Source organism: Rattus norvegicus, chromosome 2 (genome assembly GCF_036323735.1).
Source record: "Rattus norvegicus strain BN/NHsdMcwi chromosome 2, GRCr8, whole genome shotgun sequence".
NCBI lineage: Eukaryota > Metazoa > Chordata > Mammalia > Rodentia > Muridae > Rattus > Rattus norvegicus.
The window spans coordinates 114,143,007-114,203,954 of record NC_086020.1 but is presented as its reverse complement, the minus strand read 5'-3'; the positions used below and the strand labels follow the sequence as shown (position 1 = coordinate 114,203,954).

The following is a 60,948-nucleotide window of genomic DNA, read 5'->3' as shown; positions in this document are numbered from 1 at the left end:
CCAGCCAGCAGCGCGGGGCACGCGCGGGAGGGGGCGGGGGAGCGGGAGACCGGCGCACGCGCGTGCGCGGCGGAGGCACCAGGCGCGCGCCCCGGCCAGGGCCGGAGAGGCGCGCGCAGCCTGAAGCGCGCAGACCGCGAGGAGCCACAATAGGGCAGACGGCGCGCGCGCTCGAGGGACTGGCTGGCGCGGGGCCGCGCGGCGCCGCTGGCTTAGTTCCCTCCCCTCCCCCGCCCGCCGCCCTCGCTGTCCCCCGGGCGGCCGGAGACGGCGGCGGCGTCTGCGGGAAGCCGTGTCTCCGCAGTGACGTGGGCGGGCCGCGGGCCGGGTGACGTCAGAGGCTGTGTGTAGCGATGTGTGTGGGGTTCGGAGCGGCGCCGGCACAGCGAAGGCGGCGGGCGAGCGACGGCGACGGCGACGGCGGGCACAGGTGCGGCCGCAGGTCGCGAGGGGACGTGAGGGGCGTGCGGCCTCTGGGGGCGCTGAGGCGGCGGCGGGGGGGTTATGGGGAGGCCACAGAGCCCGTGGGGCTGTCCGGGCGCCGAGGGCCTGAGTGGGGCGTCCGGGATGCGTGGGGTCCCGGGCGGGGTCGAGGGCACAGGGCGCGCGGCGGGGGTCCCACGGGTGTACAGGCCTCGCAGATTCTAGGACGGGTCGGCTGGGAGGGGATGGCGGTGCACTTGACCCGAGCCGCCGGGACCCGGGAGACCTGGACACCGGTCATCGCCGCCATCCCCCGGCCGTCTGCGCTCGGCGGGGATGCCTCGGGCTGGCCCCATCTCTGAGCGTCCAGCGACGCAGGCTTCCGGGCTTGGCGCCCAACCTGCCTGCGCCCCTCTGGGTGTTACGGCTCAGGGTGGGTCAGTGGTGGGGAGGCGCAGCCCTGGGGCGCAGAGGTAACCCCAGAGAACTTCCCGCGGACCGAGTGCGTGGGGGATTTCCACCGGCGGCCCCCGCAGTGGGGCGATGTGGGGAGGGCACTTAGGGTGATCCCGGTCACAGAGGTGGGGGTTGGGAGGACTCCTACTTCCTCTGCCCCCTCTCACCTCACCAGACGTCGGGAGTCCTCTGCTTCCCGGTCCTTCGGGTTGATGATGAGTGGGTGTCTCTGCGTGTGCGCAGGGCTGCGGGGGCGCCCCTGGTCTAGGTCATGCCTCCTGCCCTTTTCCTTGGCTCGCCTTGGCTGAGGTGTCCCTGTAGTGGCGAAAGTCACAGTACGGTGGCTAGGTGGCTTTCGTCCGTAATTCTCTGGGTTTGTGTTAACATAAATTGCTGGGAGTTTAGAAGCAAAGGTTTTTATTTATCGGCTTTTATTGGGTTTTCTCCAGGGAGGGAAGTGGATGAATACTCTTTTTCGCCACTCTGCCTCCATTTGCATTCTTTGTGAGGTCTGTCTGCCTTGTGCTTTTTGTCCCGGATTAGTCTTGCTAAAGGATGGAGATTTCCAGGCATGGAGTCTTACAGCTTTTGGCTTCCATTAAGCAAATTCGCTAACCTTTTAAAGGGAAAGTTTTTCTTCTTCTTCAATTTAAAAAGATAGTATATATTGACTAGATGAATTAATCTGCTTGAGACTTAATTACATATGGTAGGTATATTAACATGTATCTTTTGCGGGGTGGGGGGAGAGCAGAAACTACAGGGTTCTTTTTTCTGAAGAGAAAGGATTACTTTTTAAAATTTAAATGGCATGCATAGTTGAGAAAGCCTCTGCTACTGCGTTTTGGTTATCCGTATTCTAAATTTGTGTACTCTTCCTTGTTTGGAGAGATATTATTTAATGCTCCTGTTACCCACGGTCTGGACTGCTTCCTATTTAGATGAAGTTTCTTTTAGATAACTGGTGTTAGGTTGGAAGAAACCACCCAAGTGTTACCTTTGGCAAAGTGAACTGAGTTTAAGATTAAGAAACTGGTTTTAAACAGACCCTTTGGCCTCTGGAGCTAATTCAAATGTAACTCTCCCCACCCCTTTCTCTTCCAGATCAATTAAAAGAAGAATGAACTGTAATCCCTGAAGATAAACTGGGCAGCTTTTTTACTTAGTGTATGTATATTGCTAATTATAAAAGTTCAGGTGGAGCCAGGCTCCTGCTGTGTGGAGATTTAGACAAGTCTTCAGTTTGTCAGCACAGAGCCACAGACCACCATTTTCAGTGAGGATACCTGCCTCTTCTTTTTTGGTGTTCTTGGCAAAAACTAAAACCATTGCATCATTGTAACTCGTGTTTGGGTGTAGTTTCAGGATACAGTCATGGCATAAACTTTCCACATGCTTTGCTTAAAGAACAAAACCAACCAAACTCAACCACTATACCAAACTTTGGACTTCTTGAACTGAGGAATTAGCTTTATTTTAACATAAATAGCTGAAGTGCTCAAGAAAACAAGACTTTTCTCAGGGGTGTGCTGACAATTATACCCTTTGTTATTAGAAGCGAATTGAGAAGTTTTGTAGTATTTTCAGTTACATCCTGAGAAACGGCTGAACCGAAACAGAGTTGTACAATCTATTGAGCAAGAAAATTCATCTTTGGAAACTAAACATTTCTAAGTGAGTCACAAGTATTTGTATACGTTGCCTTTTTCTCTTCAAATTAGGAACTGAGAACAACATGCCAATTGAAGACTTAATTATTTAAAAACACCGGTGTGGCCATGGAAAACCTGCAGTCTAATTTCTCCTTAGTTCAGGGTTCAAATAAAAAGCTGAGCGGGATGGAGGATGATGGCAGTCCTCCCGTGAAAAAAATGATGACAGACATTCATGCCAATGGGAAAACGCTGACCCAGGTGAAGAAGGAGCATTTGGACGACTACGGAGATGCGTCAGTGGAACCAGATGGCGAGCACGCCAAGCGCAACTGTCCTTCTCTACCTGAAACTTTAAATTTAAACCCCAGTCTGAAACACACACTGGCACAATTCCATTTAAGTAGTCAGAGCTCTTTGGGTGGACCAGCAGCTTTTTCTGCTCGATATTCCCAAGAAAGCATGTCACCGACTGTGTTCCTGCCTCTTCCGTCTCCTCAGGTTCTTCCTGGTCCTCTTCTTATTCCTTCTGATAGCTCCACAGAGCTCACTCAGACTGTTTTGGAAGGGGAGTCTATTTCTTGTTTTCAAGTCGGAGGAGAAAAGAGACTGTGTTTGCCCCAAGTCTTAAATTCTGTTCTCCGAGAATTTTCACTCCAGCAAATAAACACAGTATGCGATGAGCTCTACATCTATTGTTCAAGGTGTACTTCAGACCAGCTTCATATCTTAAAGGTCTTAGGTATACTTCCATTCAATGCCCCCTCCTGTGGGCTGATCACGTTGACTGACGCACAGAGACTCTGTAATGCTTTACTGAGGCCACGAACTTTTCCTCAAAATGGTAGCATACTTCCTGCTAAAAGCTCTTGGGCCCAGCTGAAGGAGACTGGCAGTGCCTTTGAAGTGGAACATGAGTGCTTGGGCAAATGTCAGGGTCTCTTTGCACCTCAGTTTTATGTTCAGCCCGATGCTCCCTGTATCCAGTGTCTGGAGTGCTGTGGAATGTTTGCTCCTCAGACATTCGTCATGCATTCACACAGATCCCCTGACAAGAGAACTTGCCATTGGGGCTTTGAGTCAGCCAAGTGGCACTGTTACCTTCATGTGAACCAAAAATACCTAGGGACACCCGAAGAAAAGAAACTGAAGATAATTTTAGAGGAAATGAAGGAGAAGTTTAGCATGAGAAATGGAAAGAGAATCCAATCAAAGGCAAGTTCCTTTTTTTTTTTTTTGACTAGTAATTTCAAATAGTAATGGTATCCTAATTCTGTGTCTACAGCTTTGAATTATGAAGCTAATGCTTCAGCCTGTCCATGTAACAACAAAAACCCATCAGCCTCCTGTTTGTCTGTCTTAGCCACAGTGGTTTCCGTATAGGTTTTCCCCTGAGAGAAGTAGGGTCATTCCCATTTTACAGGTAAGAGAATGAGCCTCCAGTTGAAAATGCCTTCTAAAATTGCAGGCATTGTGAATTCTTGGCCCATATCCTTCACACATCCTGCTGCTTGACTAAATCTGTTGCTTACGACTCAAGAGAGTTCGCACTTTGGTGTTGGCGTTATCTCCACTTGCAAACTGGTCCGGTGTTAGGCTCAAAATTGCCTTTCGAAGCTGTACAAATAGTTTTTGTGCTGGGATTGAGGATTGATCCGTATTCAAAGCAAATTGAGACATTTATCTGAGTAATTTGGTATCAGTAACCAAGATTTTGTTTTTAATACAAAGAAAGGAATGCTTTTGAAAAACTGTGATACAGAGGCCGAGTCAAGGTCATTTCAGTTTAATGAAGTACTGCTTCGACCAGCTGCCTGCAGAGAGATGGTAAATCATTACTCCTTCCACAGGTTTCTGGAAGGCTAAGATACTGTCTTCATTCTAGGGAAGGTTTGAATGCCTGGTATTTAAACCTTGATGTGGTTATTTTATATACTTTTCTACTTGATTTAAAGTTAATAGGTAATGTACCTAGGACTGTTTAAAATGCATTGAACATTACTCTAGAGCTGTTTTTCATGCAAGTTTTATGTTATTAATTTTTATAACAAGACAGGCCACATTTTAAGAACTTAGTTTTCCATTATTAGTTTTTCTTCCCTTTGAACTACCACTTTCTGTTTAATGGAAGAAACTTTATTAAGTAATTCAGGGTTGTTCACAGCAGTTTTAGGTAGGCTTAAATTCTAATTTAGTATTGGGTGTTGTGCGCTTAAGCTTTTGAGGGAATGTCAGTGTCTTCTGAGGCAGTAGTTTTCCGCTGCAGTGCAACATAGAGAGAGCTAGACTTTTCCTTAGGTTAGCTTGCTCCTTTCCCAGAAGTTTATCACTGACATTCCTCGCCGGTGGCTACTAAGATAAGTTCTTCAGGTGCAGTGCGAACTGGTTTTAAGTCAGGATTGACCTGATGCCGTTATTCAAAGTGGAAACTTGCCTGTAGCTAGAGCTCTCTGTGCAGTGCTCCTGCTCAGACATGATCTGTATTCCTCTGTCTGTTTCAGCTAATTAGAGCCACTGTCCTTCCACGTGTGACAGTGGCTGTATTATTTGCTCTGGTCTTCATTTCTCTTGACAACATTCTTAGAATTACCTGTTCTGCACTTGGGTGAAACCCATCTGAGAAATATGGCCCAGTCTGGTTTGAAAAGGAGAATTCACAGAGAGGGAATTGAAACTGCTTTTTTTTCCTTGGGATGCAGTAATACAGATACATTTTTTATTTGATTCTGGGAAGGTATGAGACACACACCCCCTTCTTTTGTTTTTCTCAGTTTGCTGGAGGTTTTGTACTGTGTTGTTTCCAATTTTATGTGAAATGAAGGAAGTTAGGGGAATTCAAGAAATTTTTCTTTAGAAGAAAATTGGGGTTTATTTAACACATACTTAAGCAGCTTTAAAAGTGCTGTTACTGTACATTTTAAAGTTTCCTCTGAATATGGAGAGGTAGTTTTCAAGGATCTGTGAGAGAAGTGACCTAGACTTTGCTTCTGTCTGGTGTGTCTGGCAGCTGGTAGGCTGAGGTGAAGGTTGGTCTTCTGGCTTTAGGCTAGAGATCTTCCCTGAAGCATGCATTTGAAGAATAATATTAGTGCTTACTTTAACATAATGGCTCTTAAATTCTTTACTGACTGCACAAAACTGAAGTACTTACAAAGGAAAGCAGTCTTGGGTTGGAGAAGATATTTCTCAGGGCATTCAGAGAGTCAGAATTTTAGTTGTTGGTTGCCAGACAGACCAAACTGATGAGGAAATTCATTTTTAAAAAAATCAAATCAAACTATTGTTAAACCCAAAAACTCTATTGAATATTTTGACCTACTAAATGAGATTAGATTTAGTGTGATCAGTGTAATTTGATATGGTTTGTGTAGTTTACTCATTTTGAATTCAAATAAAAAGAAATCTGAAAATATAGGCATTTATTGGAACTGTAGCAACTTTTTACTTACTGTTTTTAAAAATAATACATCCATATTTTGTGTGCATTGCTGTTTTGTCTGCTTGAGGGTCTGTGAGGATATTGGCCTTTGGGACTAGAATTACAGACAGTTGTGAGTTGCCATGTGGGAATTGAACTTGGGTCCTCTTGAAGGACAGCCAGTACTCTTATCAGCTGAGCCATCTCACCAGACCCTGTGGCAACTTATTTTAAAGAACAGCAATTGTATCAGTAATGACCAACAAGCTATTTGCATAGCTGATATATTTAATTTGCATAGTTAGCTATGCTTTAGATCCTGGGAATAAGTGGGGTCAGGTTAAGTGTTCTTAGTGGAGAGCTCAGCTTTTTCTTGGTAGAAATTACAATGTTTTGGACCCCTTCTTCAGTCATCAGAAATAATTCGTGATGGGTCTGGGAATGTAGTCAGTTGGCAGAGAGCTCGCCCAGCCCATACACAGCCCTGGGTGGATCCATAGCACGTTGTAAACCATGGGCGGTGGTGTGAACCTGCAGTCCTGGATTTGAGAAATGGAAGTAGGATGGTCATCCTTGACTACATAGGGGGATTGAGGGCTACATGGGATCTTACCTCAAAAAGAAAAAGTACATACAATTTTAGATACGCTTGGGTTGCACAGTACAATGGGTATTTCCAGAGCCTTTAATTTTTTTTTTAATTTTCTTAGTGTGAATTTTATTTAGAAAAATGGTTGTTGTGTTTTAGAATGCTCAGTTTGCAAAAATACTGTTTTCTTAATTCTTTCTCACTTTATCATAGGTATTCAGCCAGGTAAGAATCAGAGCATCTGAATCTCAGCCTAAGACCCAGGCTAAGCAGATACACCACTCAGATAAGCCTGCGGGGTGCTTAAGCTCATGTTCAGGCACACTAGAAAAGGTCACGTATGCTTAGCTGATAACAGAACTGTAGGCGATTCTTCTGTAGCCCAGGACTGACTACTTCTAATTCACTAAGGTGAGAATGGTGTGTGCCGGGACAGAGAGATGGCTCAGCACTGGTTGCTTCTGCCAAGGAGTCAGCTCTGGTTCCCAGCACCATGGCAGCTCATAGTCATCTGTAACTCCAGTGCTAGGGGATCTAAAGCCCTCTTCTGGCCTCTGAGGGCAACAGGCATGTAAATATGCTCACACAAACACTCATACACATAAAGATCCTTAAAGAATGGGTGGCGTATGCCCTTAACATATAGTAGAATTAAGATTTCCCTTTTTTTATTTTTTGGTTCTTTTTTTTCGGAGCTGGGGACCGAACCCAGGGCCTTGCGCTTCCTAGGTAAGCGCTCTACCGCTGAGCTAAATCCCCAGCCAAGATTTCCCTTTTTTAAAAAATTTTATTTATTTTATGTATATGAGTACACTGTAGCTGTCTTCAGACACACCAGAAGAGGGCATCAGATCCCATTACAGATGGTTGTGAGCCACCCTGTGATTGCTGGGAATTGAACTCAGGACCTCTGGAAGAACAGTCAGTGCTCTTAACCGCTGAGCCGTCTCTCCAGCCCAGAATTAAGATTTCTAACATTCAGATTTGTCTGCTCTTAGTACAGAATTGTAGTTTTACTTTATACAGTTAAAGGAATATTGTTTTTTTTTAGGTGATCTATGATGCAGATGTCCTTAAGATAAACAGCTTAGATACTTTCTCCTTGGTGGTAGAGAACTTAACCTGTGTTATCCCTCAGTTGAGATTCAGTTCATGCTCCCCCTCCCCCAAAGAAATTAACCATTTCACCCCCTCTAGTTTTGCAGTTTTGTTTCTGTGGTGATCACTGGAACAATGGTACACATATTTCTCATCCCTGGCAAGGTGCTATATTTATAGGAAACAGGCTTCTTGTTATAATCCTAAGGAAGTAAGCAAATACTTTTTTAATATATGGTATTCATTCATTCTTTTTTGAGTTCTGAGATCAAATTCAAGACCTTGCCCATGTTTGTCATGTTTTATCTGAGGATTCTCTGTGTAGCCCTGGCTGTCCTGCAACTCATACTGTCGACCAGGCTGGCCTCAGAAATCCACCTGCCTCTGTCCCAGGGGCTAGGATTAAAGGTGTGCTGCGTAGGCCAGCAGGTTTTCTGTTTTCTGTTTTTAAAGAATGGCTTGATAATGGTCATCCATAATTATTATATATATAACAGTGTAACTCATCAAATGAGAGGATAGATGTGAAAGCATTTGGAAATTGGAAGTCTATTATGTAGAGATGTCAGATGGTATTGAATGGTTACTGAAATATTAATATGTACATGGGAATTCCTCCTCGAGGTTTGTAATAAGAAACAGAAGCATTTTAAAATTACTAGACTGCAACAACCCAAACAGGTATGTCGATTGGTTTCTTTGAGGTGGTGCCCACTCGCACTCTGGTTGACATCTCCTTGAGGTTTCAGATAATAGAGCCTAGTGCAGACTTGTTTGGATTGGGTCAAAGTTAATTTGGAACACTGTTTTCTTTGACAGTGGATCTTAATAGGGAGTTTATGATGATTGAGTCTTTAGAGTTTATTTTTTGTAATACTGGAAGTTCCCTGATTTTACTGTAAAGTTTTATAGTACTTTAGGGATAGTATGTCTTAATTAATATAGGACATTAATTTTCTTAATCTAAAATAGAATCATTAGCTTTTTATTTTTTTTAAAGACAGTAAAAAGTTAGATATTGATTCTTTTTAATTTGAGTTACTTTTTTTTTTTGGTTCTTTTTTTTTGGAGCTGGAGCTGGGGACCGAACCCAGGGCCTTGCGCTTCCTAGGCAAGCGCTCTACCACTGAGCTAATCCCCAGCCCCTTGAGTTACTTTTCAAACTACAGCTTTTCATCTGTGTACTTTTTGTCTCATGCGGGGCTCCATGAGAGAAGTAAACCCTACAGAAAATGCTTGGGAAGCTGCTTTGCCAGTTTCCCCAAGAACAGTACATTGCAGCCCTTCACACAAGTCAGTGTCTTAGCATTTTTAATACTTTTTATAACCAGGTTGAAAAGGGTCAGAAGGAGCATGAGATCATTTTAGTAGGTTATTTTTTTTGTTTTTTTTTTTTCTTTTTTTCTTTTTTTCAGAGCTGGGGACCGAACCCAGGGCTTTGCGCTTGCTAGGCAAGCGCTCTACCACTGAGCTAAATCCCCATTCCCATTTTAGTAGGTTATTAACATTTAAATATAGCCAAAACAAAATAGAATAAAGTAGAAAATTGGAGATACTATACACAGTAAGGCCAATATTCTTTTTGTATTCACAGTGAACATTATTTGAATGTTCAAATCACACCATTTTTTTTTTTTTTTGGTTCTTTTTTTCGGAGCTGGGGACCGAACCCAGGGCCTTGCACTTCCTAGGTAAGCGCTCTACCACTGAGCTAAATCCCCAGCCCCCACACCATATTTTTAAAATGCCTATTTTTCCAAATAAGACAGAAAAATCAAGCCTTATATTTATTTTTTTAATTGTAAAAGAACGAGGGACACATGGAGTACTAATAATAAGAGGTAGATGGGATGCAGTGATATTAATAACTGTTGCAAATACAAATGATCTGAATACCCCCAGTTAATGGCCAGATTACCAGATTGGCTAAAAATGGCAGTTATGTGCTGCCTTAAAGAAAACTATCCAGATAGAGCGTCAGTAAAGTTAAAAGTTGAAGCATGGAAAAAGATAGCACCTCTGAAATCTTACAAAAAAACTCTTATATGAATTTGGAGAGCTGCCTCAGTGGTTAAGAACATTGACTGCTCTCGCTAAGGACCCAGGTTTGGTCCCTGCAGATGTGTTTTACAGCTAGTTCCATAGGAGCCAGCCCCTTTTGCCCTTCTGGTACGCATCTGTATAGATTTGGCTTTAGCCTTAGCTTTATACATGATATGTTATACACGTTGAACAGTTGACAGGTATCAGTGAAAATACTCTGGTGGCATTGAGAGTGCTACTTTGTCTAAATCTACGAGGCTTCTACTGGCAGGGTTATCTGAAGGAGTCTGAATTGGGGGATTACCTCAATCAGATTGGCCTGTGGTGGGTCTTGGGGCACTTTCTTTATTGCTAATTGATGTGGGAGGTCCTCCCCCGGGCAGATGTTCCTGGTTTGTAGAAGCAAGCAAGCCAAGCAAACCAGGAATCAGCTTTCCTCAGTGGTGTCTGCTTCAGTTCCTGCTTGAGTTGCTTTTGACTTCTCTCCCATGGTGAACTGTGACTTGGAAGTAAAGTCACATAAGCCCTTTCTTGCCTTCCCAGGTTGTTTTTGGTCAGTGTTCTGTCACCATGACTGAAAGCAAATTAGAGCACTGCTTAATTGTCTAAGGATGTGGCTCAGTGGCTGGATGCTTGACTGGTGTGTACAGGGCTCTGGACTGATCCTAAGCACTTGGAGGAAAAAGCTGATGTTCGTAGTTTCTTACGTAAAGCTCATAGTATAAAATTTTGTTTTCCTAATTTCTTTAACTCCTAACAAGACTCTTACCAGTTCCTCACATTGCAAAGGGATAGCTGTACTACAGCTTCACACGGTTTACGATAACGACTACATATTTATTATTGCAGAGTTTGGTCTTTCAGTGTGAGCAGCAGGCACTGATGTCACTCCCGGGGATCCACGGGATCAGCTCTAGATACGTTAATGCAGGTGCTTAGATCACTGTGCCTCGGTTTTGCATTAGGTTAGTTAATTCTCAAGAACTGTGGCATGAACCTAAAGCTGAAAAGCGCTTAAGTAGCTATTTGCAACCACATAACACTATTTCATTTCAGTTGTTGACATAATCATTCACAATATGCTGAGCATGCTGAGGAAAGCAGATACCATCTGAGGGATTGGGTTTCCTTCAGTGAACGTTGTTGGCAGCCATGGGCTACGAGGTGCTTTGTGTACCTCTGCAGTCATTTACTGACCACTTGAGTGTCTTAGTGTTACATATGCTAAAGAGACCCAGAGCCAGGCATCTCATTTCATACTAAAAGAGATATTTCTTAAGCAGTAATAGCTTGATCTAGTGGTGTCCTTGGAGAGGTCGTGGATTTATGTTGAACCTATTATATAATAATGCGCGTTATATTTTAGTTCTCATGTAAGCATCCCATTAAGACTGTTAAGCTTGCCGGCCAGCATACTGTCTCTGAACACAAGAAGTTAAAGATGATGATTATTTGTAGCACTTTTAACTGTTGTTTGATGTGTGTGGGTGTTTTGTCTGAATATGTCTATGTGTCACTTGTATGCCTGGTGCCTGCAAAGAAATCAAGAAGAAGCTGTCTAGCTACCAAAACCGGAGTTTCATATGTTTCCGGGTTACCATGTGGGTTTGGGAGTCAGACCGGGTTCCTCTGCGAGAGACAACAGTTCTCTTAACTGTGCGCCTGTTTTTAGCATTTTTAACAGTTCTGCTTTTAAAAGTATTTTTGGAGGGGCAATGAGATGACAGTGGGTAAGGGCTTTTCCATCAATCCTGATGACCTGAGTTCAGGCCCCAGGGTATCCATGGTGGGAGAAGAGAACTGTTTCATGAACATACACACTTTCTCTCAAACACACACACATTCAACTCATATGAACACATCCTCACACTCTAAATATAAAAACATGTAAATGTCTTAATTTTTATTGGGAATTTGGAAGATTGATCAGCATTTTAAAACATTGTCTTAGTTTTTTAGATAATAAACATTTGTCACTACAAATTAAAGAGCATAATATTAATCTGATATTATAATTACAAAAATAAGCATACCACTTAGAAACCAAGTTTATTCTGGAGTGCAGTCCTAGCACTCATAAGAATTCAGTGCAGTGTGGAGTATTTGATACAAATAGCTTGGAGCAGGTGGACATGCTTTTGTATTTAAAGTAGTACCAAAAATTCTTTTTAGAAGATGAAGTCAACTTCCCTAAACTGTGTCATTGTGAAACTGATTAGCATGTGTCACCCAGACCAATTGTTGCTGCTTAGGATGTCTGATTATGTAAGGGCTGTGTACTCGAGGTACCAGAGCCAAGATGTAGACGTGTAGGAAAACTTTAAGACTTTTCCTACGGGTTATTTATTAAAAATTAACTTATTAAACATTTTGGGATCCTTTAAATTTTGTTTTCATGGGTGTTAATTTGATGTTTAGTAGAAAAGGAGTCTTTGGATTGAAATAATGTATCTGAAACTTTGTATGTGTGAAATGGTGCCATCTGTTAATTTTGACGTAGACGATGGTGGGGCAGTCCAGCAGTAGAGCATTTAAAATAATAAGACTCTGCCTTCAATTACTAAGTGATGTTCTTCTCCACTTGCCAAGCAGGAAAATGCATATTGCTTTAGTGTTTGAGTACACAAAGGAGTAAATTGTCCCACATCGAGTGTAAGAAAAAAGGCAGAGGATGCTCTGGTTTCGGGATCTAATTTGTATTTCTGATCAGGAGCGGGAGCGTTACTGTGGTATCATTTAATTATATTCTTTCCCTAAAACCTAATTTGTATGTTGACACAAATGCAGGCTTAGAAGAGAAAATCTGGCATGACTGTTACTGTTTCATTTTGTAATATGTGCTTAATTGTTTTTAACATGCAGTTAGGATAATTCGTTAGGAGTGTGTTTTATGGCTTACCGCAGCATTTAGGCAAAATGACTTTGCAGTACTTTATCGCTGTTGGCATTGTGCATCCCTTAGGATTTGTATAAAGTTGTACATCTTAGAAAATGCAACCAAACAGGTTCAGCTTCCCCTGTGCTTCATGGAGGAGAAAGATCCAAATCTGAGAGTGTCTGGAGTTTCTTGGTAGCCAGTAAGTAACCTTGTGCCACTCCCCTGCCTCTTATGTCCTTTCGTGTTCTCTTCACTGGTGCTGATGATTGAACCCGCGAGCTAGTTGAGCACACATGCTAGGCAAATGCTCCGCATGGACCGTTGCTACTCCAGGGTCTTCAGAGTCACCCAAAGCACTGCGTGGTAGGCATGGTGCTAGGTACTAATGTGTAAAATAAAGACGCTCTCGACCTCCAGTTACTGTTGAGAGGCCAGATAGCCACTTGCTAGGGTTGAATGGGGGAATCAGACATTGGCTAGGGACAATATCAGGTAATTGTTGAAGGAAGTGTTCCAGCTAGCTTCAGTTGTCTGCTTGGGGCATTGCCTAGGTCAGATTGGCATTTTTTGATGGCTTATTGATGTAGAAGAGCTCAGCCCGTGATAGGCATTATCAGCCATAGGGTGATATAAGAAAGCCCTATCACCCTATGGTGATATATAAGAAGGGCTGTATAAGAAAGTTAGCTGAGCAGAAGCCAGAGCAAGCCAGTAAACAACCTTAGTCCACGGGTGTCCGCCTCAGCTTACCTCGAGTTCCTGTGTTGACTTCCTGTGGTGATGGGCTGTTACCTGGAAGTGTGAGTCACAGAAGCCCTTTCCCCACCTTGCTCTGCCCATGGTATTTATCATAGCAACGGATGGCAAACTCGAACAGGACGTTTGCTCAGAGCCTGTGGTCTGTGACTCTTTTAGTTGACTGATGTAAGAATAAGAAACAAAGAATAGAAACTGAGGAGGATGAATACTTAAAAATAAATAAACGCAAAAGATATGTTTCAAATGTAGAGAAATTGCTGAACTAAAGGCATAATAACCAAGCGTGGTGGCTCAAGCCTTTAGTCCTAGCACTCAGGAGGCAAAGGCAGTGGATGTCTTGAGTTCAAGGCCGGCCTGGTCTACATAATGAGACACTGCCTCAAATGTTTAAAAAAGGGCATTCTGTGCTTGTATTATGAATAAAATGACCACACAAGTCAAAGTAGGCTTTTGAAATAAATTTAGTGATTAAAGTTGTCATATTCCAAATCAAAGTTTGAAAAATTCTTGCAAGCTGTTCTGAAGATTTCAGATTCTAGTCTGTATACTAGGAAAACCTATTTAATGTGTGGTTCAGTGTAGTGATTTTAACTTTAATGTTTGAAGTGATTTATGGGGCAATATATCTAGACTTGTTTAAGATATAAGATCAATTATGAGTTTTGTTTAATGAGTTTAACCACAAAGTTTGACTTAATTCAAGATAATCTTGTATTTCCCTGGATTATTAGAGTAATTACTGAATTACTGATGTTTCTCAACATGCCCTCTCATCAAACGGAGTTAAGCTACCCCGAGCATCACAATGTTAAAGAAGTCAGGTTTTTCAAAAAAAAAAAAACCACCTTTTGTATCTTTAAAATTTTTTACATTTTTCTGTGTATGAGTGTTTTGCTTGTGTGTGTGTGTGTGTGTGTGTGTGTGTGTGTGTGTGTGTGTGGTGTGTATGTGCCTGGTACCCCTGGAGATCAAAAGAGGATGTGTGATCCCGTAGATTTGGAGTTAGCGATGGCCATGAGCCTCCATGTGGGTGGTGGGAATTGAACCTGCGTCCTCTGCAAGAGGAACCAGTGCTCTTAACTGTTCAATTAGATCCCTAAAATTGTAAATATTTAAAGCGACTTTAAGTGTTCCAAATAAGTTTAGATCTAAATAGTTTACAGAATATAGCTTGATGATGTCATCTGGACTCAAGACTTAAGCATCAGTTACCATAGTAACTCAAAGTACTGGTTTAGTCATACACAATTGAAATGTAGTAAATGACTTGCTCTGGCCTATGCTGACACCCTCAGATTATCTTTTGCTACAGCAGGTTTTATGGCTATATTCTGTAATTCTTCTCTCAGGTTATCAGTGGTCTATGAACATTTGTCCTTTAGTATTTATTGCTAGAAGTCACTTCTTTTTAGTCTGCTGTAGGCCGAGGACCTGTGAACAACTGATTGCTTTACTTTGTAAGTAAGTGGTTGAGTTTGCCCTGATTCTGAATAATACATCAGAATTGTGCTACTTATTGGAATCTTAAAGAATATTTTATTAGCTTCGTGGATTTTTTTCCCAGAAAAATAGCCTACTCACATAGCAGTCTTCAATTAATAACCCATTCTTTCTTGTTTTGTGTTGTTTTATATTGTTTTTGAGCTGGAGTTTCTCTGTGTAGACCTGGGTATCCTGGAACTTACTCTGTAGACCAGGGTGGCTTTGAGCTCAGAGAGATCCCCCTGCTTCTGCCTCCTGAGTGCTGGGATCAAGTGTGCTCTCTTCTTCACCCTCTCCCTCTCTCCCTCCCTTTCCTCTTCCTCTGTCCCTGGCTCTCTCTGGCTCTTTCTCTCTTACTTTGATAATCAACTTTTAAGCCATTTAAAGCATTCCTGTGGTGGCTTGATAGTTGGTTGCTCTTCTTAGAGGACCTGGGTTTGATTCCCACCACAAACAAGGTGGCTTACAACCATGTGCAACTCCAGTTCCAGGGGATCTTATGCCTCCTTCTGGTTTCCTCGGGCACATGATCCACAGATAACATGCACACAAAAATATTTATACATGTAAAATAAAAATAAAGATTAATTTATGAAAATATTCTTTTCTTCTATAATTTTGTAGTCTTACTTGTATTTCAATTTCCTCATCTAGTAATTCTTAGAAAACATTAAGATCTCCCAACAATACAAATTATTTTTCATTTTTTTAGTTTTCTAAATATTAAAAATTACAGTTATTTATTGGGGGGAAGCATTTGCTATGGACATACTTGTTGTGGTCAGAGGACAACTTACCAGAGTCAGTTCTGCTGTGTGAGTTCCAGAGATTGAACTCTTGTTATCCCGCTTAGTGACAGGTGTCTAACATGTGACACCAAGTGTCTAATGTAACCACCTCACCCAACATTTCTTTTCCAGTTTTCTTTACTTTTTAAAAAACTTTTCCGTGGCATTAAAGTCACACTTGTGAAGTTGTGTAAAGTTTACTCTAGAGTTGTTCCTTCTGTTTTTGTCTTTTTGTTTGTTGGTTGGTTTGTTTCAGGCATTGAGTTGCTTGTCTGATCTCTCAGAAGTTTTTTTAGTTTACAATGGTTTTCTTCATTAGCAACATGTCTCCCCACGAGACTCCCATGAGCCCCTGGGCCACTGCGAGTTGACTTTACTTTTACCAAGAACTGCACGTCATTCTTCCCTTTGTGTTCTTTCCTGACCTGAAATGTTGGGACATATAAACTACCCTCCCTAACTCTTAGTGTTGGTGACCATCCCTTGTATGATCACCATCACACTTTCTTTTTTTTAAGATTTGTTTATTTCATGTATGTGAGTACACTGTCGCTGTCTTCAGACACACCAGAAGAGGGCATCGGATCCCATTACAGATGGTTGTGAGTCACCATGTGGTTGACCTCTGGAAGAGCAGTCAGTGCTCTTAACCGCTGAGCCATCTCACCCAACCATCACACTTTTTATGTGCAATGCTGGAGATTGAACTCAGGGCCTTGCTTATTATGCCAGGCGAGTACTCTGCCCTGGGCTATAGTCAAAATTCTGTGTTTTCATTATGAGCTTGTTAGTCTCCCATCTTCCTCCTGATTGCAGATGGGATTGGAGGCAAGCGTTCAGAGATTAGCCAGGTGCCCTGTTAGGTGACCGTCCTTAACCCACTTTTGGACCTGTGCACATCGCATCTCTGCTGTCTGCCTTCATCTGGCCCCTTTCAGCTCCTCCTTCGCTTTTCTGTCAGGGACCCTTGTTCCCTATTTCTCCTCACAATCAGGGGAGTGACTGTCACGGAAATATGTGAGGACAAAGTATCAACCAGGCCAAGACAAGAAAACTGCTAGAACCATAGACTATTCTTTTAGTGTTGTTCTAAAGATCACTGCTTAATGGAGGGGGCGTTTATTAGAATTAATTAGAGTGTGTAAAATTCTTAGCCAGTAATACTTAGGAAATTACCAGTTACCATTCCCCTGTTCCTTTATAGGTACTTAAAAAAAGCTTTTAATATTTATGAGGAATATGGTTTACTAATTCTTAATAGCAAGCACAGTAGTTTCACGTTTAATTGGCCAGAATACTTACTGCTATAGAATGGTATCTAGTTAAAATTTTAGCAAGTGCTGTGGCTATGGGGTAGAGGAAAGTCGATTGTGGCACCAAGAGTAAGAGGTTCTCAATGCTGTGTATTTTCAGGATTGTGTTATTTTATTTGGAATTGATTTCCAAAGTATGAAATTGTTTCTGCTAAGCTGTGCCATTTGAATGTGCGTATTGAAAGTTGTGACAAGATAGTAGCAGTCGATAAGTCAAGAAATGAGACATAGCACTGTGGGAGAGCTCCTAATAGAAGATGAGCCTTAAAAATGTGACACTTGTTCTGCAGCCCTATCAAGTGGACAGAAGATTAGCCAACAGGGCTTGGCTGTGAAGCCCAGTGGTTAGAGTGTTTAACTAACGAGGGCAAGACCCTGGATTTAATCCCTGGGTTCTATCCCTTGAACCATATTGAGCAAAGAGGATCATCTTCTCCTCTCAGTAATGTTCCTTTCTGTGTACTCCTACAGACAGATACGCCTTCGGGAATGGAATTGCCACCATGGTATCCTGTTATAAAACAGGAAGGTGACCACGGTCCTCAGACCCATTCATTTTTACACCCCAGGTGAGTGAGCCTGAGCTTGCCTAGTGGTTGTGTGCTTGTTTGTTTGTTTTTCCCACCCCTTCCCTGACTGGTTGATTCTTAGTTGGTTTGTTTATCTGTTTATTAACAGCTGTCTTCCTACAGTTCTAGGAATTAAGACTTAAGTCGCTTACCTTTAGGTTTTCCTTGTTAGCTAATGCTAATTCAGAGTTGTTTTAGGCAAGAACATTGGGATTGAATGCATCTTTTGTGTGGGTGTATATAAAATTTCAATCTTGAAGTAGAAATTGAATCAATTTATTTTATCTCAAGAGATGAATGTGTTACTTTGCTTTTTGTTTTATTTTTATTTTTTGAAACCAGTTCTCATTAGGTAACCCTGGCTGGCCTCCTTATGTAGCCCAGGTTGGCCTCAAACTCACAGAGGTCTGTCTACCTGCCTCTGCCTCCTGAATGTTGAGATTAAAAGTGTGTACCCCACATAGTAATTTTAAAAACAAATGGTTGAAACTTGGAAATTTTATAACCACATCTTTCAAAATCAAGAGTTTGTATTTCAATAAAAATCCTAGTTCAGTCTGAACCTTAAAATTCACAGATGTGCACAAATCACTATCATACAGTTTCTTATTAAGTCTTCTAGGCGATATTAAATCCGTAAGGGTTTGTTTAATTTTTAATTAGAATACCAAGTGTTCGGACCTAGAGATAAAGAGTAGTAACACAGGCATCCTGCAGAGAGAAAGTGGGACATCTGATTCTTCTGTCTGTGCTTGGGGCCCTTTCCTTCTATTGAGTCGCCTTGTCCAGCCTTGTGTGAGGCTGGGCATGTTCAGTTGGTATCCCTGGGCGGTCTGCGCTCCTCTCCCCCTTAAAGAAAAATGGAGGAGTGGATCTGGGGGGAAGTCAGGGAGAGACTGGAGGGAATGGAGGGAGGGGAAGAATTAGAAAAAAGAAATTGAGATGTAAAAGGAGATGAAAGTGTAGGGCAGGGTTAGATAAGGGACCGTTTCTCCTCTTGGAAGGTTACTTAGATTCTAAATTACAGATCAAACTCTGTAAAGTGTCTCAAATTTGTTATGTAAGACTCGTAGATGACTCAAGCTCACAGTTACGTGAACTTGGAGAAAAATCAGTGTTGTCCTTTTAGTTTAGGTTTGTAGTGTCTGTTATTGCTGCTTCATTCATAATTTTAAGAGACTGTTCTATGGATTTTGTTGCAAGGATTGTGGGGCAGTTGGGCAGTACTCCTGTGCTCTCGCTGAGGTGTGTAAGGTCCTGGGGCCTCACCAACAGAGCTGCTGAGAAGCCCAGGAGTTGGCATCCGTAGTTACTCGTGTGTTGAGAAAGTAGTAGAGCGCAGGAGGCAGGCCTGGGCTACAGATGTGAGGTGTCAGGCTTGGGCTTCCATCCTTTTTAATTGTCAGGTGGTCTTAAGGAAAGAGGAAGAGACTCACTTTTGTTTTCTAATTTTATTTATTTATTTTTTAGGGTTTTGAAGTTACTCTCAAAATAGCAAAATCCCTCAGTTTTGCTGTCTTAAGTACGGACTTTCTTTTCTGAGAAGTCTTTTCCATGGCCTGGATTCTTTGTGTTTTATCTTGGTTATTCTGGTAGCCCTGAGGGTGTAGAGTGGTGGGTGTCACATCCTAATGCACACTTAGTGTGATGTAATGTGTGCTTTGTTTTCCCTCTGTCTCAGCTACTACTTGTACATGTGTGACAAAGTGGTTGCACCGAATGTGTCGCTCGCCTCTGCTGCGTCCCAGTCTAAAGCGGTCACCAAGGCAGAGACAAGTAAGTCCATCTCCAAACAGTCAGAAAAGCCTCATGATAGTAGTAAGCGCCAAAAGACAGTGTCTTACCCAGACGTCTCACTTGAGGAGCAGGAGAAAATGGATTTAAAAACCAGTAGAGAATTATACAGTTGTTTAGGTAAGTATTCAGAAGTTATGTTTTTCAAATCAGATAGTTAAGAAACACATTTGCTCAGTATTTTAAAGGCTTTTTGTATTTAAGGTAATTTCCCCTTCTGTAACCACAACTTTTACTTTAAAACAGTTCTAACTTTGAAAACTCAGGATGGTTTCTTTGCACCTCAATTGCGAGCTTTCTAGAATGTGGCAGCCTGTGGAGGATGATGAGAAAGGACGACTAGCTCCCATGCAGTGACATTGTCACCTCCCTTTTTCCTTCCCCTTCTTGTTGGTAGAATCCCTTATCTTCGCTGTTTTTTCTTCTGTAAACAGAGATACCACTTACCTGATGTTAAATATATCTGCATTGGATTTGTGGTTCAGGAGGTATAGAATGGGACTGCTTATATAGTAAAGCAAAGTTGGGACAGATAGATGACATCGGTGTAGATCCTGGCTGATACCTTGGAGAAAGCCTGCCTGTTTCCTATGCCTTCTAAAATGCGTAGACCATAGGGAAGGTGTGCATGAAGATACAGCCCTGTTCCATGGCGCATTGCAGCTTAGCCATGCTCAGTGCCATGCAGCTGAAGTATTTAGCATCCCTCGGGTGTCCGTCTGGCAGTCCTGTCTGCATACAGTGTGACAGCTTCCTGTATTTGAATTATTATTGCTGTGATTCAGTTTCTTCTGAATTGAACTATGATAGTAATATAACACTTGCATTCTGTTTGGTTTCTAATTAACTTTCTTTAATGATTAAGAAGTAATGTGAGGGACTAGAGCGCTAGCTCAGTGGTTAGGAGCACTTGTTGCTCTTTGTGAGGACCTGGGTTTGATTCCTAAGCCCCCACATGGTGGCTCACAACTCACCTGTAACTCTAGTTCCATGGGACCTGATTTCTTCTTCTGACCACTGCTGGTACCACATATAAGTACACATGATATACAACATACACACAGGCAAAACACAACTAACAGAAACTAAATTAAAAAAACAAAGTGAGGTAGTTTGGCCTACCATAGAAGTTCAAAGCATACAATCTGTTTGTCTCTAGTGTAACCACCATGTCGTGAAAAGTATCCCAGCTGTTTAGTCCCAGAGCATTGTCATGGCTCCTGTACAGATAGATCCCTGTCATCCTGTGGCAGTGACCCGATGGGTGACTTTAGCTCCTTGACCCTCTGTGGTCTCTATGGATGTGCCTATTCTGGACAGTTTAGATAAAAAGAAGGACAGTGTGTGGTTTTGAGGTCTGGTTTTACTAGGCATGTTTTTCTCTACTGTGTTTCTAGTAGGAACAATTTCTTTTAAGAAAAGAACTTAATGTTTTCCTGCGCTTATGCAGGTTTTGTTGAACCCCTCTTCAGTTAGTAGATATTTTGCATTGTGTCCCCTATGTAGTTATTATGAAGAATACTGCCAACTGGCATGCAAGTTTTAGTGTGGACATACACTTTCAGTTCTTGTTCGTATGCGTTTAGTGGTAGAGTGTATTGGGCTGTGTAACTGCTGATGTTCTGAGAGACTGTTAGACTGTTCCACAGTAGGCACATGGTTGAGAAGTTCTCAGCTGTCCTTGAAGGTTTCACAGTCTGCACATCTCTGTCCGCACTGGAACTGTCTATTCTGAGTACAGTTATTGCAGTGGTTATGTATGGTACAGTGTTGTGATGACTTGGACTTGTCATTTCTTAATGACTGATGAAGTTGAGTATGTCTTTATGGTTTTATGGACACTGGATATTTTATTTGAAGAAAAAGCCCTGTTCACAACCTTAGCTTGTTTTTAGCTTGGGTTGTCTCTTTTGTGTGGAGGGAGTTCCAGGAGCTCTCTTTATGTTTTGATCCTTATTAGACATAGATTTGCCAGTCTCTCACAGTTCCCGTCCTTCGTTCTGTTAGTGAGGTTGCAATTTGTGTGCAGCTCAGTTTGTTGTTTAATTTGCTTTCTTACCTCATGGGTTGCACCTCCAAATGCATTGTCTAGGCCAAGGCCAGAGAGATTTATACATAATGGCTTTAGCTTTTACAGTTAATTCTTTGATCTTGTATTGAGATCATTTTGAAGTAGCATTTATGTTAATAGAAGTTTCACTTTTTCTTTCTGCTTACATGTTCGGATTGCTGCCCATTTGTTGAAGAGATTGTTCCTTTCTGGTTGAATTGTCTTGGCACCATGATAACAGCAGTTTAAAGTTTTTGAGACAAGGTCCTTGTTGGTAGCCCAGGCTGGTCTTGAGTTTGATCTCCATCAGCCTCCTGTGTGCTGGGATCACAGGTGTATGTCACCTACCGCTCCTGGCTTGGATGCTGAAATTACTCTTTAGTTAGCATACAAAGCAGTAGGCTTCATAGTCTATCTTCATACATATATATCCATGTACTTTGCTCTAAAAAATAGGTTCTGCTTTACAAGTTTGCATGCTGTCCTTCTCAGGCCTTGTGTAATTGTGAATCATTCTGCTTTAGCAAATGTGCTGTCGAAGTGAGCACTTGGACTCTGCGTTCCTTTTTGCTTATTTAAATGTCTAGTCTTCTGTCGGCACCACAGTTTTACTGGTGTGTATGTGCGATGTGTTTGTGTGCATACGTGTGCATACATTTGTGTGGGGTGCACGCGTAGCTTAGAGGATAACTCTGGGTGTTGCTCTTTGCCTCCTACCTTGAGACACAGTCTTTTTGTCGGTTGTCGTTCAAGCCTCAGGGATTCAACTGTATCTACACTTATTTTGCCTTAGGAAGGCTGGAATTATAATTGTGTGCTGTTGCACATGGCTTTACAAGTGTTCTGGGGATTCAAACTCGGGTCTTCACACTGATGGGCAAACACTATCAGCCCCACACTGTAATGTAGCTTGCAGGAAGATTTGAAGTTGGGGGTTGTGAGTCTTCCCAACTTTATTACTCTTTTTCTAGGTTGTTTTAGGTATTTTGAATTTCTCACATTTCAATGTGAATCTTAGAATGAGCTAGTTAGTTTCTGCAGAAACAGGAGCTGCGGTTTTGATGTGGATCACACTGAGTAGATGAAGCCTTATTCCATGAGCATGCAGTGTCATTTCCTGTCTTCATGTGTTAGTTTCTTTTGTAGTTGTCATCTGGCACTGCGTTTGTTAATTCCTTCTCTAAGTCTTTTATTGCTTTTGATTGATTTATAAATGGAATTTATTTTTAACTTATGGATTGTTCCAGTGACTTTTTACCAATGGTATTAATGCTCACCCCCATTTTTTTCTAAAGATTCATCGGTCTCAAATAATTCTACAAGTAAAAAGAAATGTGAATCTACCATTTGCGACTTAGTGAGAGACACAGACAAGCAGGGTTCTGGAGCCTCCTCTCCACTCGTGGTCCGAGATGTTACTTGTGAAGATGACAAGGGGAAGATCGTGGAAGACGTGATGAGAACCTATGTGAGACAGCAGGAGAAGCTGAGCTCAATTCTACAGAAGAAGCAGCAGTTGCAGATGGTAACTGTCTAAGCAGTAGCCATTGTTCTCTCTCCGTTTTCCTCTAAGACAGGGTTTCCCTGTAGCTCTGGCTGTCCTGGAACTCACAGAGCTCCACCCGCCTTTGCTTCCTGAGTGCTGGGATTAAAGGTGCGCACCACCACTGCCCGGCTGGAAACAGTCAGTTAAGATACATTTCAGCAGTAAGGACATCAGACTAGACACTGCAGATGGACTCCGCTGTTGTGCTTTATACTGAGAAGCAGTTCTCTGGCAGTCACTTCTCTGCAGACATGATAGCACGACTGCACTTCACACACCTTGTGACGTATTTCTTCCTAAGGATAGAAATAAAGAATTTTCACTTTGTGTTACAGGAAGTGGAGATGCTGAGCAGTTCAAAGGCGATGAAGGAGCTCACTGAAGAGCAGCAGAATCTACAGAAAGAGCTTGAGTCTTTGCAGAATGAGCATGCTCAGAGGATGGAGGAATTTTATATTGAGCAGAGAGACTTAGAGAAGAAGTTGGAGCAGGTGATGAAGCAGAAGTGCACCTGTGACTCAAACGTAGAGAAAGACAAAGAGGCTGAATACGCAGCCCAGGTGAGTGGCCGTCTGCAGCATGGGCTGGACCCGTGGCGTGGGCTGGACCTTACTGTCAAGGAGTTACTTTGGTCAAGTCGGGCTAGATTTCAGGATGGGAAATTGTTTTAAGCACAGCTTTTATTCACTAAGGTAGTGCGTTCTCTTTCTCCTTCCCTCCTCCTCTCCTCCTTTATTCTGCTTTCATTGTGGGGATGTGTGGAGAAGGTATCATTGTATAGTCAAAATCAGAGATCTGACTGCCTCCCAAGTGCTGGGATTAAGTGTGTGTGCCGCCACACCTGGCTCTAATAAGGTTTTTTAACCTTTATTATTTTCACTTTTAATTGAAATTCTGTAGTTAATTATCTAAATTACTAATGTCTAGTACTCTAAAATTTTGCATCTATTTGGTCTAGGGAATGTAGATGATTGGTAAAGCATCTGCTTAACATGTATAGGACCCTGTGTTCGATCTCTAGCACCATATAAATGAATAAACAAGTAAATAGGATCTAGTTTTTCGTTATTTTGATAGAGTAAGATGAGCTTTTGTTCCAAATTAGCAAACACAACTATTGCCTCCTGTACTTGGAAGTGGAAGCAAACATAAGTAAGGCTGTGTCACTCCTCTCACAAACGCTGAAGACGAGCACATGGACATGCAGCTGTGCAGACTGTCGGAGTGACGCCGGCAGCCTTTGTGCGAGCACGCCACATGCTTGTTCCTCGTGACGCTCCTAGTCCTCCAGTCCACTGTCTTGTCAGTTGTCACAAGTACTAGGTGTTCTAAGATATGCAGGAAAACAGTTCGTTTTGTTTCATAGCCATGGCAGGATGACTGAATGGGAAGCAAGTCAAAGTGATGGAAAACTAACGTCGGCTTTTAAATCACAGCTGGCAGAACTGAGGCAAAGACTAGACCATGCTGAGGCCGACAGGCAAGAACTGCAAGATGAACTGAGACAGGAGCGGGAGGCGAGGCAGAAGCTAGAGATGATGATAAAGGAACTGAAGCTGCAGATCGTGAAGTCGTCCAAGACCGCCAAGGAGTAAGCGGAAGAGGAGACGCGCCTGTGTTTGGTTGGCAGGACTTCATGTTTGTCACTTGCTTTGAAAATTGAATTCTAACATCTTACTTGCATGAAGGTAGCTAGGCATTCTGTTCATTTATAGGGCAGCAAAAGTGAAGATTATATATTAATACAGATTTTTTCCATTTCCAAATGAATGAAAATGTATGCTCCTTTGTACTTTTTCCAGTTGGCTTGGTAATAATAACCTATGTAGTTTGAACCGTAGGCAGTCTGCCTGTATTTCTAACAGTTACACTTTCCAAAGCAGCATCCTGTGGTGGGAAGTACCTGTGTCAGCTTTCTTATGCATTGCTTCAGGCTCGACCGACCGTAGATATACAGGTAATGTTTATGATACAAAGCTACTCACTCTGGAGCCTTCTCATTACAGAATCTCTTGACTTTTATACACCCAGCCTGTTGTTACTTTGTTCAGGTTGCAGAATGAGTTTCCTCTGGTTTCCTCCTAGAGGAGTTTTCCTGATGAAATGCTAGTAGCACCTCCCCGACATACAGCGGGTGGGTGGGGCACACTTTGCTGTGCTCTGATGGTACACACAAGAAGCAGTTGTAATTTGTCTTTCTGTTTAAGAGTGACCATAGCTAGATATGTGTGTGTGACTTCAGAAAATTAAAATGCTTTCCGAACTTTTCCTGTTAATAGAGGTGTGAAGTACTCATTCATGTGCATGAGGAAAGTGGATTCCACGGACGCACACCGCTTCCTATGTAACTCACAATGCTCTGTACAGTTTTTATATGTAGTCTTACAAAGGTCTTATGAAATTTATATAATGGATTTTTTCTTTTAAATTATAAAATACTAAATATCTTAAATATTGTTTTGGACTTTTGTATGTTTAAATGTTATCTTAAAACTTGCACAAATGGACCATGATGACTCTTTGATCTTAAAATCAGGAATTTACAGTCAGCTAAGAAAATGTGATAGGTTAATAATCCACAGTGGGAGTATCTGCTAGGAGCAGGAATTGTAGATGACATGAATTCCGTGATTTGAGGAAGGGCAGCCTCTGCACTTTTCTTTGTTTTTGTTTTTTGCACATGAAGTCTGACATTTTTACCATCGAATTTCACATTACTAGATGGTTGGCTTGGGATTTACTAGGGGAAATTCTTAGCAACTTTGTACTTTGTTGTTTTTGTTCTGTTTGGTCTCCAGCTTGCAGAGACCCTCTTGCCTCTGTCTCCCAAGTGTTGGGTTGGCAGGATGAGCCCCACCACCGCTGGCCCTGTGCAGTTCTTTTGGGATGTCCCTGAAAGCAGCTGTGGCATTATCTTCTGTTTCATGTGTCCCGAGCTGTCTCATGGTACTACATGCAGTGACCTGAGATCTGCGTTAAGGAATAACTTAGGAGAAACGGCTGTCACTGTCCTCCCCGCTGTGAGACACCAGAGTTATCACACCTGTTATGGTCATACTTTGTGTTATGATACTGATGTCTAAGGCAATTTTTCTACTTTCCAAAAGGGAGTTTGTTTCCTAAATATATTGTGACCTAAATGTGGTTTTATTCTGCTATGTTCTATAATTTATGTATTGACTTTTGTAACCTCCTTGGGAGAAACATGTTAAGTGGCACAGGGACCATATATGTCATTTTATTTAGCTCTGGAGAAGGAAACCACAGGCGTTTGTAAAATAGCATTAGCTTAGATGTCAGTTCATTGTGCTTGGCTGTGTGGGAGGCAGACTCAAGGACTTGCACCATTTATTTTTCTGACAGAAGTGTTCTGCTTATGTGCTGCTTAGTAAGTGTGATTTTTCTAGTCTTGATGAAACTTGCCTCGTGACATTGTTGAGCGTAGTCTTCACTTTCCAGAAGATGAAATGATGTGCCATCATTTTCTGTCTAAACTTCCTTTAAAGTAATTTTTAATCAGCTGTAAATATCATATCTCCTACTGTTGAAAGTAACTTTAATTTACATTGCACCATATAGCTTGAAAACCAACTTTGAAATTCTGTACTCCTCCACAAGTGACCTCTGCTAAAATACCCATAGGAAGCTTACTTTGTGCATGCTTGCTTTGTGTGCTGGTTGCTGTCTTAAGGTTTGCTTTGGTGTTAGGTCTCGTGTGCTGTGCCAAGTTCACTGGGCAAGCAGATTTCCCTTCGGAGTCCATCCTCTGTTTAGGGGGAAATGAGACCATTTACTCTGAAAAGCTGTGTTTAGGAGTGGAAGACACAGGCGTTAGCTTTTATACTGAGTGAAGAGTGATGCTTGCTCTGGATGGTTTTTCTCTATGGTCCACACTGAGGACTTTGTACCACGTGTGTAAAGGTATTAAGTGTGGAAGCTCCTGCTGCCGTCAAGCAGGCTTTAAACAAACCACAGCTGAGACCCAGCACTGAGAGATTCTACCAACAACTTAGGCTTGGTTCGGGCTTTACCATTTTTGAAGTTTAGTCTTTCGCTTATATCTCTTGTGTTTTGGAAATAAGGATGTTTTATGCTTCTTGAGCTAATTTTATAACATATTTAATATATAAGCTGTTTATATGTAAAATCTTTTGTACAGGGGTGGGAAGGAGTAATGAAAAAACTGATTTGTACATAGTGAATTATAAAGCAGACCGAAGTCGGTGAAACAGTGAGTAACCTCATTGTTTGCAGGCTCCCTGCATCCCTCCAGAGTCCGCCAGAACACTGGTTAGTGTCTGTGTCTGTGGCTCCTGTCTGCAGAAAAGCAAAATGAAAAGGAAGCACAAGTAATAAGAAACGTGCCCGAGGTATTTCCCTAGCAAGAGCTGCACAGCTAGTCCTGAGGGTTTTCATCCACTTCTGAAAGGTCTGCCCACCATGCTATGCTTTGAGTGAGTAGGGAAGGATGCTTGTTTTCACTTGTCCGTTATGCATTTAACCTTTAGGGCAGGACATTACAAACTGACGACAGATTGTGTCCATGCTGTACCCCTGCTCCTGAACTTGGATCTACTTGTTAATGGTTTCATGGAAGCAATCAGCAATATGTGATATGAACTGCTGCATTACTTATTATACTCGTGGAACTGAGATATTTAAACAGAGCTTAACTTTTTTTTTCTAGTGTAAAATACTTAAGCGTTTCCACTATTGGAAGAAAAGCATATATGGGTATTTTGTATTGTAACTTGTTTAAAAGGACAGTCTTTTTTAATCTTCCCACTTAAATGCTTTTAAAATATGTAATACAATTTGAAGCTTGTTTAGAAATAGAATTAAATGTCTTATATAGTGCTACTGTTTTGGAATTAGAAAGTGATCAAATACAAAACATTTTAAAATTAAGCCCAGAAAACAAAATAGTGTTTAAAGTTAGTTTAGTATAAAAGAAATTTATAAGATTTTTTCTTCAATATAAGATACCTCACTTGAAAATAAAGAAAGCACAGCACATTAAAGTAATTCTCATGAGAACACCCCATTAGAATAATTGCTAAATCTAGGACACCTTTTGAGTTGTGAGTTTGTGATACATGTAGTCACCATTAGCTTTTCTGCTGGAAGGACTTCCCGTAGTAATTTTAAGGCAGTGTAATAGTTCAATTACCCCACAGTTTCTAACCTGGGAAGGCAGTATGTGAATGGTCCCTTCTGCAACTACGGAAACACATTAGCTACATTGAGCATAACTCGATTGATAATTTTGCCAGTGCATATAGTTTTATGATTAAAATTGCTGTGGTTGGTTGCATTACACGACACACAAAACTGTCCTCTACCTCACATGAAATAAATATTTTATATGGTTTTACTAAAAAAAATGACTCATCTATCTGGTTACTTAGTTTACAAATTTTGGATTATATTTATTGAAACATGACATACTGTGCTCTTAGCTTATACCTCAATCGTATTTTGTGCTGTTTGCCATTTTCATGCCTTGTATATAACTTGTATAGATTGGATGATATTCCCAATAAACACTTTTAATGCCAATGAAGTTTGGTTCAGATCATCTTGGTTTCAGCTGCTAATGTTCTCATCCCCCTGTGATGAACATTTTCCTTTCCTTTTAAACGGAGTTATCTGTCTCCATGTGTGTGAATGCCTGTATGTGTGTATGTTTACCAAGTGAGTGACTGGTACCTACAGAAGGCAGAGGAGATTGTGGATGCCGGGAACTGAAGAGCGTCTTCTGCAGTAGTAGGCAGTGTACTTACCCGCTCAACTACCCCTCCAGCCCCCATTTCTCTCTCTCTCTCTACCTTATTATGCACATATAATTAACAAGGAATTTTTATGGTAAATCACAAACTTGTATAGTATTATTCTGGTGTTAAAAGTGCCAGGATTTTGTGGTTGTCTTGCTACTTGGACAAACCTTTGGGCAAACAGTGCCAGTATCTGAGTATCAAGTACGGGGTCAGCTTGACTGGGTGCTTTGGTTTGGGTGATGTCATTAGACTCTGATTGGGCCAGAAGGCTTGCTCTGGTGAGCTCATCATGTGGGTGTGGACAAACAGTTCCTCAAGTATGGACGTGTTGTCTCTGTTGATGGTGTGGCAGTGTGGAACTTGACTTCCCAAGTAAGTCACCCAGAAGACAGCAACGTCACTGTTCGTCAGACCAAGATTCCAAGTCACTCACTCACTTGCCTTGCCTTTGTGGGCTAGAAATGGGTTGCTAGTCGGGTGTGGTGACACATGCCTTTGACTCCAGCACCCAGGAGGCAGAGCCTGGTGGATCTCTTGAGTTCTAGGCTATCCTTGTTTACAGAATAAGTTCCAGGACAGCCAGGGTGCCACAGGAACACCCTGTCTCAAAAAACAACAAACAAATGAAAAGAAAAAAGAATGAGTGACTGAGTCCAGCTTAATACTTGATTGAGGGGTTTTCATAAGGGCACAAATATGGAGAAACTGTTACAGTCATTGGGAGTCACTGAGAATGTGGTTTTAATACTCTGCACCATTTATTTTCTGTGACATAAATATACACTCATTTTGGCCATTTTCAGAGTAATCCAGTGGTGCTGTGCACATTCACTGTTTGCAGCCATAATTATTTCCAGACTACCAGTGTTACTGAGCGGTAAATCTTGCCTTTGTGTCTAATTTCACTCTTGTAGGTATTACAGGGAGTGAAAATATTTGCCTTTTGTGTCTGGCTTCCTCCTGTTGATAGGCTTTCAGGATCCTTCCGTGTCACAAGCATCCTTTACCACTGACTATATTTTCTATCTTTCTGCTTTGTCTTTTTCACTGTAGTCTTACTTTGCTCGTTGCCATGACAGAGTAGCAGACAAAAGAAACTTAAGGAAGGCCTGGCTTCTTTCTGCTTACAGTTTGATGGGATACAGTCCATCTGGTCACACTACCCCTGCTGTCGGGAAGCAGAGGGGTGAATCTGGTGCTTGACGTGGCTGCTTTTCTTTATTGAAGTCTCTCCCTTGAGCCAGCGCTGCCTTTGTTCAGTATCCTTCCTCTTCAGTTAAACCTCTCTGGAAATAACCCGCCAGAAGTTTATCTGCGGGGTATCCTACATCTCAGGTTAACTCTTTGATGAACAAGTTTAAAATTTAAATTTAATAGTCCAGTTTATGTTACTTGTTGTTGTTGTGTTTTTTTTTTTATTACTCGTTGTCTTGGAGTCATAATTGTTGCCAAGTTCAGTGTCACTAATTTTGGTCCTTGATCAGTTATCACTTAACTTTTGTATCTGATGTAATACTGTCTCCCCTCTCTCCTCTTCTTTATATATTGGCTTCCGGTTTTCCTACCCCTCTTATTGAAAAAAACAAGTCACAAAACCAACCTCAGTTTTTCCCATCAAATGGTCTTTGTACCTTTATTGGGGGGAAAAAGGTCACTTAAGCATATTTCTGGGCTCTTTTATATCTGCCCTTACTCAGAAATACACTGTTTTGACGCGGAGCTTTGACGTAATTAAAATGAAGACGTGTGAGTCGTCTAAATTTCTATTTAAAAACAGGGCCTCATTGTATGGCCTGGCTGGCCTAGAACTCAGAAATCTGCCTACCCCTCTCTCTCCAGTGCTGGGGTCATGTGTGCCACCATGCTGGGCCTCAGATTTTTTTATTCTTACTACTTTGATAATTTGGTATCTGTTGGGTTTGTTTTGCTTTCATATGACTGGAATTTTGATAGGATTGCACTAAATACGTGGAGTGCTTTGGGTTTATTGCCATCCTAACAAAATTAGATTTTAGGGAGAATGTACTTGGGATGTCTCTCCACTTAGGTCTTTAATTTCACCCAGGATTTTTTTGTAGTTTTCAGTCCACAAATCATTCTCTTTCTTGGTTAAACTTATCCTTAAGTAATTCTTACTGATGCATAGAATAAATTAATTTCCATTTAGGATTCTTTTGTTTTTAGGGTATAGGAATGCAACCTGAGTTTTACATGTTTATTTTATAGACTGGCACCTTGTGGAGTGGATTTATCAGCTGGTGGGTGGGAGTCCTTGATCATTCTTTTTTTTTTCTTTTTCTCTTTTTTCTTTTTTTCAGAGCTGGGGACTGAACCCAGGGCCTTGCGCTTGCTAGGCAAGTGCTCTACCACTGAGCTAAATCCCCAACCCCGTCCTTGATCCTTCTTGATGACAGAGTTTACTGATTCAGTCTTCTTGTCACTTGTTTAAAATTTTCTATTTAGCATTTTCTTGGTGGATTAAATGTGCCCAATAATATACACATTTTTCTCTTGGTTATTCAATTTATCACCATGTAATTATTACTCATACGTAGCAGTACATTTAAAAAATGAAATGCCATTCCACGATATTGCCAGCACTGTCGGGCCACATGTTGTGCTGGTTAGAACAAATGCGTTTTCCATTTTGATTCCTTTCTGTTTTGTTTTTTTTTTTTTTTTTTTAGTCATTATGTTTTGTTGATTTTTTTTTCTCCCCTTGAAAAAGGAACAATTTCCCTTGAGGGTCCCCAAACCTTTTGTGTTGTTTTTCTGGTGTCTTGTTTAACTCTCGCTCCTCCTTATTAGTCTGCTCTTTCTACAGTCTTCAGGCGTCTCTCGGTCCTCTTTCTGTAGCGAGGAGACAGAATGAGACTGAAAGCCGGTATTAGTGTGTGTGCGTGCATGCTGGGTGCTCACCTCAGTGCAGAGATGAACTTGTGGAGTTGGCTCTCCTTGTTTTCTTTCTGGGTTCTGAGGGTCAAACACAGGTTGTCTGACCTGGGGCAAGTGCTCCGACCTGCTGAGCCATCTTGCTGCCCTACAGAATATTTTTTTAAAAAATGTTGGCATTTGTTGCCATAAACTCCCCCTCTTAGCATCACTTTAGGTGCACACAGTGAGTCTTGGAATACTGTGTTTCTGTATTCATTTGTCTCAAATGAAAATTATTTTAATTTTCCTTTTTTTTTTGACTCATTGGACTTCTGTGTGTTTAGTGTTTATGTCAGGAGCTTTTATTTGGTTCCCATAAACTGGGAAAAATTTGAAATTTCTCCGTTTATTGATTTATAATCTCCCACACTTGTGGTCATAAAAGATTGTTCTTAACCGCTTAGCTTTCTTTTGCTTGGGACTTCGTTTTTCCCTCCCCCATTTCCTTCCTTCCCCGTGTAGTATCTCTCTGTGTGTGCCTTATGCATTGCACCAAGGTGTCATGCTACGCACATGCTCTGGTTACTACTGAGCAGCTCCCTGGGTCATCTTTAAATTGTTCCTTCTGTGCCTTTAAAGGCAAAAGGAATATGCACCATCTATTGAGATGCCCTATCTCTTAAGAAACCGAAGATTCATCTTATTTTAGAAGTGTGTGGTGTGTGTGTGTGTGTGTGTGTGTGTGTGTGTGTGTGTGTGTGTGATATGTGAAGTGGCCTCAGGGTTGGTCCCCAGATACCATATTCTCAGCACAAAGGAGATTTATTACCCTAGAGGGGCAAGCAGGTCTGTACATAGATGCTGCCTCTGTGTGAGAAAGACAGGAAGTATGTATGAAGGTGTGGGATTTAAGGAGAAACCGGGGGTGTGTGGGGGGCGATTCTGTGCTAGGATGAGTGGGTAAACCATGATTGGACAGGTTAGCCAGTGTAGCCACATAATGAATTTCGATTGCTGGTCCTTGGCGGTTTGATAGTTGGACCTTGGAGTTTTAATCAGGCACAGGGAAGTGGCCAAATAAGGGAATAGGCCTTGGTGGCTGGCTTTAGGAATGTAATCTAATGCTCTAGCAAGGGAGAGGGAAGAGGAGTAGGAAAGATCTGCTGGCACCATGGTTGCCGAGCATGGTGCAGCCTGTTAGAGAGCTGTCAGCATGTATTCAAGAGCGCAGGCACCAGGGCAAGCCAGAGAAGCTGGATCGTCTGGAACTAGAAGTACAGGAAGTGCTAGCCGCCCAATGCATGTGCTGGCAGCTGAGCTCTGGTCCTCTGCAGGAGCAGCAAGTACTCATGGGAGCTGGAGAAATGAGCCGGTGCACCTCTCCAGAGCCCTTGCTGCTCGTGCAGAGGACCAGGGTTCAATTCCCAACACCCACATAGCATCTCCCAACTGTCTGTAACTCTAGTTCCCAGGATTTTGACATTCCCAGGCCCTGGATGCACATACACAGGCAGGAAAAACACTCACACACATGAACGTTTTTTTAAAGAGCAGCAGCATTCTTAACCAGAGTCAGCTCTCAAGCTCCCTGTGTGCCTTCACTGGAGAACTAAACTAATTTACATTCGTGCTGTATTGGTCGGGGAGACTTTACACGGCCGTTGGCTTGTTTTCTGGTTCTTTTACAGACCCTTTGTTCCCTCCTTGGTGTATTTCTTCATAATTAGATAATTCTTTTGAAGTGTAACTTTTTTTTTTTAAAGATTTATTTATTTTAATTATATGAGTACACTAGCTGTTTTCAAACACACCAGAAGAGGGCATCGTATCCCATTACAGATGGTTGTGAGCCACCATGTGGTTGCTGGGAATTGAACTCAGGACCGCTGGAAGAGCAGTCAGTGCTCTTAACCACTGAACCACCTCTCCAGCCCGAAGTGTAACTTTTGATTTCTTTTTTTTTTCTTTTGGGGGGACAGGATCTCACTGTATAGCTCAGAATGGTCCCAATGATGCTTTCACGTGTGCGTGTGTCCCCAGTGAGTTTCACTAGGGTTAGTCACATGGATATGGCTGATGGTTTACAGCAGCATGGACACTTTAGCAGTGACTACACCAGTGAAGATCTTTCTCCCCTATCAACCATTAACTGTGTGTAAACCCTGGGGCTGAAGAGATGGCTCAGTGGTTAAGAGCACTTGTTGTTCTTGTAGAGGACGTGAGTTCAACTCCCAGAACCCACGTGCTGCTTCATAACCATTCAGAAATCCAGTTCTAGGGGGTCTAACATCTTTTTTACATCCCCAGGCACAAGGAGCTCCTGTGGTGCACATGAAGATATGCAGGCAAAACACTCATACACATAAAAATAAATAAATCTTAACAAACAAACGAACCTGTGAGCCTTGTATAAGTAATCACAACTATAAATCTGAGTTTGCCACAGCTAAGGCACGCCTGGAAGTCAGAATTCTACACCACTCCCAACCCTTCCTTCCTTTCTTCTTTCCTCCCTCCCTCCACCCTCTTTCTTCCTATTTCTTCTCTTATCATTGAGCCTTAGAGGAGGTGATAACCAATATAGATGTCCCATTATGACTGTGAGTTCAACAGTTACTTATTATCAATACTTTGACCACTTATGAGTCTCTGCGGTCACCATTTTGAGAACAAACACAAAAAACTGAAAGTTTCTCCGACCAAGATCCAAAACACCATCATTAACGTATGAGCGTAAACATAACTATTTAAAAGGCCATTTGACAGCTACACTATTAGCAAAACACCAGTAGCTTCCCCACGAACGAGGGCATAGTCCCTCCCCAGCCACTGGGTCTTGGTTGGCTTACAGTACCAGATGTGAATTTCCCATGTGTGCAGCGGGCAAAAAAATCCAATCACAAAAAGACTGGTTACCTCCATGACGATCTTGGCCACCTATGCATCTTTATAGTTGATCAGAATTGTTGCACACGGGGTCCACAGTCAAATAAGACTTGGGTGGCAATTGTCTTCCAGCAGTCTGAGTAGCTTATTCTGGCACATGAGGGCTAGCCAGTAGAGAGAAGTTTCTACACCAGTTCTAGCTTGGTTTCTCTCTTGTCTAGAAATGAAAGTATGTGGTGTCCTTAACAATAACCTCTCCCTCTCCAGTTCTGGCAGGCAACCAATAGCAGTGACAATCGCTTGATTATTATTTTGGGAGCCTCTGGGTCTCCCTAGCCAACAACCTATAGGGAGGTGGCTCTCCCCTGGCTCTGGGGTTTTTGTTTAATAACCTATGACCGTTGGGTGCAGTTAACCACCCCGTGTATCTCTGTCAAACTCTTAAAAATTGATTTTTTGATTAAGTTATAAGCTATCACATTTCATTTTTTGGATAACAGACTTGGCACTTTTTGCTTTGCATGCCTCTCAACAAGTCATCGCAGCTTTTTAATTTTCAATACTTCTGTGCTTTTTATCAATAGTGTGGGGATGATTTGTTCGCACGCCACCATGCAGTACTTGAGTATACCGAGTTTGATAGTGTCCTTAATTTTCCCAGTGAGTTTTATATCTTCATATGTATAGAACATCCCCTTCTTTCCATTTGAAGAACGGCCTTTAGCATGTTTTAGTCAAGTCTGGTGGCGGGAAAGGCCATTAGGTTTCAGTTGGGCAGGTTTTCCTTCCTCCTTCGTTTCTAGGGGACAGCTTCGCCATTGGCACGCCACCCACTCTGGACTTTGAGTATAACCTTCCCCGCTAACCTGGCGGGAAAGTCAGCGCCCACGGGTCTGTGCTAACTGAATCAGAACTTATACCATTTGCTTCTCTTCTATGGGTAACACCGTAGTCTTATTTGGTTGAAAAACCTTGGTCACCTTGTACCTAAATATTTTTATCTTCCCGCCATTATTTCTTCAAGTTAGCTTCCTTTCCCTTCGTTCTGTCCTGAATACAAATGACTCACACACTTGGTCTTTGACTCTGTCCGTAAGTCATAAATTATCTTGTTGTTTTGAGATACGAGCAGACGGCCTTGAACTTGCTGTATAGCTGAGGACATCTTTGAACTTCTCGTCAGCAGGTTCAATGTCCTAAAAGTGTGTGGACTGAGTATAGTGGCAGAGGCAGTGTTGGGGACACTCGGGAAGCAAGTGTGAGCCCCAGGGCTGGGCATGTATGAAGTCAGTAAAAGTAGCTCTACCTCCCTCCTCCCTCCTCCCCTCCTCCCTCCTCCCCTCCTCCCTCCTCCCTCTTCCCCTCCTCCCCTCCTCCCCTCCTCCCTCTTCCCCTCCTCCCCTCCTCCCTCCTCCCCTCCTCCCTCCTCTCCCTCCTCTCTCCCTTCTTCCATGTTCCTTCCTTCACATTCAAAAGCATCTCATCCTTCCTCTTTATCTTCTGACTATTTCAGTGGTCCCATGTACGTCAAAGTTTAGTTTCTCCTGTGCAGTGTGGTCAGCGCTTTAACTTTATTGTACTCTGCGTATGTGATGTCCCCATAGGCTCATGAGCTTGAACACTTGGTCCCCCATTGGCGGCTCGCTCTGTTTTGGAAGGTGTGGATCTTTGGTTGTAGGAAGGGATCACCAGGGAAGGGACTTTATAGAGCAGCCCCGCTTGTCTGCTTCCTGACTACAGAGACAGTGTGCCCAGCCACTCAGGCTCCCGATGCCACCACTTCTCCACACGGTACACTCTCTTTCCTGGAACTTTAAGCCCAAATAAAACCCCCTCTTAAATTGTTTCTGTCAGCTACTTTGGTCACAGGAGTGAAAAAGTACATGATAACATCATCTTCATATGGATGTGGATGAGTCTGCTATCTGTGCTTCGCCAGAGATGTTCCTAATCCTTCTTTTTGGTGACCATTTCTTCTTATGAGACAGGGTCTGGATGCGTAGTCCTGGTGGCCCGGAGCAAGAGATCTGCCTACTTCTGCTTCCTGAGGTCTGGGGGCAAAGGTATGCATGGTTAGGCCTGGCAGACGTGCTCTTTGGATGGGTAATGTTTCTGTTTCTTTGTATCTCTCAATGAGTTTTGTTTTCAGCTAGCTACCTGAAAAGAATTATAATTTAGTAACTCTGAAACTCAGTTACTTTTCTTTCCTCCAGGATTATTGGCTTCATTTTTTTTAAATTGATAAGAGCTACACTGGCCTATTTGCTCTGAGACTCCCCTAGACTACTTTTATAAAGATTAGTTATTGTAGGGGTCACTGAAGTGTCTATTCATTTTATCCATGTTTAACGAATACTTTTAGAGTTTTATTGAAGAACAGGAGCTAAACCTACAAAGAAGGAAACAAACAAACAAAAAAACCCCTCAAAAATCCAAAAAAAAGAAATACGGAAAACCAAAACCTATTAAAAGATGTGCAATGGTGTCCCCCAGTTTTTGCAGCTGAATGCCTGAGCACACCTTCACCTCTCAGTGAGGCTCGTATGAGCCTAAAGGTCAACTTGTGGTTGCTGTCTTTGGGATCAATCCAAGTCGAATGCTCAAGGCTTTCTCAGGTTTTTTTTTCTGGACATGTCTTGTCTGGGAATTTGTGTTGCTTTCCAAACTCCTTTACAAACACAATTCCTTTGGATGTCCTGTTTGCCAAAAGAATTTTGTTCCAACCTCTAGTCCTTAGGTAGTCTGTCTGTCTGTTTGCCCCCCTCCCCACCCGTCTCTTCCTACCCCGCTTCCTTAAAACAGGGCCTCATGCACTCCAGGTTTACCTTAAACTTGCTATGTAGCCAAGGGTGACCTTGAATTTGTGATCCTACTGCCTCTACCTCCAGAGTGCTATCATTGCAGGCGTGTGTCACCATGCCCAGTTTATGTGGTGCTGGGATTGAACCTAGGGCTTTGCGTATGCCAGGCAAATACTCTTCCAACCAGGCTGCCCTTCTAGCCCCAAGGCAGGCAGCTGAATGTTTTCATCAGCACTGTTTCTGTTGAGACATCCATGAGCGTGTAGTCTACACGTGTTCTTTATATGTAGCATACATCAAACACCCGCCCCAGAGGTGACATTGAAGTATTACAGCAAAAAACCCAGCTCTGGGAAACCCAGAGACAAGGGTCAGACACTTAGGTAAACACACCAATTAAATCAATGATAGAAAGCAAAAAAAAAAAAAAAAAAAAGGAGGTGTGTGTGTGTGTGTGTGTGTGTGTGTGTGTGTGTGTGTGCTTGTTTATGGGCGTGTGCTTGTGTCTGTGAAGGCCACAGGTCAATGTTGGGTGTCTTCTTTCCTCAGTCACTGTTTACCTTTTGAGATAATGAACCTGCAACTCACTGAAGCCGGCAGTCGGCTGGCCACTGAGCCCAGGGATCCTCCTGTCTCCGTGCCCTCAGTGTGGAGGTTACAGACAGGAACTACCCAGCCTGGCTTTCATTTGGGTGCCCGAGATCTGAATCCAGGTCCTCTTGCCCATGCAGCAAGTGCTGTGCTGACTAAGCCATCTCCCCAGCCACTGCAGAAAGGAGATTTAATGGCCATTGCCACGTTGGGACATACGAATAAAGAGGTCAGGGACTCCTGGAGCCTGTCCTTGGGACATCGATGCGTGTGTTAGGTTCAGGACGGGGAAGCTTCAGGCGTCTCTTAGGGGTCTGGAACAGCACGTCGTAAAAGCTGCTGACTCAGTTCTTCTTATCTCTTGCACCCTTTATGAGACGGGATGGGCGAGGGCTTTTAGACAGACACACCTTAGTGAGTCACATGTCTACAAAGCGTCAAGCAGATGACTGTCCCAAAGTAACAAGAAGTACATGGTCAGAGATGCTTGTCCTTGCAACACTTTTAGTTGCCTGTGAGCCTACGTGAGCAGTCAGTGCCCATGAAGAGAAGAATTACTTTCTAAATGTCGGGTGTAAGATCGACGCAGCCCTACTCAGTGTATTTCGAATAAGGTCTGTTCCTGCTCTGGTTTGAAGGAGGGAACTGGACTCTGGCTGCTGTTCCGGATAAGGGGATGGGCCCAACGTGAAAATTCTTCAGGATTTCCCTGTCATTTTAAAGGTGGTGTTTCCCACCCCAGCTGTGTTTGCTCAGCTGCTGCAAAGTTTTTCCCTGTTTCGCAGAGCACTGAAAAATGCTGGCCTTGACAAGGTTTTGTTTGTTTCCTCGTTCCTGTGGGGGAAACGTGACTCCAGCTTCCTACTCCACCATTTTGACCGCTGCCGTCCTGTTTAACCAAGCCTTGGCAACCTTGTCTCTCAAGTGATATGTGGTCATTTTGTCATTATGCTGTTGGAATGACTAACTCTGGAATGAGAGAAAGTGACACAAAGGACCAAATGCTAAGAGACGGAGCAGTTGGAGGACATTACAAAGGTTGCTTACCACGGGAAGGAACCATAAAGTACCCCCCTCCCCACGCACCCACCCCAAAAGATCATGGTTAATCTTACACTTTAAAGCTGGAAATTTCTGTGGGAGACATGCAAAGACCTGGATTTAATTCAGACAACAATGATTGCTGCTTTGTTCTGGTCTGACATCCACACAGTGACTTAGAGTTAGGAATGAGTCAGACTGGCCTCTCTCTGCCTTTCGGGAACTCCCAGACACCTGAACAAAGCTTGCCAGTCGGTAAGCCCAACTGCAGAGGTCTACACAGGACGGCAGAACACAGGGGTGTCTCAACAGGGAGGCTGGGAAGCTTCTCCTTCAAGAGCAGTTGAGTGTTCAAAGATGGGCGAGTCAGTAAGATTCAATAAGCGTGGTCACTTCACCCCCATCCTCAAAGATGAGAAAGGAGAAGGCCCTGTGATGGATGTATCTAGGCAGAAGTACAATGAAAACATGTCATGTTGCCCAACATGGAACTGAAACTGTGTGTGTGTGTGTGTGTGTGTGTGTGTGTGTGTGTGTGTGTGGTGTTTGCTCATACTTGTATATATTGAAGCCAGAGACAGATTCATATTCTCTCTCTCTCCCTCTCTCTCTCTCCCCCTCTTTCTCTCTCTCTCTCTCTCTCTCTCTCTCTCTCTCTCTCTCTCTCTCTCCCTGCCTCCCCCCATGTTTGAGATAAGGTAGCTTCTCATGGGACCTGGGGCTTGCTGTTTAGACTAGACAGGCTGTCCATCTATCCTCCAGAATCTGTTAACCTTTTGCATGGGTGTTAGGATCCAAACCCAGGTCCTTATGCTTGGACAGCAAACATTTCACCCACTGAGCCACCCTCCACCTAGAAGACATGTTTTGGTAGGAGAATCTACAAGGCTCTATGGGAACACTTTAGAATGAACTCATTAGAAAGAAGCAGGACAGCCATTTTGAAGAAGAGTCTTGGGTTTTAAATGGTGGAAGTAACAGGGGGAAAAGCCATTTCCAGCACAGTGGAGAACTAGGAATGCAGCTCAGGAATGAAGCGGTGAGCCGGGGGTTGGCTGGGAGAGGGCTGCACAAGTGGGGTTGTTTGCAATGTTGTATCATAAAGGGCTTGTGGGAATTTTGTATCCTTAGGGTTTTTGCTATTGTTGTGGTTTGGTTTGAGGCCGCCAAAAGCACCCTACCTTCAGGGTGCTGGGATTAAAGGTATGCACCAACATGTTCTGTGTATCTTAGTATGATTTTTTAAGGTCGATTTTACTTTTAATTATGCGTTTCTCTGTGTGTCCGTGTGTATGTGCACTCGGTTTCTGATGTCTATGGTGTGGGATTTCCTGTAGCTGGGGTTACAGGCAGTTGTGAGCTGGACTTGGGTGCTGGGACTTGAACTCAGGTCCTCTGCAACAGTAACCAGTGTTCTTACCTGCCGAGCTATCTCTCCAGCCCCTTCCATCCCGTACGACTGTAATGTAATGGGTTGGGGAGATAGTTCAGTGGCACAGCACTCGCTTAGTATGTTTCATAATCCAGGTTCGACCCCTAGCTATGGAAGGGCAAAGATGGCTGCATGATATCTGAGGACATGAGTCTCTTCCAGAACTTATATAATACCGAGCATTAAAATGATTGATTGATCGTGTGTGTATGAGGTGTGCGTGTGGTGTGTGTTTGTGTGTATGTGTGTGTTTGTGTGCATATGCATAGTCGATGTGTGTGTGTGCTTATGAGTTTATGTGATGTGTGTGGTGTGTTTGTGTGTATGTATGTGTGTTTGGGTGTGTATGTGTGCATATGTATAGTGTGTGTGTGTGGTGTGTGTATGGTGTGTTTAGATGTACATATGTGTGTTTGTGCATATGTGTGTGTGATGTGTATATGGTGTGTGTGTGGTATGTATTTATGTGTGTATGTGTGTGTATGTATAGTCTGTGTGTGTGTGTGTGTGGTGTGTGTATGGTGTGTTTAGATGTACATATGTGTGTTTGTGCATATGTGTGTGTGATGTGTATATGGTGTGTGTGTGGTATGTATTTATGTGTGTATGTGTGTGTATGTATAGTCTGTGTGTGTGTGTGTGTGTGTGTGTGTGTGTGTGTGTATGGTGTGTGTGATAACATGGGTATGGAAGCCAAGGAATAATCTGTGAGAGTCAATTCTCTCCTTTTACTGTAAGGCTCCCAGGAATCAAGCTTGGGCCATTAATTAGGCTTAGTAATGAGTATCTTTACCCATAGAGCCATTTCACCAGTCCACAGATATTTATAAATGCTTAAAATATCTTACACTTAAAAATTAAGAGAATTTCCTATTTATCAAGACAGCTCATATTTTCTATTGGAAAATATCTTTTAAAAACCTCAAAAGAACCTGGTGGTGGTGGTACACGCTTTTAATCTCCGAAGTCTGCATCCCAGGGAGGCAGAGGCAGGCAGGTCTCTGAGTTCAAGGGCAGCCTGGCAGACAGATCGAGTTACAGGACTGGCTGGGAGAAACCCTGTTTGTAAAGACCCATGAAACAAAACAAAACAAAACAAAACAAAACAAAACAAAACAACAAAAACCCCTCAGGCCACAGCAGCAACAGCAGCAGCAGGAGAACAAAACACCCTAATCTCACTGCTCAGAGGAATTATTTGTTAAATTTTTGTGTCTTCTCCACGTATGTGTGTATGGATTTAAAAAGCCTCCAATTTTAGAGATATACTGAGCTGAGTTTTAGTAGTGTGTACTTTGACTGATACTTTGGGCTGGAGAGATAGCTCGGTGGGGAAGAGCAGTTGTGCTGTTTCAGGGAGCAGAGTTCAGTTCCTTGCATTCAGGCTGGACAGCTGCAAGTTCCTGCAACTCTGGTTCCAGAGCACTGGGGCCTCCCTGGGCATCTGCACACATCTGTGCATACGTGAACACAGACTTACACTTGTACACATAGAATAAAAATGAGAGGCTATTTTATAACGTATCTAGTTCTTATTTATATGAGTACACTGTAGCTGCCTTCAGACACAACAGAAGAGGGAATCGGATCCCATTTCAGTTGGTTGTGAGCCACCATGTGGTTGCTGGGATTTGAACTCAGGACCTCTGGAAGAGCAGTCAGTGCTCTTAACCACTGAGCCATCTCTCCAGCCCCCACATAGCTAGTTCTTAATTGACCCTTTATTGAGATGTAAATTGAAAAACCCATTAAATGAATATTTTTCTAAAAACTGGATATTTTAATTTTTACATTTCAAGTGCTATCCCTGTTCCTGGTTTACTCTCTGCAAATCCCCTATCCTGTCCCCTCTTACCCTGCTTCTATTAAATGAATATTTTTACACATTTCTTAGATAAACTTACAGAAGCTGGGTCAAAAAATATGTGTATTTTTAATCCTTTGGCAGTGTCTTGTCAGATTACTCTGGAGAAGAGTATGCCTGGGAGGCTGATGGTATTTTTTTTTTTTTTAGGTGATCTTGACTATTTTTTATTTTATTTTAATTTTTTTTAACTTGAGTATTTCTTATTTACATTTCGAGTGTTATTCCCTTTCCCAGTTTACGGGCCAACATCCCCCTAATCCCTCCCCCTCGCCTTCTTTATGGGTGTTCTCCTTCCCATCCTCCCCCCATTGCCACCCTCCCCCAACAATCACGTTCAGTCTTAGCAGGACCCAGGGCTTCCCCTTACACTGGTGATCTTACTAGGATATTCAATGCTACCTATGAGGTCAGAGTCCAGGGTCAGTCCATGTATAGTCTTTAGGTAGTGGCTTAGTCCCTGGAAGCTCTGGTTGCTTGGCATTGTTGTTCATATGGGGTCTCGAGCCCCTTCAGGCTCTTCCAGTTCTTTCTCTGATTCCTTCAACGGGGGTCCTGTTCTCAGTTCAGTGGTTTGCTGCTGGCATTCGCCTCTGTATTTGCTGTATTCTGGCTGTGTCTCTCAGGAGCGATCTACATCCGGCTCCTGTCGGTCTGCACTTCTTTGCTTCATCCATCTTGTCTAATTGGGTGGCTGTATATGTATGGGCCACATGTGGGGCAGGCTCTGAATGGGTGTTCCTTCTGTCTCTGTTTTAATCTTTGCCTCTCTATTCTCTGCCAAGGGTATTCTTGTTCCCCTTTTAAAGAAGGAGTTTTTGTTAACACTTCTTTGAGTAAGTTATTTTAAAGTCCTCTTTGTCAATTAGCAATGGGAGTCTATGAGAGCCCTCTAGTGGCCAAGGTAAGTTTTGCAAAGATTTTCTTCTGTGGAATTAAACTTGAAGGTGTACAATCTTCACAGAGAGCTATCTTGGCTGTGTAAAGGTCTTTTTCTCAGCCAAGCTTGGTGGCACACGCTTTACTCCAAGCATTTGAGAGGCAGAGGCTGGTGGATCTCTGATTTTGTGGCCAGCCTGGTCTACAGAGTGAGTCAAGGCTATACAAAGAAACCCTGTGTCCGGGTTGGGGATTTAGCTTGGCGGTAGAGCGCTTGCCTAGCAAGCGCAAGGCCCTGGGTTCGGTCCACAGTTCCGAAAAAAAGAAAAAAAAAAGAAACCCTGTGTCCAAAACCCAAAGTAAGTGGAGACCTTTTCTTGTATGTTGGAGCAATAAGGTGCCACTTGCTTTCAGTTCAAACTCTGATTGTCTGGTGGGTTAATGAAGTACTCTGAATTTCACTGTTGTATCACTAAAAAAATGCCCATGTTTAGTTACAAATTTATAACCAACTCACCTTTTGTTTAATACTTATGATCACCTACTACGGTTTTATGTATTATCTACTTCATGTTCACACACACACACAGATACACACACACACACACACACACACACACACACACACACACACCATGGAAGATGTGTTGTGATGAGAGAATATCTATCCTTAGTTGCTTCTCTCCTTTTGTCATATGGGTCCCATGATCAATCATGGTCATCAGGTGGCAGTGTGTGCTATCTTACAGATCCAGTATCCATTTCTTCTTTTTAATTCATCTACTTCCTTTTTTAAAAAGATATTTATTTATTATATGTGAGTGTAATCACTGTAGCTGCCCTCAGACACAGCAGAAGAGAGCATCAGATCTCATTACAGATGGTTGTGAGCCACCATGTGGTTGCTGGGATTAGAACTCTGGACATCTGGAAGAGCAGTCAGTACTCCTAACCACTGAGCCATCCTTCCATCCCAATTCGTCTACTTCTTAATTGGCTTGTTTTGGAGGTGGTGTTCAAGGCTTTCTAATAACCTGCAGCAATGTCCCCTTGGTTCTTGGTGCCCGAGCATTCAGGATCACCTGTTAAAGTAGAATAATGTTTTCTGTAGGAAACAGAAGGAAAAAGGTGCAGGCATGGTGAGGCTTGCTTGTAATCCCTGCATAGAGAGTCTGAGAAAGGAGGGGCACCAGTCAGAAGCCAGCCTGGCTTACCTTTACCAATTACTTTAATTGTGTGTGCTCATTGGTATGTGCACATGTGGACAGAGGCTTAAGAGGTCAGAAGCATTAGCTCTCCCTGGAGCTGGGTTTCAGGAGTTCTGAGTTTCCTGATAAAGGTGCTGGGTACCACATGTTGCAGCAACAGCAGTAAGTGCTCTCAGGCCAGAGCCAGCTCCCAGAGTGTGTTCTCTCTAAATCATGCACTGAATGAATGCTGAGGGACATGTGATGCTCTGGTCATGTTACAACACGTATGTTTTCAGTAAAAGGTTTAAAACCTGACAAACTGGTCATTGTACCAATGTCCTGTGGAGTTAAATGACAATATTTGTTCTTTTTGCCTTTGCCTACAGGGCTTAACCGTGGGCCTTTTTGGGTCGTTTTCTCATTTTTTCTATCCAGGACTCACATACTTTACTGATTTCGGTTTTCTCTAGGGACAAGTCCCCCGATGAGTGGCCCGTGCCCAGGTAGTTAGCCCTATACTCAGGTGAATACAGGCGTGTATGGAAGAGGACATGAATTTGAGAGGGGTAAAAGATGACAAAAACGAATTATACTTGAGTATGGAAAAAAACCCCAAAGTAAAAAGGAAGGCCTTTGAAGAAATGGTTTCACTGAAGTTGAAGGCCAAGAAGTCTGGTATCTAAATAGCTGATTAAAAAATCATTATTTACTGATTTTGAGACTGGATCCTGCTGTGCTGCCAGGACTAGTCTCACATTCCTGAGCTTATGCAACCCTCCAGCTGATGCTCAGGTCTGCCTGGGTGTCCGAGGCTGCAGCTGCAGATGCAGATGCTCAGGTCTGCCTGGGTGTCCGAGGCTGCGGCTGCAGATGCATCAGGGGGCCTGGCTTTCAGCAGTGTCCAGTTCTGGATAAAGCAGCCTGTGGAGCTCACTCTGTGATAGATTTACTGGAGAGGCCATTGGCACCCCCAAATAAGCAAAGGGGTTCTGACTAAATGCTGAGCAGAATCAACATGTCTTCTGTTGGAAAAAGCTCTCTCCCTGTCTAAAGACAGCAGGTGAGTGGCTGAGACCACAGAGGGTTGGGCTTTGCCATTGGCCATTCCCTAAACCAGTGCTGAGTCCTTCTGATGTTGTCTGCACACAGTGTCTTCCTCTCCTAATGGGACCTGGCACACTGGAGTCCTGGCAATGTCTTTCCCCCTTTTTCTGATTTAGTGCTATTTGATGAGTATGTATTTAGTGACCTTGTGGGCACCTGCCTGGGCCACCATCTCATGTTTCTGTAAAACACACACACACACACACACACACACACACACACACACACACCCCAAAATCCTGAACTCATGGGGCATTTAACTTATTTTAAGTCCTTTTTTGGAGAGTTGAGACAGGGTTTCTCTGTGTAGTCCTGGCTGTCCTGGAACTCACTCTATAGACCAGGCTGGCATTGAATTCATGTCTGCCTGCCTCTGCCTCCCAAGTGTTATTAACAGCCCAGTGTTATTTTAAGTCTTTTTTTTTTTGAGACACTTGGTTATATCATGAATCTTTATCTTCTTAATTCTAAAAGTATGTGTATGTGAAGTGTTCACACCATCAAATATTTTAAATCCACAGGGAAATTTGTTGTTTAAAAATAGATCCTATTTCCTGGATGTTTTGGGTTAGGAACTTTTTGCGTTTTGCATTTTCTTTGACAATTGTGTCAATGATTTCTATGGTATCTTCTGCACCTGAAATTCCCTCTTCTATCTCTCATATTCTGTTAGTGATGCTTGCTTCTATGACTCCTGATCTTTTTCCTAGGTTTTCTATCTCCAGGGTTGTCTCCCTTTGTGATTTGTTTATTGTTTCTATTTCCATTTTTAGATCCTGGATGGTTTTGTTCAATTCCTTCCCCCTTTTGGTTGCGTTTTCCTGTAATTCTTAAAGGGAATTTTGTGTTTGTTCTTTAAGGGCTTCTACCTGTTTACTTGTGTAGTCCTGTATTTCTTTAAGGGAGTTATTTATGTCCTTCTTTAAGTCCTCTATCATCATTATGAGATGTGATTTTAAATCAGAATCTTGCTTTTCCAGTGTGTTGGGGGTATCCAGGACTTGCTGTGGTGGGAGAGCTGGGTTCTGATGATGCCAAGTGGCCTTGGTTTCTGTTGCTTAGGTTTTTGCCCTTGCCTCTTGCCATGCAGTTATCTCTGGGGTTAGCTGGTCTTGCTGTCTCTGACAACAGATTGACTCCCCCTGTAAGCCTGTGTGTCAGCACTCCAGGGAGACCAGCTCTCTCTCAGTGGGTGTTGGGTACAAAGAGCTGTGGCACAGAGTCATGAGAAGATCAAACCTAAGGGTAATAGGTATAGAAGAGGGTGAAGATTCCCAACTTAAAGGACCAGTAAATATCTTCAACAAAATTATATAAGAAAACTTCCCTAACCCAAAGAAAGTGATGCCCATAAACATACAAGAAGTCTACGGAACTCCAAATAGTTTGGACCAGAAAAGAAACTCCTCCCGTCACATAATAATAGTCAAACCACCAAATGCATAAAACAAAGAAAGAACATTAAAAGCAGTAAGGGGAAAAAGGTTAAGCAACATACAAAGGCAGACCTATCAGAACTACACCAGACTTCTCAACAGAAACTAGGAAAGCTAGAAGACCCTGGACAGATGTTATACAGACTCTAAGAGAACACAAACGCCAGCCCAAGCTACTATATCCAGCAACGTTCTCAATTGCCATAAATGGAAAAACCAAAATATTCCATGACAAAACCACATTTACACACTATCTTTCCCCAAATCTAGTCCTACAAAGGATAATAGATGGGAAACTCCAACACAAGGAGGGAAACTACACCCTAGAAAAAGCAAGAAAGTAATCTCATTTCAACTAACCCAAAAGAAAATAGCTACACAAATATAATTCTACCTCAAACAACAAAAATAATAGGATACAACTATCATTGGTCCCTAATATCTCTCAACACAAATGGACTCAATTCCCCAATAAACAGACATAGACTAACAGACTAGACACTTAACCAGGACCCAGCATTTTGCTGCATACAGGAAACACACCTCATTGACAAAGACAGGCACTTCTTCAGATTAAAAGGCTGGGAAAAAATTTTCCAAGCAAATGGTCCCAAGAAACAAGCCAGAATAACAATTCAAATAGCAAATAAAATAGACTTTCAACCAAAAGTTATCAAAAAAGATAAGGATGGACACTTCATACTTATCAAAGGAAAAATCCATCAAGATGAACTCTCAATTCTGAATATCTATGCTGTAAATGCAAGGACACTCACATTCATAAAAGAAACTTTACTAAAACTCAAAGCACACATTACACCTCATATAATAATAGAGGGAGACTTTAACACCCCACTCACATCAATGGACAGATCATGGAAACAGAAACTAAACAGAGGCACAGTGAAACTAACAGAAGTTATGAGCCAAATGGATTTAACAGATATCTATAGAACATCTTATCCTAAAACCAGAGAATATACCTTCTTCTCAGCACCTCATGATACCTTCTCCAAAATTGACCATATAGTCAGTCACGAGACAGGCCTCATCAGATATAAGAAGGTTGAAATAATCCCATGCATCCTATCAGATCACTATGGACTAAGACTGGTCTTCAATAACAACAAAAATGACAGAAAGGCCACATACATATGGAAGTTGAACAATGCTCTACTCAATGATAACTTGATCAAGGAAGAAATAAATAAAGAAATTAAGGACTTTTTAGAATTTAATGAAAATGAAGGCATAAGATACCCAAACTTATGGGACACAATGAAAGCTGTGCTAAGAGGAAAACTCATAGTTCTGAGTACCTCCAAAAAGAAACTGGAGAGAACATACATTAGCAGCTTGACAGCACACCTAAAAGCTCTAGAACAAAAAGAAGCAAATACACCCCCAAAAAATAGAAGGCAGGAAATAATCAAACTCAGGGCTGAAATCAACCAAGTAGAAACAAAAAGAACTATACAAAGAATCAACAAAACCAGGAGCTGGTTCTTTAAGAAAATTGAAGATAGATAAACCCTTAGCCAGACTAAACAGAGGTCACAGAGAGTGTGTCCAAATTAACAAAATCAGAAATGAAAGGGAGACATAACTACAGAATCTGAGGAAATTAAAAAAATCATCAGACCCTACTATAAAAGCCTATACTCAACAAAACTGGAAAATCTGGATGAAATGGACAATTTTCTAGACGAATACCAGATACCAAAGTTAAATCAGGATCAGATAAACCATCTAAACAGTCCCATAACCCCTAAAGAAATGGAAGCAGTTATTAAAAGTCTCCAAACCAAAAATAGCCCGGGACCAGATGGGTTTAGTGCAGAATTCTATCAGACCTTCACAGAAGACCTAATACCAATAGTCTTCAAACTATTCGACAAAAGAGAAACAGAAGGAATACTACCTACTTTGTTCTATGAAGCCACAATTACGCTTATACCTAGAGCACACAGAGACCTAACAAAGAAAGAGACCACATTCCCTTATAAATATCGATGCTAAAATACTGAATAAAATTCTCGCAAACTGAATTAAAAAACTTATCAAAACTATCATCCATCATGATCAAGTAGGCTTCATCCCAGGAATGCAGGGATGGTTCAATATATGGAAATCCATGCAATCACTATATAAACACACTCAAAGGAAAAAAAAACCACATGATCATCTTATTAGATGCTGAGAAAGCATTTGACAAAATTCAACACCCTTTCATGATAAAAGTCCTGGAAAGATCAGGAATTCAAAGCCCATACCTCAACATAGTAAAAGCAATATACAGCAAGCTAATAGCCAACATAAAATTTAATGAATTTAATGAGAAACTTGAAGCAATCCTACTAAAATCAGGGACTAGACAAGGCTGCCCATTCTCTCCCTACCTATTCAATATAGTACTCGAAGTCCTAGCCCAAGCAATTAGACAACAAATTGGAAAGGAAGAAGTCAAAATACCACTCTTTGCAGATGATATGATAGTATACTTAAGTGACCCTAAAAATTTCACCGGAGAACTCCTAAACATGATAAACAACTTGGGCAAAGTGGCTGGATATAAAATTAACTCAAACAAATCAGTAGCCTTCCTTTACTCAAAGGATAAACAGGATGAGAAAGAAATTAAGGAAACATCATCCTTCACAATAGCCACAAATAATATGAAATACCTTGGTGTGACTCTAACCAAGCAAGTGAAAGGTCTGTATGACAAGAACTTGACATCTCTGAAGAAAGAAATTGAAGATCTCAGAAGATGGAAAGATCTCCCATGCTCATGGACTGGCAGAATTAATATAGTAAAAATGGCCTTCTTGCCGAAAGCAATCTACAGATTCAATGCAATCCCCATCAAAATTCCAACTCATTTCTTCACAGAGTTAGAAAGAAAAATTTGCAAATTCATTTGGAATAACAAAAAAACATTGGATAGCGAAAACTATCCTCACCATCAAAAGAACTTCTGGGGGAATTATCATCCCTAACCTCCAGCTGTATTGCAGAGTGATAGTGATAAGATACTGTATGGTATTGGTACATAGACAGATACCAATGTACCAGGTATCAGTGGAATAGAATTGAAGACCCAGAAATGAACCCACACATCTATGGTCACTTAAAAAAGACAGAATCTTCAAAAAATGGTGCTGGTTCAGCTGTCAGTCAGCATGTAGAAGAATCCAAATCGATCCATTCTTATTGCCTTGTACAATGTTCCAGTCCAAGTGGATCAAGAACCTCCACATCAAACCAGAGAAAGTGGGTAAGAGCCTTGAACACATGGGCACTGGAGAAAATTTCCTGAACAAAACACCAACGGCTTATGCTCTAAGATCAAGAATCAACAAATGGGATCTCATAAAATCGCAAAGCTTCCATAGGGCAAAAGACACTGTCATAGGACAAAATGGCAACCAACAGATTGGTAAAAGATCTTTACCAATCCTACATCTGATAGAGGGCTAATATCTAATATATACAAATGACACAAGAAGTTAGACTCTAGAGAATCAAATAACCCTATTAAAAATGGGGTTCAGAGCTAAACAAAGAATTCACAGCTGAGGAATGCCGAATGGCTGAGAAACACCTAAAGAAATGTCCAACATCTTTAGTCAACAGGGAAATGCCAATCAGAACACCCTGAGATTTCACCTCACACCAGTCAGAATGGCTAAGATCAAAAACTCAGGTGACAGCAGATGCTGGCGAGGATGCGGAGAAAGAGGAACACTCCTCCATTGTTGGTGGGATTGCAGACTGGTAAAGCCATTCTGGAAATCACTCTGGAGGTTCCTCAGAAAATTGGACATTGAACTGCCTGAGGATCCAGCTATACCTCTCTTGGGCATATACCCAAAAGATGCCCCAACATATAAAAGAGACACGTGCTCCACTATGTTCATCGCAGCCTTATTTATAATAGCCAGAAGCTGGAAAGAACCCAGATGCCCTTCAAAGGAATGGATTCAGAAAATGTGTTACATCTACACAATGGAATATTACTCAGCTATCAAACACCATGACTTCATGGAATTCATGGGCAAATGGAGGGAAGTAGAAAATATCCTGAGTGAGGCAACCCAATCACAAAAGAACACATAGCTTGGAATACTCAAGATACAATTCACAGACCACATGAAGCTCAAGCAGAAGGAAGACCAAAGTGTGGATGCTTCAGTCCTTCTTAGAAGGGGGAACAAAAATACTTACAGGAGGAAATATAGAGACAAAGTGTGGAGCAGAGACAAAAGGAAAGGCCATCCAGAGACTGCCCCACCGGGGGATCCATCCCATATACAGCCACCAAACCCAGTCACTGTTGGGGATGCTAAGAAGTGCTTGCTGACAGGAGCCTGATATAGCTGTCTCCTGAAACGCTCAGCCAGAGTGCGACAAATACAGAGGTGGATACTTCCAGCTAACCATTGGACTGAGAATAGTGTCCCCTAGTGGAGGAGTAGGTGAAAGACTGAAGGAACTGAAGGGGTTTGCAACCCCATAAGAAGAAAAACAATATCATCCAAACAGACTCCCCAGAGCTCTCGGGGAGTAAACCACTATCCCAAGAGTACACAGAGATGGACCTGTGGTTGCAGCTGCATATGTAGCAGAGGATGGCCTCGTCGAACACCGATGGGAGGAGAAGCCCTTGGTCTTGTCAAGGCTCGATGCCCTAGTGGAGGGGAATGTCAGGGCAGGGAGGTAGGAGGGAGTGGGAGCACCCTCACAGTAGCCAGGGGAGATAGCAGGTTTCTGGAGGGGAAACCGGGAAAGGGGATAACATTTGAAATGTAAATAAAAACATATCCAATAAAAGAAAAAATGTCAAAAGAATAGATCCTATTAAAGGTACTCAATGGGCCTCGGAACTGCCTCAGTTAATAGATATTTACAAGCAAGAGGACCTGTGTTTGCTCCTCAAGACCTATGTTTAAAAAAGAAAAGGCTGAAAAAAAGGGGGCGGGGCAAAAAAGGCCAACCAAATGGCCTGGTGGCTCAGTGTTTACAGCACCCATATCAGTGCATAATCACTCGTAAGTTCAGCTCCAAGAGGTCTGATGCAAAGACAGACAGTCTCTGGAGCTACCAGGCTAGCTTACTTGTTGAACTTCCAGGCCAGCAAAAACCACCTATACAATGATAAAGTCACTAGGGGGCGCTAAGAGCACACGGATCCGCCTAATGCTCTCGGCACGCTCTATTAAATGTCAGCAAAGCTCTAGTATTGAGTCAGTCACGCAGCACTAACTGAAGGGTTGCTAGCTTGGTTGACCAATTTCAAGTATAAACGGTAGAATAACATTTATCACAGCTGTTTCCTTCTTCACACACATCTGTGTTTCAGTACACTCAGTGGCCCCTAAACCTTTCTTTTCAAATACCTTTCAGTAAGAATAAACATTTTCATACCAAATATAATATTGAGTTTAAGGAAGGAGATGGAAACTGAGGTATCCTCTAGAACTTTCTAGCTCTGTGTTATATTGTGGGGACATGGAGAGGTGACATGGCAGAGTTTCGGTGAGAAAAGGAACGGAATGGGGTAGACTGGGAACCCACTGGTGACACTGTCCGGGTGTGGTTGGACTCACTGTCACACTGGAGCAGGGCCTGAGATTGTGTGGGGCTTGGAATGCTCATTTACTGTGTTGTATTATGTGGGAGGTCAGATCGTGATCACTGGGGACACTTGGGATGCAGTGTCAGCAAGGAATGTGGGAGAATCCCTATGTCAAATAAAATGGAGCAAAACAAGAAAGCCCAGAGAGCCTGGCCATGAGACTGTCTGCAGCGCCCGTGGCCTATGGAGAACCTTTTAAATTAAATTAAATAAATTAGCTCATGGCTAATTTATTCAGTTAGATTATATCTCTGCTGGCCTCCCTCGGGTGCCGGTTTGTGTGTGTCTGTCATAGAAAATGATAACAATAATTTAAGTATTTAGTGTCCTGTCTCTTACATGCACCTTACATTCTCATGTGATTTGTGCTACCTTCACCTTCACAGTACGCACGGTGGGAAATTCACTCTTCTCACTTCCAAGTGGAGATCCTGAGAGTCACATGGGTGAAGGAACAGATCTAGGAGGAACGTGTTCCCTGGGTGTCACCTTCCAAGACAGAAACTTTGGGAGTTTAGTAAGCCATTTTACTACTCTGTGCCAAAGTTCTGAATTCTGACTTTGCAAAAGTGTGTGTGTGTGTGTGTGTTTGTGTGTGTGTTTGTGTGTGTGTGTTTGTGTGTGTGTTTGTGTGTGTGTGTTTGTGTGTGTGTTTGTGTGTGTGTGTGTGTGTGTGTGTGGCATATGCCACACATGCATTCAAGAGACCCATGGGTGGGCGGCCATTGCTCAACTCTGACTGACTGAGCCGTCACGTGTAGAACATTAATTCTAACAGAGTTCCAAGAATGTAAGCTTCGTAGCTAGTTTTGCTAGCTACTCCCTCAGCCCAAGGGCACAGAATGAGCCTATCTTCAAGTAGAGAATGGGGGTGCCAAGTAGCCTTTGCCGATAGCTTCTGCTCCCACTCAATCTGGGCTAGCGGTTGGTGGAGAACAGAAGCTAACTTATTTACAGCGATCTGGGCAGAGTGCCTGGCTTTTTAATGTATCATAAGCGGAACACCAAGTGCTTTAGGGACATTCAGAAAGTGATAACCAGGACGGATTCCCAGGAATGGTCAGGGACAGGAATGAGATGGGCCCAGGAATTCTCCTTCCTAGCTGTGTAAACTTGAGGTGTTCATCCTTTTGGGGGCTGTTTATTCTGTGTAGCTTTGACAGTTGTTCCCACTACCAAGTGTGAACAATTCAGTAAGCCGTAGTATCAAAGCACATGTACGTAGCAGTGAGTATTAATAACGGTGAGTAATTGTTGATACCATTGTTTTGACCAGAGCTAACTCTGCTGGCACCACGGGAAAGCATCTTTATTGTGTTAATTGTTTCTTGTAGAGTGTTTGCATGTGTGTTTGTGTGTGGTGTGTATGTGTGTGCACGCGTGTGCACTAGGAGGATGTCTCAGGTCCTTCTCTATCGCCTTCCACCTTATTTCCTTGAGCCATAGAATCACACTAAACCTGGCGTTAGAGTGGCAGCCAGTAAACTCAGAGATCCTTCTGTATGTCCAACAGCACTGGGTTACAGTCTTTTAGGCAATGGCGGGCTTCTTATTGGGTGCTGGGGATGGCGATTGAAGTTGTCGCACGTGCAAGTGCATCAAGTGTTCTCACTCACTAAGCCATCTTCCTGGTCTTTTCTTGTGGTAGCATCGGAGTGAAGAATGTGTACCCTCTTAGTTTCTTAGGGGCGTAAGAAACTTTGGAAGTGTCCACAGCTAAGAAGAGGGAGGGAAGTTGGTAGAAGTTGAGGAGGAAGACACAGACAGAGATAAGAGAGGGGCCCAACAGGAGCCGGACGCACCCCCTGCACTCTGCAGGTCTCCTTAGGGATGGGATTAGTTTACTTTCCAACGCTGACCACGCGTCACCGGCCCGCGGGGAGGTCTGCTGCTCCTCCTCATCCTCTGCTCTCTTCCACACCCTGTACCAGAGCCTGACCCGCGATTGGTCCGCTCGGCTCGGGGCTGTCACGGATTGGCGCTTGCCAGCCGGGTCCACGGAGTTTAAAGAGGGGGCGGGGACACGCTGCCCAGCAGCGCTGCAGTCCCCGCCAGGCGCACCTGTCCCCGCTGCACGCCGTCGCAGCAGCGCTCGCAGCCTCTCCTCTCCACTCGGAGTATCCCGGAGCCAGCGGCTTGCGAGGGCGGGAGAGAGCAAGCCTAGGGAAGGCTCTGTCCAGGCCGGCGCAGGGGGCACAGTCCGTGTGGGTCGAGCTGCGTGGACGTCGCTGCGGCCACCATGGTAGCCACTTGCCTGCAGGTGGTGGGCTTCGTCACTAGCTTCGTGGGTTGGATTGGCATCATCGTCACAACGTCCACCAATGACTGGGTGGTGACCTGCAGCTACACCATCCCCACCTGCCGCAAAATGGACGAACTGGGCTCCAAGGGGCTGTGGGCCGACTGCGTCATGGCCACTGGTCTCTACCACTGCAAGCCCCTGGTGGACATCCTCATCCTCCCTGGTAAGGACCCCGAGCTTGCAAGCAGCTTCCAGAGGCAGGTTGGGCCAGAGATGGGGAGTTTTAGACAGGGCTCTTGGAAGTTTGGAGACTCAGAGAAGTCTGGGTACATTTTTGACATCTCCAATCCTACCTCATAGGAGAGTTAGTCCTAGTGAACCACTTGTCAGCTTCAGTTTCTTTGTACATGGGGTAATAAAGATAGTTTGGCCACTGTTTTGAGAATTTGATGAGTCAAGTCGTATACACATGGTGGGAATCACTCTGTTAATTCCCATGATTTCGTCATCCCAGGTACCCAAGCTAATCGACACTGCCGTCCCGATTCCCTGCTGTCTTCAGTGGGCTTCTGGTTAGAGCCGCCCATAGGACTGAGGGGGAAGGAACAAAGCGACCTCAAATAGGTGTGGGCTGAGCTTCTTAGACTGCGTGGTACCCCGGAGGCATCCAGTGAGGTTAGGTTCACATTTGAGGAGATGCTGGACTGCCTAGATAAGAGAATCCCAGCTGGTTCTCACAGTTCAGGGCCTGCTTATCTGACCGGTCACCCTCCCTGCCTATCTTTTGCCTCCTGGATTCCTCAATAGCAGGCTGCAGTGACTGCCCCCCACCCACTCCAGGGTGATACCCTTCTCCAGTTCTGCCCAGCTGGCTGCTAGGTACTGGGAAGAACCAGTACCCTGGGGGAGGGAAACTCCACCAGGGAGACACAAGTCAATGCCCAAGGTCACCGGATGGGGTGGGGATGGGGTGGGAGGTGTGTGTGTGTGGGGTGGGGTCTGGTTTGGAGATGTTGGCCAATCTCTGCCAGTCTCTGAAACCCCGGGTGAGGGAGTTTGGGAAGGAACATCTTCCTTTGGGTGTCATGGGAAAGTTTGTGGAAACTCTTTTAAAAACTTGTAGCCAGTTGGATGACTTGGGTGGTTGTGGACACCACTTGTAGATTTCTGCTAGAATTCTGTCAACTCCTGTGGCTTCACCATCACCTAGGTGAGGTGGTTTTGGGTGAGGTACATATTTAAGGGTTTAGCCAGCCCTAAGGTCAGCCCTAAGGTCTTGAGAACAGCTAAATTTGTGCCTTCTCCAGGGAGAGCATCATGGTTTCCAGAGACTCTGAACCCCCTTTTAGAGCCTTAGGTGCCCTCCCTTTTCAGGACAGGACATTAGGAATTCACCTCCCTCCTTCCGCTCACTGGCCGCTGACTTATCTTTATCCCAGGATGAGGAATTGGGCTTTGTCTATGTTAGGCGAGCTCTCTACTGAGCAATATCCCCATCCCCATTGCATTTTAAATTCTCTTTGCATTCTCTCCTGGTCCACACCTTTTCCTATACCACATGGTGCATGTCAGACCTGCCATTTGCTACCCTTCAGTCCACTTGGACATTCAGAAGAACAGGCATGAGGGGACCCTGGTGTGGACTTCTTTTAACCCTGGCTTTGGTAGAACTGGGTTAGATCCAGCACTCACAATCTGGGTTATCCAAGACAAGGTGCTAACCTCAACAAACCTTTGTAGTTTTTCTTTAAAGAATTTAAACCAAGACAACCGGTTATCTTTCAGGATTGCTTATGGGAGCCAATGAGTCAGGGAATGAAGTCCAGCTTTGAAGTGCTCTAGAAAGGGCAAATGTTGTTTTCTAATAGCTGGGCATGGCTGTAGAGATTTCTAAGTGATGTGTAAAATCACTTCTGTTTCCTTCCCCTGAAATTACGTTTCCTGAGCAGTCAATGCCAAATGGTTTGTTTTCAGAACACACAGGCCACACTGGAGGCAGGGAGTATATTTTTGTGGAGAAGACTTATTGTTCTGCGTTCCCAACCCTACCCATCTTGTGGGGGAGGGGCGGCCCTCTGTCTCCATCTTCTGATTTCTAGAAGTGGCCTTTGCGCTGTAGCACATGGACAGCCTTGTGCCATACATTTCAGAGCATCTGTTTGTGTTGACTGCCACCTTTGTGTGGGTCCTGGCTCTCCTCCCAGCTGCAAAGGAGGGCTGGGCTTCAGACTCCTGGGGTCTACAAGTCTCTGATATCTCATTCTTGAGAGGAGATGGACAGTGGTTGGAAGAGAGCCCATATGGCACACGTTAAGGGGTAGTGTTGGCACACAAGGGAGGTTGGCTGGGTGTGGCATTGGGGGCCCTGGTACATGGGAAAGAGCAAGGGTCATTTCTTGGCATCACCATTAACTCAGCCCCCTCTCAGGCCACTAGCTCTAACTCCACCTGAGCACACGAAACAAATGGACATCGGTCATTCATAAACACAACACTAATTTTTTTAAGCAGGGGGAATGTTTCAATGAAAAACAATAAATGATGTAAAAGTAAAAGAGTAACTTTAAACCTGTGACGTTCCTGTGGCATCTGTGCACCTTTATTTCACAGGAAGCTGTGCATATTATAATCTGCATCTTCAGATGGTCTCGCCTAGCACTTCCCACAGTATGGAGTGGATACCTTTGTTCTACATTTCTCTTCCAACTCACTTTTCCTTCATTTGATAGTTATGCCGTCTGTTGTGGGGGCATGAAGGCCAAGGTGGGCGTCTACTCTACAGGAATCCCCAGTGTTGGAGATACCTTTTAAGCATTGCCAGACCTGTGGAGAATCTTGTCCAAGCACCAAATTAATGAAGTGGGAAATGAAACTTGACCAGTTGAGGGGATGGGAGTCATGAGGACAGCAGCCTCTGGGGAGGAGGGAGAGAGGTGAAGTCTCAGTCTGAGCTTACAGTGTAGTTCAGGGCTCACACAGTCACACCCAGTGTGAACAAAGGATAAAATCATGTAGTACACTGAAGACAGTGATCCCACTCTAGGCTGAGTATGGCGCCTGGTGCCTATAATCCCAACACTGGAGAGGCCGTGACAGGAGGATCATGAGACGTAGAATTGCCTGGACTCTGGTGAGTTCCTGTCCTGAACGAACAACCTATCACATATCACAGAGCAGTAACATCAGCCCTAACTTTGCACAGAAATCTTGCTACAGACCCTTTGAATTGTGAGCTCGAGTCAGTAGAACTCTGTTAGGCAGGCGCGTGGGGTTATATTATTATCATCACTCTGCAGATGAGGAAAGGGAGGTACAGTGGGCACTTGACCTGCTAACCTTGCACAGGCAGACCATGCTTCAGTAGATTGGAGTCATCACATGTGACCTTGTGGAACATTTGCATTTCCAGGTGAATCTTTAACAAGGTGTTGTAGCAATGCAAGCGAATGCTTGGCTGCTCCTCCGTGGCCAGGTGTCTGCACCTTCATCCGGGTTCTGTTTTTCTAGCACTTTCCCTGAGTTGAAGGTGTGGGGTGATCTTGGATAATATTTATCAAATTTGAAGTCTTAGAGGGGACAAGGAGAAGGAAGGAAGAGGAGGAGGAGGAGGAAGAGGAAGAGGAGGGTGTCGTTTCAGAGAGGTGGGATTCAGGAGTAGGCAGACACCCTCCCACCTTTCCCCTTCCCCCAGTCTAATCCACCCTCTCTGCTCTCTTGTTCCTAGGTTACGTGCAGGCTTGTAGAGCCCTCATGATTGCTGCCTCAGTTCTGGGCCTGCCGGCCATCTTGCTGCTGTTAACAGTTCTCCCCTGTATCCGAATGGGCCACGAGCCTGGAGTGGCCAAGTACAGGCGAGCCCAGCTGGCTGGGGTGCTCCTTATTCTGCTGGGTAAGCTTTCTCTTTGGCACCCCAACTCCAGAGCATGTGAAGAATCTCAGATCTTGCAGTTGCTACCTCAACAGAAATGTGAAAAGGACTCAAGAGAACCCACTGGTGACAGAAACCCACATTTATATCCGTTTAGATTATATTCCAGAGGAAGTTTAGACAGGACTCTAACTACATCTGTGAGAGGAGCCGATAGTTTAATAAGAAACCGACAACCCAGGAGAGTCTGAAGGAGCGACTCTCTGAGCAGGCTTCACAGTAGAGTTGGATTTGAACGACTTGTATTTGGACTTCATAGCAAATCAATTGAACTGGAGTTTTCTGGGGATCAGATTAGGAAAGATAGGAGGCTCCCAGGAGATGATTCTCATTGCAATACAAAATGAGAGCCTCATTAATGTATAATGAGTGGACAGGAAAAGAGGAACACAAAGGAAAGCTATGGAGGGTGGTAGACCAGAAATGGTGATGGATCAACATTTTGTTCAGTAAGATCAAGTATTGCAAGCATTGTGGTAGGCAATGGGGTCCCCGATGGGGAAAAGGAATGCCTACTTTGGTGTGTATAGACTCTCCAAGATATGGTCTGTGGTCACCTTAAAAAGGCTTCTAGGCAGTAAACAGGGAGGAAAGCACCTAAGTCACACAGGAGGGGTTTCCCAGAGCACAGGAATCCCAGGATCAGAGAGTTGACATGAAGGCCATGGCCTGTAGGGCAGAACAGTGTAGGCTGGGGAAGTGTGTGCTCATTCGGTTTGCTGGTCATGCTTACACACTGGAGCTTGACTTTACTCACAGTTGGGGGTCTGGTCTCCTGCACTGCGAACATAAATGCTGGCCTGTACAAAGCGCATGTGCAATCCCAGCCCTTGCCAAGGGAAGGCAGGAGGGCTGGAAGTTCATCTTCTCAGCCAAGAAGGGCAGCCTGGGATCCAGAAGAGCTTGTCTGTTTTTAAAGAAATTTCCTCTGACCTTTCGTATGAGCGGTCCAGAAGCAAGACAGCATGTTGAAGTAACTGCAGACAAGCGTGCGGGGAGGAGAGAGACCGCTGAAGTGGGTGCATAGATGCAAGAATGCTGCTTGCTTTGCCTTGTTTATTTTTGGGGTTGTGGGGAAGCAGTGTGTGGCTTGAAACCTCCCAGGTTAATAGACGTTTCTTTCCTTTCTTTCCTTCTTTCTTTCTCTCTCTTCTCCCTCCCTTCGTCTTTCCCTCCCTCCCTCCCTCCCTTCATTCCTTCCTTTCTTCTTCCCTTCCTTCAACAAAGTTCCCTATGTAACTCTGGCTGTCCTGGAACTTGCTCTGTAGACCAGGCTATCCTTGAACTCAGAGATTCGCCGGCCTTTGCTTCCCAAGTGCTGGGATTAAAGGCATGCACAACCACACCTGTTGACTTTCTTTGTCTTGCTACTGGGTTTTTTTGTTTGTATGTGTGTGTGTGTGTTTTTTTTTTTTTACATATATATGTGTGTGTGTATGCACGAAGGACAACCTTTCACTTGGAGAGCAAACTCAGGCTGCTGGCCTTGACACTGAGACCTTTACCCACCTTTACCCAGAGCCATCTCGCCAGCTTAAGTTTTGCTTTGTGTTTTTAAGGTGGCTTGGTGCAGGAAGACAACAAGGTAGCTGAGGAAAACAAGGTGGGGCTGGAGAGAGGGTGTGCATATGTCAGTCCGTTTGTCTGTCTTCATCCAGTCTAGGGGAGAAAAGAAATCTGACCGCAGGAGGCTGCACAGTGGCATCCTCACCAGGTTTGCAGTCCTGTTCTAGCTTTACTTTATGGTGCTGGCTGCCTCTCCCTTCCATTGCAGGCAGATTCACTTCTCAGCGTTGCTGCTTGCTTGGGGGTTCACGTTGTTTCACTGCATGGAGCTGTCTCAAGAGTGTCACCTGCTGATTTGCTTGTGTCTTCTCACCCCCAGCCATTGTTTGCCTCCGTCAGGGATGGGTGGGAGAAGCCAGCGTATGAAGGCTCCCTTTGTGTGCAGCTCTGGGTTTGTTTCTTCCACTTTCTACTCTCTGGGGAGAAGTTGGTGCTGGGCCCACGCCCAGTCCCAGAGGCCACTGCTGAGGTATGGCTGCTGAGCAAAAGGCATGAAGCATTCCAGGGGCTGTGAGGTCTGGGAATGGGCATGTTCTGATGTGGAAACAGAACATGAATTAGTTCTCCCTGGTTCCGAACACCTCTATTTTTCTGAAGGCTTAAAAAGAAGCCTGCTTGCTGACTGGGAATAGAAGTTCCATTCTGCATTGTTCAAGGAGCAGCAGGTACCCCAGATACCCCAGATAGGGGACGTTGGAGTGGGGTCCACTCTGTCAATTTCCAGGGCACAAGGAGCTGGAACCCAGCATCCCATCTTGTCAGTTGGAGTCAAATCAACCGTATTGAATCAGGGCCCCACTGCTCTCAAGTGTGTTAGGCGGCAGGTACTGTCTCTAACAAC

General features: G+C 43.4%; 2 protein-coding genes across 7 annotated transcripts in view; both read left to right on the top strand.

Annotated features, from left to right (window-relative positions):
* Positions 1–291: 291 nt before the first annotated feature.
* On the top strand, positions 292–28,421 carry Skil (SKI-like proto-oncogene). Of its 6 annotated transcripts, none has more exons than XM_063281143.1 (8): positions 292–430; positions 1,984–2,046; positions 2,601–3,746; positions 17,371–17,468; positions 19,150–19,244; positions 22,608–22,837; positions 23,194–23,418; positions 24,295–28,421. In XM_063281143.1, the coding sequence occupies exons 3-8, from the start codon at positions 2,658–2,660 to the stop codon at positions 24,451–24,453; spliced, it is 1,896 nt and encodes a 631-aa protein (XP_063137213.1). In that variant the 5' UTR covers positions 292–430; positions 1,984–2,046; positions 2,601–2,657; the 3' UTR covers positions 24,454–28,421. The 6 variants fall into 6 exon arrangements, with proteins under 6 accessions (XP_063137213.1, XP_038959534.1, XP_063137212.1 ...); XM_039103606.1 differs by having other exon boundaries at positions 19,150–19,382; XM_063281142.1 differs by having other exon boundaries at positions 1,984–3,750; positions 17,375–17,468.
* A 25,994-nt stretch (positions 28,422–54,415) lies between these two features.
* Positions 54,416–60,948, top strand: part of Cldn11 (claudin 11) — a 13,306-nt gene continuing 6,773 nt past the window's right edge. Inside the window, exons 1-2 of the mRNA NM_053457.3 lie at positions 54,416–54,836; positions 58,338–58,502. Of these exons, the coding sequence (NP_445909.2) occupies positions 54,611–54,836; positions 58,338–58,502 (391 nt within the window). The 5' untranslated portion in view covers positions 54,416–54,610. The remainder of the gene's footprint in view (positions 54,837–58,337; positions 58,503–60,948) is intronic.

Coding starts and splice junctions, on each gene's coding strand:
- Skil (XM_039103606.1), top strand. CDS start 2,658: ATGGAAAACCTGCAGTCTAATTTCTCCTTAGTTCAGGGTTCAAATAAA. Junction 3,747..17,370: donor GAAAGAGAATCCAATCAAAG/GCAAGTTCCTTT, acceptor GTACTCCTACAG/ACAGATACGCCTTCGGGAAT. Junction 23,419..24,294: donor AGGCTGAATACGCAGCCCAG/GTGAGTGGCCGT, acceptor TTTAAATCACAG/CTGGCAGAACTGAGGCAAAG.